Source organism: Ambystoma mexicanum, chromosome 9 (genome assembly GCF_040938575.1).
Source record: "Ambystoma mexicanum isolate Mex_15411 chromosome 9, UKY_AmexF1_1, whole genome shotgun sequence".
In the NCBI taxonomy this organism is placed as follows: domain Eukaryota; kingdom Metazoa; phylum Chordata; class Amphibia; order Caudata; family Ambystomatidae; genus Ambystoma; species Ambystoma mexicanum.
This window is the reverse complement of record NC_090931.1, coordinates 162,150,425-162,222,513: the sequence shown is the minus strand read 5'-3', so window position 1 is coordinate 162,222,513 and position 72,089 is coordinate 162,150,425.

The window sequence follows — 72,089 nt, the reverse complement described above, 5'->3', positions numbered from 1 at the left end:
GTTACCATAAAGATAATGAGAGGCTCCCCTTGGAGGCTTAAACACGGGACTGCATCTGGGATTTAGACATGTACGCGTTTGAGCACTCTATTGACAGTTTGTAGGTCACTATCATGTCCAGATAGCAATCTAGATTTGTTACATTGTTTAACTTGTGAATGTATTGACTTTGAACACGTATGTGAGTCTTTTTTGTTCCAAACACCCAATCTTGGTGCTTCAACTAGGATCCATACGATTAACATGACGGTCTGTATATGCCACTATTGGTAATGGTTGATACTGACCCTTTTCCAAGATGTCTGCCATATTCCTGTGATGAATATAGTCCTTCTTCTATTTTTCGTACACGCTTCACGCTTTCCTATGAACTTAGATTAACACCACCAGTTTCCTGACGTTCCCTAGTCTCCATGGACACGGTTCCCGTTGCAGGACGCTGCCGACTGCCCACCTCGCAGAATCCAGGTACGCTTTCCTCCCCATCCGATTGATTCACTCCACACGGAGCCTATTGACATACATTTTTACTTTAAAAACGTGTCCTTTGTCATTACAGAGCGCGATAACCATTGTTATTGTCACTAATTTTTTTAAAGCTGACTGACACATGATACGCGGCTACATGACGGCTTTTGATCCATGTGCGAGGCATCCTATACTTTGAGAGACCCCAGGGTCCAGCGCTGACCAACAGAAGGTCTGTTTCCCATCTCTACTATAGAGTACTTGTTTGTCTGTGTTTAGACACTGCCTGATATTATATTTCCACCACTTTAGGTGATCCCCTGTATATAAATTTTTTAAAGGTAGCCGGCTCTTCCTTTTTGCCTGCTAATCGGAAAGCGATCTCATCTAGACACACTTCATATAGGCAGTGTGCATGCACACCTATACTTGCCTATCTCCAGATTTTTAACATATTTTGAGTCCCGACTATCTCGTTACATTATATCTAACTATTTTCAGATTTCAATCTGTTTTACTACTATATCCTGCACACATTACCATGCACATTTAGTGTATTTATTTTCCTCCACACCTTCTCTTTTGAACATTTCTCACTATTACCAACACCATTAGACTTCTTTATTCCGTACACAATTGACTCCCTGTTTTCAGGTACTTGCACGTTTTTTTGAATCTGCATACCATCTTTGGCTATCTTATTAGCATCCATTACTATCCATTAGTAATCAATACCTTTTTGCTTTCTCTATAGTGTTCTTGGCTATATACCGCAAACGTTGTTATGATTAAGATTTCTGTTCTTGACAGATTTGAGCAGCTTTTACCGACCAGATATGTAAGGTCCCTTACCCCTTGGTCCATGTGTCTCCACCATCCAATAGTGGCCCTATACACTCCGTATTTCGCCTTGGAATTTGGGTTCACCGCCCTCCATATTTGAGATGATGATTCTTTTTACCTCCGTATTGTTATCTGACTGTACTGTAACATGCTTTTTGCCATCTTATACATTAGTCTGGAGATTCTTGGTGTTTATATTGGGTTTACCTAAACGTATTGCCCTTGTTACACTAGATGTACATTTCGTATACCCATGTGTATGCAAAAACAGATATGACTAGTTTTGATGTGACTAGATCTAATGAGACTTTTCTTTCATATTTTTTTTTGTTCTGCTTTTGACAACACTATACTGAACACCAGTTCCACAAAAGCTTTTGAAGAAGAGGATAGACCTAGAAACGCGTCAGCCTACCACAGTGGATTAGTTATTAAAATATTTTTTTTGATGATGTAAATAATGTACTGTTCTTCATATTGCCTTTGCTTCAAATATTTCTTATGAATAAATGGGAGTTTACCCTCCTTTTTCTTTTTACACTGGCACTAGCAATGTGTTTTTTGTCTAACTAGAACGAATATTGTTCCCATTGAATACTACATATACCCTATGTTATACTAAATTTAAAAAACTATACGCCTTTGTTGCGTATCCCCAGAGTGTGCAGGGGACGGGAGGACTCCAATCTTGGGTCCTCTTCTCTGTTCCCATTACCATGAAATCATCGAGGTAGTGTACTACTTTGGTTCCTGGTCTCTGTTTTTGGAAAGCCCATTGAAAAAAGGAGCTGAATTGACCGAATAGGGTGCAGGATACTGCACACCCCATGGGGAGGCATCTGTCTACGTATAATTTGTTGTTAAAAGTAAAACCTAACCATTGCTGGGAATCAGGGTGGACTGGCAATAGTCTGAAAGCGGATTCAATGTCTAGTTTGGCCATCAGGGCGTTCCTGCCACATTCCTGTATGAGTCTTACTGCCTCCTGGAAGTGTGTGTATGATACCGCGGATTCCGTGTGTGGAATGCCATCGTTTAGTAATTGGCCATTGGGATAGGATAAGTGGTGAATTAGCCTCATTTTCCCAGGTTCTTTTTTGGGGACCTGCCCTAGTGGTGATATTATGTAATCTTTGAGGGGCATGTGGTCCCAGGGTCCTGCATTCCTGCCTAACAGCAATTCCTTCTTGATTTTGCTCTCCACCATTTGGGGGTTGTCCCTGGCCGACTTCAGGTTCATTGGGATGTTCTGTGACCCTGTGCCCTTAAAAGGGATGGTAAAACCATTGGTGAAACCCTGCCAGATTGCCTCTCTGGTTTCTCTGTCCGGATAATTCATGAGTGCTTCTCTAAAATTGTTTGGGTTGATGGGGGTTCTGCCTGGTGCCAAACCTGGGGTTGAAAGGGAGTGGATGGTGCTAATCTTTTGGCAGTCTGGTGCAGTTGCTTGCTGCTTGGTCACCATTGCAGTTTGTACAAGTGTGTTTGTACCAGCAGTCCTTTCCCCAGGTGCACTGTTTTTTTTCCAAAATTCCTGCATGGAATGTTGGCTTTTGGAGAGTGGTTTTTGTTCTGCCTGTGGGTATTAGACTTAGCCGCCCATGGCTGGTTCTTCCGAAAAGGCTGTTCCCCCTTTTTATGTTTCTCGTTATCATTATTTCTGGAACCCTGTGCATTTTTGCTATTTTTGGAGATGTTCGGTGAGGCTTCTTCCTCCGATGGGGGCTCAGCGTTTAACGTATATAAGTCATTTTGGACCTCGTCTCATTCTATGGCTGGCCTCTCTGACATGCTTCTCCTAAATCTGATATCATATGCTAGCCAGGTCTTCCCTTTTTGAGTGATTTTTACTTCTCTTATTTTATCCATGTAAGTCCATAGTTTTCTGCCATCATTGGGGTATTTCTCTTTGTATATTGTTGTCAAGATGGCAAAGGCCTGTAGTCAGTTGTCCCAATTCTGTTATAACCGGGCATTTCTGGCTATGGCTTTCTCTTCTATCTTTTTGGGATCCCTAAAAGCATCTTCCCCTTTGTGTTGGGCTTCTGTAAGTGAAAAGATTTCTATGAACTCTTTGGCCCATATGGCCTCTTTGATTGTGGTGTTAATATTCCATGCTAGACATCTTTTATATCTATTCAGTATTTCAGTCTGGAAGGATTTCAATTTTAATTCTAATTGGACATTGCAGATCATTGCTATGTCTGTCGAGTTGCTGTTGCTTTGCCCTGTCTGTCCCAGTGGTTCTGTACTGGGGGGTTGCCCAAGCACCTATTGGGCCTGCTGTGGCTGCACTTGGTGCAATTGTGCTGGCAGCTGTTGGCATTGTTAGCACCTGTAGCAGTGGTGTGGCTGGGGCTGCTGTTGTTGGTATCGTTGCTGGTGGGGGGGTCACCGTTATGGTAGGTTCTAGGGGTAAGTTGGGGTTTGTGGGTCCCTGCTCCCCTGTTTGAGGTAATTGTTTCCCTCTCACTCCATGAAATAATTGTTGCATTTCCGACATGTTCTCACACAATTTAAACAGTTTTTTGTTACCTTTTTTAGGGCCATCTGTCACTTTCTGTCTCTTTGGTGGTATTGTGACATCATCTTGATTGGGTGGTATGGGTGTCCCTTCCATTGGTAGGCTGTACATATTCTCCCTGACCCATGCCCAACCATAGTGTTCCGCTGCCTCAATGGCTGCCATAAGGTGGGGTGATTTGGGTTGCTGTGCCGGTGTTGTGGGTTCCTGTGATTTTCGTTTGGGACCCATGTTTCCTTTCAGCCTGTTTGATTAAAAGAAAGATATTTGAAAAAAGGCTGTGTTTGGCCCTGCAGGGATCTGAACCCGTGTCAGAAGTCTCTGCACAGATGTCAAAATGAGCTCTCTACTCATTGTGCAATAGCACCGTCTATCATGCACATTATAATGCTTGTTGTATTATTTGTGGATTCTTGTGGGCTTGCAAAAAATGCTGTTTCCTGTGCTGCGTAACTGTAGAGTGTTGCCCCAAAAAATATTTTGGTTTATGTTCAGACAAACTGCAGCAGTGGTCTTTGGTGAGCTGAAATTATTTCTTGTGCCCAGGTTCGAGTTATGCATATAAACTATGCCTTTGTTGTTCACTGCAACTAATTGTGTGTGCCCTTTTGGCCTGGGCCTTAAAAAATGCACCAAATGCTGTATGAACCAAAGGTTGTCTGCCTAATGCCTCAATTACAATGTTCGTTGTACTTTTGCGATAAGGTTTCCCGGAACGGGGTTTCCCCGCAGCCTCGCTGTTTAAACTTGCAATATTTCTATTGAAATTGATGCGCAGCGTGCATTCCGGGTTCTGCTGGTGAACGGCTGCCCGCGGATGTTTATCTTTGTTGCACGCGGTTAGAAAAAACTGTGTTCATGCTCGCAGCCCAGCCTGGCGGCTTACCTGAAATTGACTCTTGACTGAAGCCACTGCATACGCCGGACTGCTCTGCAGGTTCCTCCTTCCTTCATTTACGCTGGTAAGTGGAGTCCTGATTCCCTTCGGTACGTCCCGGGAGACTTTGTTTGTTTGTTCAGTGTTCGCCACTCGCTGCCATGCAGAGGTTCATGAACAGTGCAATGTTCAAAGGGAAACAAAGACGCTGCAAATGCAACGAACTTCAGAGTTTGCTAAAGAAGCAAAGGTTTGGAAGGCACCGAGTAAACAGTGCACCTCCTGTGTGTTTGGGTCCCCGTTCAGGGTCCACAAACTGTTTGCGTTTTCTCAGAGCATGCCGCTGGGTCTTTGATATGTATAGTAGTGGGGGCTGTTGTGTTCCAGCCCCTGGTCGGATAGCCGACTGTCTGGCCCCTTAGGGGGGCAGGTCTTTGAACCTGATCCCTGCCTGACTGTTGGTTTCCTTAGGTTCTTAGCACCTTGCTGTATGGAGGAAGGGTGAGGTGATTGTTCAAACCTCACCCTTCCTCAACTTTGTGTTGCACAGACTGCGTCTCTCTCTGGCTTGGGGGAAGGAGAGGAGCAAAGAGGGGAGAGGTTGGGCTGCCCCTCTCCAGGCCTGCTGATGATAACAGCAGTTACCCTGCCTCGCTTTGGGCGGCCCTGCAGCATTGCCCAGAATGCATCTTGCATCTTATTGCTCTGTTGCCCTGCTGACTGGACACTGCAATTTCCCTCTGAGATAGCTCTTTCCTTGTGCTCCCCTGTTCCTCCTCCTGTCCTGCCTCTTGTCCTCCCCAACCTATACCTGGATCCCCACACTTCTGAAATTCTTTCTGTTTGTTTCGGGACAGTTTTCCCCTGTAGATTGCCTTCTCTGTTTATTTTCTTTACACCTACTTTCTTGCAACTTTCCACTACAGAGTCTCCTGTCCTTAACTGCAGGTGTTTTCAGCAACATCTTTTTCCTCCTTTATATTCATTTCCTCTGGGTTATCCACTTGTTTTTCCTTGAGTATTACACTACCTCCTTGAATCACAGTGAAGCCACAGAGGGACCTGCTTTACTTTGACAAGTCTGACACACAGAGGGGCAGGTAATCCTGGTGAGTGACAGAAAAGGACACCCAAAGGAAATCACTCATATGAACCAAATGCACAAATTGGTATCAGCAGTCCAGTCCTTGTCTACCCAAATTTAAGCTGCAAAAGCAGAGAACACCTTTCTATTACAAAATACCTTGCTACTGGGGAAGCTTCACATACAGAGGCACCCTCCCCTCCCGTGGGTACCTGTCCCTTTGATGGCAATCCAAAGAAGATTCAGCCATTCACTGATACAGTACAGTACGCATTCCGATTTCATGCATTTTCAATAGATGGTTGTAAGGTGGGATATATAATATCAAACGTCACCCGTAACACCCAGAGGGTCATTCCAACTTTGGAGGACCTGGTAAGTCACCATTCAGGGAACCCATACCCATTCAAATTTGATCCCCCATAGGTCTCAATGGGAATGGGGAGGGAGCTAACAACGGGCCTGTTAATAACGGGTCCGTTGTTAGCTCCCTAGTCCTTAGCGGCTCCCGTTAAGGGACGTTGTAATGCAGTGGTAAGGGGTTAACGGCACCAGCATCCTTACTGGCACCGTTAACCCCTTACCTCCAACCTCGTAATGAGGCTCCCTGACTTGGGCAACCCTCCTGGTAACCACCAGGAACCAGTTATTGGATAATTTTGATTGTTTCCTTGAATTATTTAAACAGACCTTTCAGAAGACAAGGCCTGGCCTACACCTCCCAAGAAACCTTCTTGGATTTCCATCACGGTGCCCAAGACAAGCTTTCCTATGTTGTACAGTTCAAAGAGCTATCTAGCGAAACAGCATGGCCCGAAGAAGCTCAGTTCACGTTGTTCCGGTGTGGTTTTTCAGAAGACCAGCTACATTGGCGGAGTTAATGACCTGGGTATAACAATTTGATTACCATTAGCAAGAGAGAAGAATAGAAAGAATGAAGACGTGAAGCCATCCTTCAGGGTTTCCTATGTCAAACACCTGGAATATGAGTGAATCATCCCCTGGTACTGTTGGAGTTGAACCCATGCAAGTGGGTGCCATGAGAGGGCTGTTCATGACTGAAGAGAGATAACAGTGTCACAAATCCAGTCTTGGTATGTATTGTGCATCAATTACCACTTTAGTAAAAGACTTTATCGTCGCACCTCTGTGACGGTCAGGAAAGGACAATTACCATTCATAGACAGGCTGTCAGACCGGGAGCAGGGAACAAGCCAAATATTCATGTTCACTCCACCTAAGGTGGAAGACACTCGCTTACTGGTTCTCCTGGTCAAGTTAACATGTTCTTCTGCTAATACCAGGACAGTGCCGGCTTTGGAGGGTTTAGGGACAGCCAGCATAATCATAGACTCCACTTGGGCACAAGATCATTTGATTCCACTGACAACTAAGGAGACATCCATCATTGTGGAAGGTGTGGATTGTAGACCATTGCCCTCTTCTGGTGATGTTGGTTGCTGCACAAAAAAAGTATATATCTTACCACGGCACGTTTTTCACTTATTGTAGGGACTCCATGGCTTAAAAGACACAACTCCTATATCAACTGAGCTGCCGGTACCCTCTTTCTTAGATATTGCAGTCAGAACAACTTGGAAACAGCTGCAAGACAGTACATGTCCAGCCTGTAAAGCAGCATAAGAGAATCTGAAACAATTTGTTTTCCTCTGCTCAATTTATAGATCTCTTCAAACTACCTACCTCATACCAATCTTAAAGTACATTACACAATGCCATGGCAATTATTGAGACCACATATGACAACAATTTGGTATAAATTGGGGCAAAGTATATACATCAGCCTGGCTAAGAAGACGTACAAGGATCAGTGCCACTACAAATATTTCTGCAGAGGAATCAGACAGCACACACGAATACCTTGTTTAACCTGCCAAATACACTGGTACGTGCTGCTGATGTTATCGTATGCTATGTTTGGCTGTGCATTGTTTATTGTTCCTTCATTAATTGCCTGAGTGGGACATATTAATGATTTGCCACTGTAGCATGTACTAGACCAGATTGTTTTATATTAATGCACATCCAACCAACGTTATTAATTATTTGATAAAGACAAACTTGATGATATTACATTTAAAATGTTAGCTTGGCAGTTCTCGACATTATGCAGGTTTTTATTGTAACAATATCCATGAATTGTATACTGTAATGCAATTGATTGTGTCTTAATGCCGTATTCCTTGTTTATGCGATCACTGTACAATTCATGATTGTTTTTATTTGTGTTTATTACTGTATATCGGATGGCACTATGTTGAATAAAGGTTACTAGACGAAACGACAGTCAAAACTGCACTGTGCCATCAGAAGAATTAAGTACTGCTATAAACACCCCAAAATCAAAAATCGTCCTGCAAGCAACACTGATCCCAAAAAAGTGTTAGGAATATGCTGACATATTTTTGGACAAAAAGATCTGGACTTTTCCACCGCATCACCCTGATGATTGTGCCATTGACAAGCTTTCTCGATCAGTCCTTTCCTTTTTGCCATAAGTTTAAGAAAAAGAAAAGAAAGTGCTCAAGGAATATCTGGAAATATTTTCAATTCCCAAAAACGATGTGGAGGAACTTCACAGTCAAAGACGCATAACCTCTACCTTTCATATCGGATATACTACAAGCAGTACACGGGGCAGTGATGTTCACTAAACTAGGTCTTCCTGGAGGCTACCACTGGATCCAGGTGAGCACAGCTGATGAATGGAAAACAGTTGTTCATACCCCAGTTGACCATTTTAAATATAGGGTGATGCCATGTGGACTTCCAAATCCCTTTTTTCTGTGGTTCATAGATCATATATTCTCTGATCCGATTGGTCACTCTGTTAGGTCTATTTATACAATGTTCTCATCTATTCTGAATAAAAACAACCGCATACTGCACAATTTCAAGAAGTGCTTTGCAGGATACAAAATAATGAACTTCTGATCAAACCAGAAATGTGTCACCTTGACGTTCCTCTGTATTTTATCTGGGGTTTTGTTTATCTTCAGAAGGCATTGCCATGGATCCCCCTTAAGGTTGATGCTATGTCACATTAGACCCAACTGTCTTCTATAAAAGATATACAGCGTTTTCTGGAGTTTTCTACTGTCAGTTTCCTCCTGTTTTTCTACTATGGCTTTACCATTGACCAACTTTATGAAGGGAGAAAAACTATTTCGCTCCACCCAGGATACTGGTCAGGCATTTCATGTTCTAAAAGAGGGATTTACCACTGTACCAATATTGAGACAATGCGATCTGTCACAACCCTAAATTGTGGAAGCTGATGCATACAACTTCACCATTGGAGAATTGTTAAAACAAAATCGAATGACAACATAGAATACCTCATTTCCTATCACTCCTGTAAACTCAACAACTCAGAAAGCAATTATTTGTTGATAGAAGCTGAACTTTTGGCCATTAGGAGTGGGTGTAAGGAATGGAGACATCACCTAGTTGGACCAAGACAAACTTTTGAAGATTGATCAGATCATATAAACCTTCAAGTCTTACAGCAACTAGAGTGTGCTAATAATAGGCAGGGTCAGTGGGCCTTCTTCTTCGCCCAATATGATTTTAAGATCACATACATACCAGGGTCAGACAATATTATTGCTGATGTGCTTTCACAATAATATGGACCAGGCAATGATGAACATAGATTCCCTGGTTGTATATTTAAAGAAAAACAATCTTTATGAGGTCTTTTCTTTTTTGTCGGATATCCAGTCTAATCAAGGGAGGCAGATGAGTCCACCTTGCCATCTGAATTACAACTTGACAAGGTTTTTATTTCAGGAATAACTGTCTTTTAGTTCCCTCGGAAGAACAGCAACACTTTATTCTCCAACACTGTCATGATATGCCCATTGGAAGACACTGTGGTATATGTACAACCGCTGATCTAGTACCTGCTGAAAAAGTATCATCCTTCCTTGACCAACTGGCTAGAGACCTTGCTACAGTTAAGTTTGAACAAGACATTTATTTCATTGAGAGCGAAGTCTCTGGAGAAAATGGGTGAAATAGTGAAATTGCTACCTTAGAAGGTTTGTTTGGTTTACGCTCCTCCCAAAGTAATTATGCTTATATTAAATCTTGCTTTTAGGGGGAGTTTCTGACTCCCTTAGTCTTACTGGTTTATATGGTTGCAGATCCCAGACTCGCAATGGAACCTTTGGTTCATTTGGGTCACTCTCCTGCCAAACGTAGCGTTTCTTATATCCAATCTTGCTTTCACTTGGGGCCTTTGACTCCCTTAGACATTCACCTTTATATAGTTGTGGGTACCAGACTAGCAATCGTGGTTGTAATAGCTTGGTTCACTCTCCTGCTGAGGTAGGTTTCTACAAATCATGCACTTACTATTGACTGGAGTCTCTGGCCCGTTTATTCTTGGTATCTCTTTCAGTGTGTTAGTCCACAAAACTTTCTCACCTTTATTTGGTCCCTTCTAAGTTTCACCCTATTTCCCTGGCTCCTTAGTTAATCTCTACCAGCCTGTGTACCTCTGCTCTCAGTTTTGTCTTCTGGGCAACAAGGTTCCTTGTTGAGGCTCCTGCAGTCCTGGGACTTGCTCTAAGTCCAGTTCTTCATCTGCGGCATCTCGTGTCCTTTTTGTGGTCTGCCTTTGACTTGGCATTGCTGTGGACACAGCAAGACGCTACTGCTTCTGTTTTGTAAGTTAGCTTTTAAAAAGCCAATACTTTGGCAACATTCATTCTCTCTTCTTCCTCTCCAAACAGTATCCTGTCTTTGTGTAGGGCTTGTGCCCCCTTGCACTGATCTCCCACTGGCAGCGTTACCTCCATAGGTGTTGCTAGGTGTGGACAAGATCCGGGGCTATGCTAATTTTGGGACTCTCGAGACTGGGGGCTAGCTCACCTTTTTGTATGTAACCCCTGAGCTTCTACCAGGGCTACAACCAAAAGACCTGGGGCTAAAAGCCCCTTCAGCCCCCCCCTCCAGCAATTCCTCTAGTTACCTCCTTGGTCGCAGACTCCTTTTGCTCTCATCTGTGCTATATTTAAACTCCATGTTGGTATGGGTAGTTATTCGGAACAAAACAGATTAGTTGAAGAACTTCACTGCTCACTAAGATTTCCGCAAGTGATCTTAATCCTTGCAGTCCTTTTCCTCATTTCAGTACATGCTTTCAGACGTAATAAATCAATGTTAGTATTAGTTAATTCTTTACTTTGCCCAAATTACCTAACTGGATTTGTCTCACAATAAAATATATCAGTCCCATCAGGGAAAGTGGGAGGAGAAGTTATTGACTCAAAAGAGGTTGAAGAATTTGCAACAGAGTCATACTGTGTCTCCTGAAGATGATCATAACTAGTTCCATAAGGGGTCTCCCTTTCCAGGTGATCCTTCCATTGTGCACCACCCCAAGGGGGAATAGTTTACTGTGGATGCACTGCTCTGGCCCCCATCACTAAAAACCTTTTTCTCATGGCTGGCCCCTGTTAGATATCTTCAAGGTACCAGACTATGATATAAAACAACTCAGTAGATTAAGTTTCAAGCCCCTCTACAAATATCCATCCTAGTCTCAGGATACCCACTTGATATTAGTAAAAGAGGAAGAATTATCATATCCTATTTCTTTTTTTTACAGACAAGTGAACTAATAGAAGTAGACCACTCCCCTGAGGTAGAAGAAAAGGCACTTTCTTTCCTTTTCCAGCTGGCTAGAGACATTGATACAGTTTAGTTTGAAGAAGACATTTATTTCATTGAGGGAGAAGGCTGCAGAGAAAATAGTGAAATGGCTACCCTAGAGGGCCTTTTAGCCCAGTTAACTGCCCATCAGATTCAGGCAGAGACTAGATCGCAAGAGGGGTTGGATAGAATTGTCACAGCCTCCCAGCGACCAATATTACCACACAGGATCTTACAACCCTGAAAGAAGGGAAGGACCAAGGGAATTAAGTTCTTATTTTTGAGCATTTGGCACGACAATTTCATTGGGAGGTTGAATTAAAAACCTGTTAGATAGCTAACTTATTGAGAGGAGCAATTCAGAATTCTAATCACTTATTAAACCTTGCAGGAAAATCCCTTTTGATGCCATCATAGAAGGGCTGTTGAAAAAGTGTGGCTAAAACGAAAATGTTCATTAACAGAAACTTTGAAGTATTACGTTGAATCCGGATGAAACACCAGTTGAGATATCAGCTGGAATACAGAACACCCTTGAACTGAGTGATCTCCAGCCCTTTAAGATGAGTAGCAATACCCTTGAGATGGATGGGGATGCAGAGCGTATTTATACATCAATAATCAAAACAACTCATGTAGTTGACAAAAAGGATAACTGTTTTAATATCCTAAAACAGGGAGTACAACGGACAACATCCGACGTCGCAACGCAAATCTCTCAATGCATTTTCAAAAAAAATCTAATATTATATGGCAAAAAATTGAATAGGTGAAATTTAACCAACATATTAATAACATCATCCTATGTGGCAAACTACAAAAACCTATTGAGGAAAGTGATTGGGTCTAAGGAACTATCTAAATATACACTCTATACTAGTATGGGACAATGAGTGAAAGTGATAGGTTTCGTAACACCAGGTGGGGCAACTAAGCCCTCCCTTCAAAATGGCCACTATGAACGTCACTAAATACACGACATTCCATTAGCTATGCAACGATAGGACCCCTAATTACGTGGTCCCCTAAAATTGACTGGCACTCTAACCTTCGTCAGTACTTGTCCGCCTACGTCTAGCAGCATACAGAGTGGACTTCCAGGTGCTGGTGAGCTTGTCTAAAACAGAGCTTCCCACCGATTAGCATATTCATCTATCATCACATCAGTGGTCTGCTGACAATTAAAACTTTGAACTTGTCCTTGAGAGTGTTATTAGCTCTGAAGAATTCAGGGGAGTGAAGGCACGCTCTGCCCTCATGCGTAGGTCCGTCCAACTTCATCTGTCCGCGTGACTGTAGACCATGATTTTGAGCTTCTTTTGTATAAAAATACTATTTTCTAATAAACCTCTGACATCTTCTTTGTTTTGTTCTTGCCTTTAGAACAGGAGCTTGTTCTTTCACACAATTTTGTGTCCAATGCCTGCTCATTCCAACCTGATAAGACCTTGAATTTCTTGGTTTGGCCTCATGGTTCATGCAACCTCGCTCTTTTGAGTTTCACTTTTAATTCATTTGTTTGCTAACTGCGAAACACTGAACAATGAGTACTTCTTTTATCAGTCCAATTCTGCTATAACACATAGTGGAAACATCCATCCTTTATTCATTATGCTTGTATGTATATGTTGGTGCATGCCACAATGTATTCACTACTTAGCTAGCCTTAAGAATACTTTGGGCCTCATTCCGAGTTGGGTGGTAAGGGATACCGGGCACCGGTAAGGAGACCGGTGCCGGTAATCCCGTACCACCCAATTCTGAGGTCCCTTAGCGGGAACTGCAAGGGTCGTGTGGTCGGACCACACGTTCTTTATGTGTCCCGTTAAGGGACCAGGGCGCTAATAACGGCCTGCTATTCACGAGACCGTTATTAGCGCCCTCTCCATTCCCATTGAGCCCTATAGGGGCTCAAATGGGAATGGGGAATGGTTGGTTCAATGGGGATTTACCGGTCCCTCCAGGGTCAGAATGCACCGGTAAGTCCCCATTGAACCAGACCGGTGCCGGATCTGGTATTGGAGGCAGCCATGGCGCAAATAGTGCCATGGCTACCTGCAATCTCGGAATGAGGCCCTTTGGCTTTTTTTCTCTGCTTCTGTACATGTGAAAAACAGCTTGATATCTTCATCATTTTTGTGGCATAAGCTTCTTCACCTTGATCCCAAGATGCCACTTATTTTTATTCTTTCTTGATGCCTTGTTAGAATATGTTCATCCTATTGTCTCTGCATCTTCTCCTTGCACGTCAGCTTGATTCTGCATGGAGTCGCCATTTATCTTGGCCATTCATTTGCTCTGATTCCTCTGGGATTTCATTCAAATGGCAATTATATCGTCTTTTGTGCAGGTATGGTTTTTCAATGGGAGCCTTGCTTCCAGGATTCTCTTTGATATTGGTATTCTTACTGGTACCACACGTGTCTCACACTCTGTCTCCCAACATATAGGCAATATGGGTTAAGTGGTTGAGGTGGGGGCACTTAGCTGCTCCTCTACACCCCCCCCCCTGGGCGATTCATCGACCACTCTCCCACCATCCTTCACATTTAGAAATCTGTGCCTGAAGAAATGCTTCTTTCGGACCCATATCCTTATGACTCCTTTCAGGCCTCCAGCTGATTTCACATGCTCATCTTTGTTCCAAGTCATGAGCATGAACTGTCCACTTGGACTGCAGTAGATCCATCTTCCCACATACTTCTTATGATTCTTAGGATACAGGAATTTCGTTCCCTCAGGTCCATGGATACTGGCCTTCACAAAGTCTCTGATTTCCTCATCTGTCAATTCTTTGGACTTCCATCCTGATTCGACATCAATCATGATTTTATTTCCTATGACTTTCTTTGCTGTCTTCTTGCATTGCATAATTATTATCTTGATTACACAGAATCTGAGCAACACCAAAACAAACCTATCTGCCATCCATTGTGGAACCCAAGAAAATAGTGATCCAAACCAACTGTCATCAGCAATGTCCTCTACTTCGTCTATCATCTGGACATGTAGCTTTGTTAGCATCCCTATGGCCTTTGTCAAGGTTTCATTCTCATTGTCATGAGAACGTATGAATGTGCAAAATGATTCTCCGATTTTTGCACAAACACCTCCATCCATAGCTGTGATCATGTCTAGGACATATCTGTTCTGGAGAGTCATCAGTCATATGGCTCTCAGCTCCTCTCTGGTAGGATTGCATATTTTTATGGTTGTATAGATTTTTTGCAGCAATTCCCATCTGGCAAACTGCAGCCATTTGGTATTTGCTCCAATGTGGATACTCGGCATAACGATCAATGTGAAGACTGAAGCTGTCTGACTAAACAGTATATGATCATAGGGAATATCATCAAAAGCTTCTATTGATTTTGTTGAGAATTAGTTATCTCTCTTTACTCAATTCAGAAATTCAGCAGATCTCTTTTTTCTTAAATGTGCATCTGCTTTTGGAAATTCACCAATATGCAATTCACTTTTCGGAATCAGCAATGCTAGAACATGAACATTCACGAGTGAACATCGTCCTCCTCAATCTGCAGGTAGCTTCATATATGCTCTGGATTCACAAGCCCAATAGTGATCCATGATCACTGCTGTTCATTCCTGGTACATCAAAGATTCGCCCACAGTTCTGGTTTTCTCCAACTTTTCTTGTGCCATTATTTCTAAAGCACAATTTTGCATTTTCCAAAGGCACTATCTGCAAGGGTCCTCCTCTGTCTTCGACCCAGGTCAGTACCATAGCAAATCTCGGTATAGTGGTTTCCATTCACTATGTCAATGGTTGGTTGATAACAACCAATGACCACACAATCTCTGCAGATAACCACTACTTCTTCCCAGCCATCTAGTGATAATACTGATACCCACATTTGCATCTGGCCTCTGTTTTTCCATCTGCAAACTTCTTCTGCAGATTTTCCTGAATTCTCAAGTTCCCATCTAATTCCAGCTCCTTTTACTCCAGGTTTTTCATATCTGATCATGCGATTCTTGGTGTGAGCTCTGTTTCTTGTCTTTGTGTCATGTACATAGAGATCTTTATATGGATCTGTCCATTCAGTTGCCCATAAACTGGCCTATTCTGCAGTGAAGTGCTATGTGAGATAGACAATGTGATGTCTTGATGTCTATTTCAATAGCAATGAAGATCTTAGACTTCCCCGTGCTATAAGGGAAGGAGTGCACATACAAGGCATTCCTCCTCCGATGTACTCCTTCCAACTTCCTTCATATGCTTATACCACATGTTGTTTTCCAAATGTGCTGTACTATCCAGGTAATCATTTAACTCATATCATCCTTCGTAGCACATCTCCTAGGTCTCTTTCTTTTCTTATGAGTTTCTATTATCATTTCATAAAGTATGTCAGCATAGTCCTTCTTACTGGACCAATAAAAGAAACATTTGACAGTGGAATTGGTGCTTTTACATGTACTACCTGTGTAGGAGAAAGTTCCAGAAGCTTCATCCTGTTAACATAGATTTTAGGCAACAAAATGTCTCACATAATCTCTATACGTGATCTCTTTCTAAAAGGTAACCGAGGCTTATTCATCACAGGACCAGGTGCTCTCATGTGTATCTCTAAGGTAGGAAGAATAAAATGAGGTCTCGACTGCCTTGTAGTTGCAACTTCTGTACCTTCCTTCTGTTCAGGAAGATTCACAGGAGTTCTCGCTCCATTTACTTCTCTATAATAATACGTACACACTGTGAGTGAAAGCAATATCACTATAAACAAAATGCAAGCATAAATCACACAAAGATACCTCATTTTGCAGCAATAGTTTCTTGATACATCGTGGATGTCTCTCAGGATCTGGCATGATGATATTGCTACCAATGCTGCCCATTTTTCTTTTTTAAGGATGGAAAAACACTTTTTAATGGGCAACACTATGCACTTCTGGAACTTGTCGAATCGGCTCTGTAAGTCTCCTCGATCAGCAGGCTGCTTGCTGGATAATGAACACAAATTCCCAATGAATGTCACAAATTGGCCTCTCACCAGAAGACATGATGATTCTTTTTCAGCATGAAACAAGAGTTCCTCTTCCCAATGGATCTCAGATATGTCACTCGAAAGAAAGTCTCATTCAGTTGTTAATGTTCTTTCACAGTACACATTCACTTGGTTTATATTATCTCTCAGAATTTCATTAAGTGCTGCATTGTTCCTTAGGTCTCTTAGGAACGTTCTGACATCGGTCTGTCTCCCCACAAGATGCAGGCACTCTTCAATCAAGTAATAGAAGACTAAACTGTCCAGTCTTTGTGCATTATCCGGTGATAGTGGCATCTGTATGTTCCACACTGAACTCAGGAAGCAGGAGAATCTGCTCAACAATGGCTAGGAGTAATCTCCTTACAATCAGACCATTTTTAGGATCTTGCAAGAAAACATGAACGCTAGTAGTTCTCCACACACATGCAGGGTATGCACGCAGTATGAACACAAAAACTGCGAGAATAATCCTTGAAACATGGTCTTTGGCACCACCATACATGCCTCTAAAAAGGAACTCAGTAAGAAATTAATCTGGATACTGCTTTCTTTTTTCGAATTGTTCAAAAATAAACTCCAGATCTGGCATATCCTTTTCTTTTCAATCAAGACTTAAACATGCCTCAGTCCAATGTCACCAAACTCCTGTGGCTCAAGAGCATAATAACTTCCTTTAACTCATTTTTTAATGACTGAAAAGAGTGTCACGAACAAAGCCACGGTCAATTAACTTTTGATCTTTATTCAGCAGCGTCTGTGCACTTCTTCCTCACCATAGATCTAGTCTGCAAGTGCTGTGGTTCTTACCCGATGCTTGCTTCCAATGGGTGTGGTTGCATAGATGGTTCTCCAGCATAGATCTTTTTATCACCTAGAAAAGTCCAAGCACCTCTGCCCTGCACCTTGGCTGCAGATGGCGTGATGTCTTCTACAATGAAAGGGCCCTTGAAGCGAGGTTTGTGCCACTTTTGCGTATTATTGCGGGTTAGGACTGCACCTCCGGGGAAAAATTTGGGAAGACAAAGTTCTTTAATTCTTCTTGTTGAAGCATCTCCTTCTGTGTTCTGCGCTGCCCCACACCATTTTCGCTTGAGCTGGTCTGAAATGACAGAGATACTTGAAGTCATACAAATAAGGTAATCCTGTTGTTCCTTTCCTAACAGCTCTACACTTGACTGGGCATCACTTCTTACCCTAGCCGGAGGTGTGAGAGGTGTCCTCATTCACCTCCCTGTAACTATTTTGTGTGGGGTAAGATGGTGGTCTGACCCTGGTTGATTTCTCAACATGTACAATGCCAATGGTGGGCAATGGAACCATCCTTTCTTCAATATAAGCTTCAATTTGGCTATTCTTTCTTTAAGCAAGCCATTGAGCCTCTCACAGACACTATTCGCTTGTGGGTGGATGCTGATGAAAACGTGTGTTTTATGCCAAGCACCACGCTTATTTGCTTAAAGACTGTATTAACAACATGTGGGCCATTATCTGACCTTAATAGTTCACATATTCCCCATCTGGGAAACACTTCTTGTACTAAATATTTAGTTGCACAGATGGAGTCTGGGTGAGTACACAGTCAGCCTCAATGCACCTCGAGAAAGGACATACAACTACAAATATATATCTGTATCTATTACATACTTGCAGCATGTCGGCATTGTCAATATGCAAATGCTGAAAGGGGCCACTAGGTCTAGGAATAACTCCCCTGATTGTGCAAAATGTGTGGCCAGCAGTAAACTTTTGACAAATGATGCAATTCACTACATAGAACGCAACGTGTTCTAGCAAATTTGGAACAAACCAATCCTCTGCAATAGGTGAAGTGAGGTTCTCTCTAGTTGTGTGTGCAGGGTAGTGTAGCTGGTCCAACACCACCCTTAATAAGATTACAGGCATCACTGGTATCACTGGTTTACCAGTACTGTCTTGTCGCCACATTGCTTTAGATGGGTTTAAAGAAAACCCTCTCCACATCCATAAGTCCTTCTTGTCTTGGGGTGCTTCCCCCTGGATCTCTATCAATTGAGTTCAAGACAGATTGTTATAACACTCAGACACACTCATCATTACCACCATGCTTTCATTCACATTTGGTGTGTCAAATGACATAATGTCATGTGAACGACATGCAACTCGTTTAGCTTCCTCATCTGCTTTTTGATTTTCTCATTAAATAAAATCTGCTCTTTTAGTGTGTTGCACACTTGATGACTGCAGTGGCTACCGGGAGTTGTAGTGCTTTAATAAGCCTGTCCAATAGGGCTGCATGTTGCACTGGAGTTCCGTCCTCTCTGAGGTAGCTCCTCCTTTGCCAGCGTGCTAGCCCTGCATGTACTGTCAATGTCACATAGGCGCAGTCACTGTACACCATTACTTCCTGGTCTGCATGATTCTCGACCACGACAATGAGCATCACTAACTCTGTAGCCTGTGCTGAAAAATGAGACGGTAGTCGTGCACTTATTAATACCTGAATCTCCCATTGACCGTGTGCTTTACCACAGCGGCACCTGTATATCTTTGTACATCATTTTGATTGATTCTTGAAGAACTGTCAATGAAAAGAATCTCCCCATTACCAATGAATTCTCTTTTATTCTTGGGAATGTCATCATAGAACCCTTCATAGTTCAAACAATCATGTGCATGCTTGTCTTCTGCAAGTGGTTCAGCTACAAACATGGCAGGATTCACTATTCTGCATCAAACTATTTTAATCGCTGGATTCAATATGACTACTTCATAAGCAGAAGCCCTTTGAGAAGTCAACGTCCCCATAGATTTTTCCAAAATGGCAAATAATGCATGTTCAACAAATAACGTCATGGAACATCCCATTACTATACTGGTAGCCTTGTCAATGGCGAACGCGGCAGCTTCCAAAGATTATTCCCACAGAAAATGACCCTTCATTACTGGGTCCAGAATCCCACTGTAATATGCAAGGGGCTTGTACCCCAATGTGGTTCTCTGCATAAGGACTGCTGTCATAACAATACCATCCGTGTGTGAAAATGAAAATAATTCCTCAGCATAATTACGAATCCCTAGACTGGAGCAGTACAATTTGATTGTTTCAATTCATCAAACCCGTCTTCCATCTCCTTAGTCCAAAACATGTTTTCCTGAGTTGCCTGTGCTTTCTTCAGAGCTTGCAACAAGGTCCTTATGTATGAACTGTAATCAAAGACCTATGCTCTCACATAGTTACATAGCCTGGGAAATTTCTGCATGTGCTTCATCGTCTGTGGATTTACTGTTTTCAAAATAGCCTTAGCTCTTCCTTCATGCAAGATTAACTAGACAATGTACAACACTTCTTGTTGACAGTAGTGTAACTTCTCTCTGTCAACTTTATATCCTTTTTCAGCAAGAATAATCATTAGTTGAACAGAATCATGTCTGCACTATTCCTCTGTGGTGCTACCGACCAATATGTCATCTACATACTGTAACACAGCACTTTTGGGGTCAATATTGCTTAGGTTCATCTACAGGACCCTATTGAAAATTGATGGAAACTCACAGTACCCTTGGGGTAGACAAGTGCTGTTTAGGTGAGTCTGTCTGAACGTAAATGACATCAGATCTAGCGAGTCTTTATACAATGGGATTGTGAAAAACACATTTTTCAAGTCAATCACAGTGAAATATTGTGCCTCAAAAGGTATATTACATAAAATTCTCACAGGATTAGGAACTAGAGCGAACTCTGCCTCTACAATCTGGTTAGTCAGTCTTAACTCTTAAATTAGATGGCACAGCCCCCCTTTCCCTTTTTTGATCAGATAGATTGCGGTATTACACAATGACTCTGACGTCACTAAGATGCCTTGTTCCATCATAGCTGATATTGTCTTAAAAATTCCTTCATCTGCCACTCGAAACATGGGATACTGCCTTGCTCGAGGTATATTTGCTCCTGGTTTGAATTTAATCTTCACTTCTCCAACCCCTTTTAATAGGCCAACATCGTAGGGGCCTGTTGACAATTATGAAGCTGGCCCTTTTGCTATGTCTTCCCCAAAATACTCACAACGTTTTTGTGCAAGCATCATTTTCTGGGGGACCTCACGTTTAATTGCTCTTACCCAATAAGTAATACTCATCTAAAATATCACTTTGTCATCTGATGGATGATCTCCAAACATATCCACATCAGTGACATCAGTCAATCTGTAACCCTCCCCAATGGCAATCACTGTGTACCATTGTCTGCCATCATCATCATTCCCATCAAGCAAAGACATTTCTCCTCTCACTATGGCTGCTTGTAATTCCAAAGGAAAGGCTCACCCTTCCTCTTCATCCATAGGTATCTTTGGCCTGAATAAGAATTCATCAGGTAGTCTCATAGTCCTGCCCAGTAAACCTGGCAAACATGTTAACAAAATGCGTACAACATAGTGAAACACTTCTGGTTCTAACGGTACTCCTCGCATGGCCACTTGTCCTGCTAATGCCATAATAAATTCACTCACATTTAAATAATGCATTGCTGGTGTTTAACACATTATGCCTTCATCAGTAAATGTAATTGTCATATTTAACTTGGTCATCAAATCTCGGCCTAATTTATTAACAGTTGTCTGCCTTGAATATAGCAAAGGCAACAACATATCACACTCTTCTATAGAGACTGGTAAATCTTTAGTAAAAGGAACTCTGCTTGTAGCTTCTGTGAAACCTTGAGTATTCATGGCATTTCCAGACATCGACAACTTCCCCTCTCATATACATGAGCGTGTTGCACCCGTGTCTACTAAAAACAGAAAAAAATGTGCCTCCTATATTGCAGTCATCCCTTGATTCCTCTTGAGGATTAGGCATCACAGATAGTACTGAACACATCAAGTCTCCCAGTGAGCTCTCCTATTGTGGATACAGCCTCATCCCTGTACCAGTGAATGGATTACCACCATGAACAATTACCAGCCCTACCCTAGGAGTCATTGGGCATCATTAGGACCCTGGCGCTAAGTGTTTGATGGTTAAACACTTAGCACCTTACTACGAGGTCCCTTTGCGGGACCCGACCTGGTCTAGACCAGCCGTTAAAGTAGGGACCCGCAAATGGACCTTGGTGCTAAGTACGGTACCGTACTTAGCGCCTTCCCCATTCCCATAGAGCCCTATGGGGCGAAAATGGGAATGGGGAAGGGCCATGGTTCAATGGGGGAATTACCGCCCCGCCAACCTTGGAATGGGGTGGTAATTCCCCATTGAACCATGTCGGACCCGTTACAACACCAGCACCAACCATGGTGCTAAAAGCGCCATGGTTTAGTGCCGGTGTTGTAATGAGGGCCATTAACTGTCCTGTGCTCATTCTTTGCTGTATCTGCATTGGCGAATGCTGTGACTGCCCTTGTGGCATGCTCATTTTCACCTGCTCTGTCTTTAAACCTTGCTGTACTCTCGCCATGTGTGTCTGCTGCACTGTTTGATTCTGGGCAAACCCATCTCCATTCTGTTGTGAATATGGAGGTGGGTTTGAAGTCCCCCTCTCGAAAATTGATTATTCTGCACAAATCCCTGACTTCTACATGTGCGAGAAATATGTCCTGTCATGCCACAAGTCCAACATACAGGCGGAGGTCTTTTCATTTGTCCTCCCTGCATGCCTTGATTATCATTCTGAGAATTCTGAGACCCACCTTGATTATTCTGGAAATTTCCTTGATTATTGTAAAATCCTCTTCCTCGAAAACCTCCCCTTCCTCACGGTATATACCCAGTATTTCCTTGATCAAACTGCCCCTGATTATTTATCTGCGGCATGCTTACTGCTTGCTGTGAGCTCAATACATCCCCACTGGTTAATATTGCCCCTTCAATGACATGTAGAGTTATTTCTGCAATAACTTTGCCTCTTCGCTTTTCCTAGTATCGTCTTTCTTGCAATTCTTTTCTTGCAAGCAAGTGTCTGCAATAATGCGCAATGGTCCGCTGTATCTACGATCATGGTTTTGCCTCCATACCCACCAATTTCTTGAGATGCTTCTGTACTGCTTCTGGCAGCCCCTGGCATAACATACAATAAAATATAGGTACAGATTTCGCCCAAGCCTCTCGTGTCTCCAAAGCCCAGTGTTCTTGGAAATACTGAATGTAAACAAGCAGATGCTCCCTTCCTGCTTCTTTTTCGTCGTTTTAGCTCCCATATCTAACGAGACTGGATATAGCACTCTAAGCGCTTTCCAAACTGCTGCTCTGCAATTATTAAACGGTGCTCTATCAGCAGTGTTTACCGTAGTAACACCAGAATATCCTGCTCGTGCCCAAACGTCACCAGCCCTTTCCCCAAGGATTGCAATCAGTAGACACTTAATGTCCCCTATAGCCAACATATACCCTCATGTCATTTTCTCTAGCTCATGTATCCATTTCCCAACACCTTTCTGAGTTTTCATATCACAATAAACCTTATCGATAGCATCTCCAACGCTTCTGGAATCAAACTGATACACTACATTTACTCTAGATGTTCCTGCTATTGGCTCTTGTTCTGGTAGGAACTCTTCTCAGTCTTCCCATGATACTCCTGAATCAGGATTCTTTACCTCATTCTCCATGCGATCAAAATCGCATGCTCTCTGCCTTCTCTTTCCAACTCATCATCAAACTGTGTTCGCTGTCTTGCTTCCTCTTGTACCAGGTTTTCCTCTTTCTTTTTCATGTCTCTTCTTTCGTGTGCCCTTTGTATTTCGTCATCTCTATGCCTTTGCATTCTTGTATCCCTTAATTTATGTTCCTCTTCTTCTTTTCTAATCTTTCCCGCGCTTCGATTGCTCTCTTTCTATTGTCATATTTTCTTTGCTCTTCTGTTCCCATTTTTCTCTATCCTTTCTTCTTGCCCTTTCATCTTTCAATCTTTCTTCCCTTTCTTCATCCTTTTTATCCTGCTCGTCTCGATCTTCCCTTTGCCTTACGTCCTCAATGCCTTTACCATCGAGTTTGAGCAAAATCTGACCACCCATCCATTTGTCCTGTATAAGTGTTAACTGATCAGCCTTATCTATTTCTCCTTTCATCTTTTTATTTCTTGTCCTATATCTAAAGATGTGCTTGACCATTCACCATTCTCTTTATCACATCTCTCCTTGTCCTTCGGGATATTACAGATTACATCTCTCTCAGTATTTTTCTCTGGGCCCTCGTCGCTACTTTGCGCAGGCGACTCATATGCCGGGTTACTATACCATGCTGTTGCCTTAAGCTCCTTAATAGATACAGCCCATCATCTTTCTTACTATCGCCATTTATTTCAGGTGCGGCGGGTGGAGTGGAAGGCTCCTCACCCCACTCTCTGCATACATTAAGCAGCCAGTATACAGGAGGTGCCTTTTCTCTCTACTACTAGTACATTTTCCAAAGCCCTAAGCATGCTAGTCGTTTATCTCTTTTTTCCTGTATATGCAGCATGCAAATATGTCGTCATATGCTGCAGGTCTTTCCTCGATAATGATCCCCCTTGTGGCCACGGCATGAACATTTTATCTGCAGTTCCCTTAACCGATTCTGCACTGTACTGTCTGAGCTTGGGTGTGTGTTTCGGCAGCTGGTTACACAAATGTATAAGCAGAGTAATATCCACCATTTTGATGCGTCACTCTTTGATTGTCAATACTCACCTTTACTCTTTGCAAATTTCAATAACATGTTTCAAGAAAAACAAAACAATATGAACGTGCACCAATGGTCACAGGCTTAAATCCCTCTATGTCACGTTTTTTAATTTAATCTGCTAAAAAATATCATCATTTCAAGTTCTTCAAAAAGACACACTTAATTTGTTAACTCTTGCATATCTCCTTTTTACATTTATCAATCTTGTTTATTATTTGGTCAACATTACACAACCACATAAAACAAAACAGACAAACAAACACACTCGGCCGGCCCCAAATAGCTTAATCTTTTTCCTCAAGACTTCATTCCTGGCTCTACGAAAAGCTCCTACGGAGTTCAAACTGCCCTCTTTAGAATCGTCTTTAACCGTGACCATTTTCTAAGTCTTCCTCTATGGAACTTTAGGTGCTGTTTCTTCTGACCATTCTTTAAAACGCAGGTATCTAGGCGTATCCTTCCTCGTGGAATTCTCCCCTCACAGTATCTCTTAATTGCTTACCATCTCTCCTCAAGCCAATTATTTAACATTCAACACCCATTATTCTTCAAGTTACTTTACCCCAACCTCATCCTTTACTTGTTTTTCCCCTTATCACTTTTCTCATTCATTGCCCATTCACACTTTTGCCACCTCGCTCAGTTCTACTCACCATTTGGATATTCATCTTCTGACTATCGGGATTGTCCGCCTTGTTATCGCCCCTTCAACTTTCCGTTCGTTCAGCTTCCCGTAGACGCGGGAGGGCATTCCGTAGAAACTAGGGGACCCTTCGCACTCGAGCTTGCAAGCATAATAATTTTTATCTAACACCACTATCAACAGGGAGCCTCACACCCTTTCAGGCGAATGGCAGAGGTTGTGCAATATTTCTGGGACCACAAAGCTTACTTTATCTCAATGGATATCTAACCATCCTCTGCTACCACTTGAAATGGGTGATCTCCAGCCCTTTAAGATGAGTTTATTCATTCATCAATAATCAAAATGACTCAGGTAGTTGGCAAAAACGATAACTGTTTTAATATCAATTATCTAAAACAGGGAGTACAATGGTCATTGTGAGAGAAGGGCCTCAACGACCGGTGGCGGGTGTCTGTACTTCCGCTCCCTATATGGTGGAGGAGAGGCACAGGAGACCCCAGCCAAGATTCTCTATTACGGTAGCAATGGTCGAGCAATCAAGGCCTAGCTTCTCAGGAGGTGATGCAGGCTGGTTATTAAGTACAGTGTAGTCCCCAAGCCCCCACAAAGGAATATCCACACTCTGTATTGGTTAGGACACAGTCTTTATATAATCAATATTTAAGGTTATGTACATTTATCATAATAACTCACTTTGTACTCCGGAAAAATCAACAATGGCAAATAGATACAATCCTAAAGTGGTACCACCCTTTGTATTAGATCTCATTAAAGTGCATGAACAATACTGTAACAATGTCACACAGACCAATAGAGTGAAACCAGCAATAGAGAGAGGAGAGAAAATAAGATGGTTGAGCAATAGGCAGAATACTGGCCCCTACCACTGGACACAGTTCTGTGTAGAGATCCCCCCACCTGGGCAACCTGTAAATAAAGATATAGCACAAGCCCAGTCCATATATTGCTCTGCAAGTCTTATTCCCTCCTATAATGTTTTTACCCCCCCCCAATATACCTGGTGGAGTCGAGTTCCTTGAAGAGGCGTCGACAAACGTCGAGGAACTCGCTGTTCGGCGACGAGGAATCGACGGCCCTTCTTGAATGCCTTCCCTTTCAAGCGGGAGGCACGGGGCGTCGAACGTCCGTCGACAAATGAGGTAGAACGATGTCGGTGAGACAGCAGCTTGGTCCGAGCGGTGCTCGTCGGCGTCGGAGCATCGGCGTCCTGCAAGGCAGAGGCGTGCGGGGCACCTCGGTGACAATAGTTCTGGACCGCAAAGATTGTAGAGACGGAGGCCCCGCAAGGGCGTCGAGTCGTCCGAGTCTTTGAGGTCGTCTGGTGGCGGGAAAACCACCGTCAGGTTTCTCCTCGGCGCGTTGGTCGTCCTCGACTTTCTCTGGCAGGATAAGCGGTCGACGATGCGGTCGAGAGAGTCCTTCGATTGAATGTTCTTAGGCAAAGGAGCGGACGGCTCCAGTCGTCGGCGGCATGGCGTCAAGTGGTTCCCACGGCTGGGCAACACAACTTCGACGGGCCTCCAGCGGTTACACAAACCTGCGAACCTTGGTCGACGGCAATGGACTTCGACGGCGTCGATGTCCGGGTGCTTCACTTCGATCTCCTCAGCGGTCCCGTCTCGGGTCGACAGCCTTTCGAGGGTCTGTCTTCCAGGGCGCTTCGGCGAAGATGGAGCGGTGCTCGATGGTCCCTCGGAGCACGGGAAGAGGGCGCCTTACCAGGTCCTCTCTCGGGTCAGCCCTCGACGATCTCGTCAGCCTTCAGATCGGTCGAAGCAAATGCCACAGCAAGTCTTCTTCTTCCAGCTGGACGTCGAGGATCAGCAGTTCCAGTTACTCGTAGAGTGGAGACTCAGCTCCCTGGCTGCTTAGGAGCACAATGGTCGCTTCTCAACCAAAGGTCCCTTCTGAACACTTTTCCAGTGGTGAGAGGTCCCCAGATATACTATCCTGTCTCTCATCCACGCTGCTGGCACACACTCAGCAGCCAATCATACAGAGGGGCATTCATGCAGTCAGTCAGCCAATCAGGCACACAGTGCATTCAGGCCACACTCCTCCCTTCCAGACACTCACAACAGGGAATGTGGATTGGGACAAGTACCTAGCCATTCAACACTACACACTGCATTCAGGCCAGTTTCGGGCAGGGCTGTCTCAGTCTTTGTCTCTCATGCCAGAAACCAGACAACCACAACAAGGAGTGTATATTGGTCACACACTCCATTCACCCAGGTCCCACCCACAGGAGGTACCCACAACATACAGGCACTGGGAAGGCTCCAGTCAGTCCAGCTGGGCCTTCACAACAACACCATACATGGAACTTCCACCCAACAGCCAGTCAGGGGGAAGGGACAGAGACAGGGCTTCCCAGGACTTTGGGAAAACAAGATAACAGGCCATAGAAAGCAAGAGGCCACAGGGGCCATCTTGTTTCCTATCAGGAATCAATAGATCCCAATGGCAGGGCCTGGGTATCCCAAAATGGAGGACACCCGGAGCACCTGTCAATTTCAGCACAGAGCTGCCACCAGCCCATACCCTGCTCTGCGGCCACCCACAGGTGCCCAAAAACATACACTAGGGGCACAGGGTTGTACCCCTACCCATGGGTGCCATAAGGGTATCCCATGGGTCTGTTCACCAAACCAAAAGAGAGAGCTGCACTGCCAGGAGTCCCACATGGACTCCGGGGCAGAAAACATAACAGAACACACGGTAAAAACAGTAAAAGGACAAGGATTCAGAGGCCCTGTCCCTCAGATGCATTTCCAGCATCACAGTCATCATCCGGCACCGCAATGCAAATCTCTCAATGCATTTTAAAAAAAAAGCAATTTTATAGAGCAAAAAATCGTAATAGGTGACGTTTAACCTGTGAAAACAAAGGAAAATATCGAGGCTGAGTAGCCCAAAAGGAAATACACCAAACGCGGGTTGCAAAGAAAGATACAGAGATCTTTATTCTATAACTGAACAGTTTCAAAGGACAAAGCAACAGATAGCTATTAGGCCCTCAATAAAACACAGCGAACTCCAGCCCTGTTCGGTGTGCTCAGTGAGTGGGACTGTACATTTCAATAGTCGCACCTTTTATACAGTCCAAAACATGATGTCCAGCCCACCTACAAGTTAATACATCATGGATCTAGGGTTCGTGCCGAGTTTGCATCTTAATTTATGCATCTATACATTTAGAGGTTATCCTTAATACATTCGTCAACAAGTTACAATAGCAACAGTGTGTCTTTGGATTTCTTGTTTAGCCTTCGCACATCTCTTTATACAATGCAGTTAAACAAGTGTTCACATTTCAGTATTTGACTATATTATGTTTAACATGTGCTCACGGATTAGCTTCGTGGCACAGGTAATCCTCTATACAGAGGTCAATGAAGGACAAGGTCTCAGTACATGACCTAACATTTGGCCTGCAGGCAGGTTACATATTAGATTGTACACAGAGGTCAAGACGGCCATGTTACATTCGGAATGACACTGTCCATCATGATAGGACACAGGGTGACTTTAGAGAGAGAATCTAAAATGGCAGATGAACCTAAAATGGCGGCCTACACAGATTTAAGGTCAGGACCTTGCAATGCGGATTTCCTCGCAGAGCTTGTTTTTGATGATGCCGTTGTGTCTTTCTACTAGTCCGGCACTCTGAACGTGTCTGGCCGAGTGGTAGCCCGAACCTAGGGAAATAATCTTTTAACATAGTATTTGCAGTAGTCATGGCTGTAGTGTCTTTAACAGGTAAAGCCTCAACCCATTTTCAGAAAGCACAAATGACAACTAACACGTATTTCAAGTTATTACATAGTTCCATTTCAATAAAATCAAAGTGTATAACCTCGAAGGGGACAGAAGGTGAACCAAAACTTCCCCTGGGAGTTCATGTTCCCTTTCCCACATTATACTGTAAACAGATCATGCAGTTTTGGACAAAACATTCAGTTACCTTAGAGATTCTGTCATTCACCCATACATTGTCCAACATTTTTGTAATCTTTCGTGCACATATATGTGTGGGACATGAGCCATAACAACCATCATCATAATATATGCGTCAGGAAGTAGCCATTTCCCTTCAACTCTGTCCACCCAACACCCATCATCGACAAGTTTCCCCAAGCCTTCAGCCCACTTTTTAGACTCTTCCAATGTGGCAACGGCTTGGATATCCCTCACAGAATCGAAACTCTCATCCATAGTACAGGCATTTGTGGCTTCCCTTGGAGAGAACCGTGGCAGTCTGTTTAGCTTTCTGGTCAGCAAAAGCATTCCCTTTCCCTATATCATTTACAATCTTTTGATGCGCTGCACATTTTACAATAGCTAACTGAGTAGGGAGTGCAAGTGCTGAGAGTAGCCATACTATCAGGGAGCCATGCTGGATCTTTGTACCATGTGAAGTTAAGAACGCTTTTTCTGACCAAAGTCTTCCAAAATTGTGAACCACCCCAAAGGCATACTGACTGTCAGTATATATATTCATGGTAAGCCCTTCGGAAAGTTTGCAAGCTCGGGTCAATGCTATAATCTCTGCGGCCTGCACTGAGTTATGCGTGATTCTCTTGGTTTCCACGACCGTGATTAACGTAGTGATTGCATAAGCAGCTGTGGATGTACCATCCGGAAGTTTGAAGCAGGAGCCATCGCAAAACAGCTCCCATTGCATATTATTCAAAGGAGTATCTTTCAGATCAATTCTACCCTTGTCTCTTGTTCGGTAGTGTAAAGACAAGCGTGTGACTCTTCGTCACTGCAAGCAGTACCTTGCGGGAAAGGTAAGAGTCCAGCCGGATTAAGAACACAACACCTCTTAATTTGGATGTGTGGTGCGAACAAGATCAATTCATATCTTGTCAACCGTGCGGAAGTGAGGTGTTGCGCTTGAGTCCTGTTCAGTAGAACATCTACAGAGTGAGGTACCATCAGGGTTAAAGCATGACCTAGGACCATTCCCTCACTCTGTTTTACAGGTGCAGCAGCAGCAGCAGCGACAGCTCGCAAACATCTTGGCAAAGCGCATGCTACAGGATCAAGGGCGGAAGAAAAGTAACCGCACGGCCTATTCTTCCCTCCATGTTCCTGCGTTAACACAGCCGAAGCACATCCATCACATTCATGCACAAACAACACAAAGGCATTTTCATAATTGTTGTGCCCAAAACCGGTGGCGAGCACAATGCAGTCTTGAGCAAATCAAATGAACGCTGGTGCTCCATGTTCCATGGCAATGGCGAAGAAATGCCCTTCTTCGTCAGAGCCAACATAGGCTTAATCGTTAACGAGAAATTGGGGATCCACTGCCTACAGTTAGAAGCCATTCCTATCAAGGCTCTAACTTCTTTCTGCGTATTTGGGACAGACATGCCAGAAATTAGTTTTATCCATTCAGGCGTCAATCTTCTTCCCTCCTTTGACAGGAAATAGCCTAAATAGGCGACCTCCTGACAACAATGTTGAAATTTCTTAAGCAAAGCTTTATGTCCATGTTTAGCCAGGTGAATAAGCAACAACACAGTGCCCTCCTTACAAGCACTCTCTGAGTCAGCAGCTAAAAGCAAGTCATCGACAAATTGAAGCAGTTTACAAGTAGAGGGCAACTCAAGGGTATCAAGTTGTTCTTTCAGGGCCCTACTGTAGATACTAGGTCTTTCCGTGTAACCTTGTGGTGCACGAGTAAATGTGAAGGAGCGTCCCCCTAAGGTGAACGCGAACCGGTATTTACTGTCCTTGTGTATAGGAATAGTAAAGAAAGCATTCTTTAGATCCACAACACTAAAATGAGTAGCTGAAGCCGGAATCATAGTCAGTATTGTCGTCACATCAGGCACAATCTGAAATTGTGGAGCGACAATCTTATTGATGGCACGTAAATCAATTATGAAGCAAAAAGGAATCGCATTATCGCCTTTTTTGTACACAGGCAAAATCGGACTATTGCACAAACTACCTGCAATTTCCTCAATCACCCCTCGATGTACAAAATCGGAGATGATGCATTTCAAAGCTTTCTCACCATCGACTGAAATCTTATACTGCGGAATGCGCGGCAGCTTCACTCCATGTTTCAAAACAATCTTAACAGGCTCAAATTGCAAAACGCCGACATCATTGTCGTCAACTGCCCATAAACACTCCGGAACATCACTAAATTCCGGCGGCAAAGGTCTAGTCAAGAATTGAGAGACAGAAAGTAGCTGTGGTGAAATTCTCAAACGCACTCCATCAGAGGAACAATAAATTACCGCATTTAATTCTTTCAACAGATTCAACCCCAGCAAATTCTCTCCACAATTCGAAGTCAAAAGTAATGGACAATGGTCCGTAAATGGACCCAAAGAAATAGGTACCGGCGAAGAAACCGGACAGACAACTGGTGTGCCAGAAAACCCTACAGAAACGTTAGTTTGCCCTGACAGTGGAATGTTTGGAACCCGAGAATGATCAATGGAACACTTTTGCACCCCTGTATCTATCAAGAATAGATGTTTCCTATTTCCCACTAACATTTCAACGTAGGGACCTTTCTGATCAGCAGGAATAGGTGTCGATTCCAAACCCTGCTTCGGGCAATCCTAGCGAAACAGAATATCGTCGAAAGGAACTTCTTCGGAGAGGTAAGCGGCAGAAGGATGATCAAAAATGTTTCTAATATCCACACTTGCTGCCTAATTATCCTGTGAAAAAGGTTGCTGTGAATCTTGTGAAAACTGACCTCTACTAGGGCACCCTACAACCGGGCGACCTCTGGGTCATCTACCCATATTCCCAAATGTGTTATTTGATCTCTGTCGAAGGACCAGGCATTGTGCTCGCCAATGACCCTCTTGCCTACAATAGGCACACTGGTTAATGTTTACAGGACCCAAGGGCACATTTCCTTGTGGAACATACTGACCTATAGTTTGTGCATTACCCCCTCTAGGGCCTCTAACAATTTGCTGTAATAATACTTTTGTATTTAAATCACCTTTTCTCTTTTCGACTCTTTCCTTTTCATTATTGACACGATTCTCATAGCACTGAGTGAGCCATGTGCAGTACTTCTGATTGAGACTTTGCTTGCCAAGCGCTCGCAGAAGACATCCTTTGCGACTGGATGTCTGGCAACAATCCATGCACAGATTTGTCTGCAAATAATCTTTTCCCAGACTCTGTGCCTAAATCTTGTCCACTGAAATCCGAGAATACCTGTTCAAACCGATTAAAGAACTCGGTAGCACCCTCAGACTTCCCTTGGACACAGGCGGTATGCTTGTCCCAAATAATTCTCTTTTCGCAACTATTCTGTCAGGCAGGGTTAGTATCACCTGAGGCGGTCTTTCGCCAGCTGGCCTTTCTCCATCGAGTCTAATTATGTTAGCCCATGTATCTCCTAGCCCTGGTACGTCATCTATAGTCCTAACCTGTTTCCACAAATCTACGGGCATGAGTACTGGGAATAACAAATCAATATCACTTAAAGTGAATATTGAGGATTGTAAAACAGACTCTATTTCTTTATAGAATCCTGTCGGATTTTTCCTAATGTCGGGAATAGATTGTCTAATGGTGTTCACTTCCTGTCTTGAGACCGGGACGTGAACGAACTGAGAATCATAATGTGCAGGTATTTCCTCAGCAGCTGTACCTGCTACAGCATCAGTGGGGATCTCAAATTTTGGGACAAGTGTCAGAGGAACCTCTCTCATAGGCAACTGAGAAGTAGGCAACTCCGAACGCTTACTAAGCAACAGAGCCAAATCGAGCGCCAAAGCAGCCGAAGAAGTGTCAAATGAAAAAGCTCTCTTGTAAATACTTAATAACTCTGCGGGACCACAAATCTTTCTTTTTACACACTCATCCTGTAGGTACTCTACCATTACCTGTATGACTTTCCTCTGCATTTTTAGTGTATACTGACTATACGTGTCATATATTTCGACTGGAGTTATCGATGTGTCTGAGATCCATCTAATCACGTCCTTTATGCAAATTCAGATTTCCTCAGATATCAATTTGCGACAAGGAAAGAACCGTTCCTGCACATTCATACTATCTCCATCTTCATCCTCATTCTGTAACCTTTCCAACTCATTTCAATACTCAAATACCCTCTCTATATGCTCTTGTATTTTCTCCACAATGTCTCTAAAGAACGCTAAGGTGTTCAGATCGCTCAACCCTTGTGGGAGATCTGAATTGTTTAATCTGTCCCACATTACACATACATGAATACCTAATCCCTCAATAAAAACATTTTTCTCAGGAAAATTGTCCATATTAGAAAGTGTGGCAAAAACATTAGCTCGATCACCCCCCTCCATACAATGCTTAGCCCACGCAATCAATTCACGTTTCTTCTCTGGAGGTACAGTATTGCAAGTAACAACCCTTGATCCCGCTCCCTGATCGACTACAAGTGGTGCAGGACCACTTGGAAGATGGAGAGTAGGCATGTTTAACGGAGGTGTTATCACTGGTACAACAGGAAAGAGTGGAGGAGCAGGTTAGAGGAGCTGGCGGAGGAGCAGCAACAAAAGGAGGACCAATCACTGGAGGAAGAGGAACATCAAGAAGAATGATAGGAGCAAGAGGAGGAATAACAGCAGGAAGAGGCAAAGCAGCAGGAAGAGGAACATACGGAGGTGGCGCAGTGGCACCATGTCTTTGTTCATGTAACAATTTATTGATAAGTTCGTCGGAAACATGAAAGTCTTTAGAAGGATAGATTTTCTGGATACCAAGTGAAAAAGCCCTATCCATATTACTAGCTGACTCAGACTGTTTATCCTGGTCATATAACAACACTTTTTCTTCATCTTATGATGGCGCGCATGTTTTTCTCTACTCGTAAGCTGTTGTAAAGCTTCTTTTTTCCAATTCTGTAATACATCGAATGCTGCAGGTCTAGCCTTTTTCTTTAATAATATAGATTCTAAGTATTCTATGCGAGCAATCTCAAAACTACCGTTGATTGGCCACTGAAGTTCGGAAGCATGTCTTGTTTGTCTGTGCCAAATATCATTAAACACTTTACTAGCAATGCCATGCCTACAGTACATAGTACAAGCCGGCGACCCCTCCTGTGGCGCCGAACGGCTAAATTCCAAAGATTGTCTGTCACTGTGGAATAACGCCCTGAAGCAGGCAGACAATTTCCCAGGCTTATCAAAATACTGGTGTTACCTGGTCAATAATTGTACTTGCAAGTGTAATGCTCCAAAACAAATTATCAGGATACTTAGGAATCGGGTCACGACTCACCTGATCAAGCCTAAGGAGGTCCGATCGGATTTCAAAGTGTTTCTAACAAATTTAACCTCATGTTTGATGTTTTCGGCAAATCTGCCCGCCTCGATATGTGGACCCTCGTCAAGATGCCGACTCAGACCGCGTGCTCACCGTCCAGGGATTGGGCCGTGCAGCACTGCTGAGGTTTTCGCTTCTCATTCAGAAAGGGGCCCCTTTTTTTTACACCGTCCGATCCCGGTCTGATAGCCTGCGTCAATCTTCAACGAGCTGGCATCAATCTTGAGGGTCCCTATTCAGGCGCCATCTGTGAAAACAAAAGGAAAATATCGAGGCTGAGTACCCCAAAAGGAAATACACCAAACGCGGGTTGCAAAGAAAGATACAGAGATCTTTATTCTATAACTGAACAGTTTCAAAGGACAAAGCAACAGATAGCTATCAGTCCCGGAGTACAACACAGCGAACTCCAGCCCTGTTCGGTGTGCTCAGTGAGTGGGACTGTACATTAGAATAGTTGCACCTTTTATACAGTCCAAAACATGATGTCCAGCCCACCTACAAGTTAATACATCATGGATCTAGGGTTCCTGCCGAGTTTGCATCTTAATTTATGCATCTATACATTTAGGGGTTATCCTTAATACATTCATCAACGAGTTACAATAGCAACAGTGTGTCTTTGGATTTCTTGTTTAGCCTTCGCACATCTCTTTATACAATGCAGTTAAACAAGTGTTCACATTTCAGTATTTGACTATATTTGGTATTTGGTCTAGCTCCTCCTTATCTCTCCTCCCTTCTCACCTTTTACTCCCCCTCACGCTCTCTTTGTTCTGCTGACCGTTTCCTCCTCACTGTACCTCCTTCCCCTTGTGCTTCTTCCAGGTTCCGCTCCTTCCAACTCCTTGCTCCTCTTCACTGGAACGCACTCCCTCTCTCAATCCGCTCTTCCACTACCCTTCCCTCATTTCGCACGTCCCTTATGTCCCTTCTCCTCCACTCTCCTCCTTGAAGATCTCCCTAGTCTCTCTTCACCCCCCCTCTCTCCCTCTTCTAACTCCTTAATCCCCACTCCCTTCTCATTCTCCCACCTTCCTATTCTTCACTTGTTCTATCCTTCTCTGTTCCCCCACACCAATCCTACTTCCTCTTCACTTCCCCTTCTCCCCAGTTAATTGCTTTTTGCACTGTTTTGCTGTCGAATGATTCATCATGTAATTTTGCTCACATTGTTTATTGTTTATTGTTTATTGTTGTTCACTGTATGAGTTGTTCCATTGTACAGCGCCTTGGTATAAAGCGCTCTATAAATAAACAAATCAATAAATCAATCAATCAATCAATCAATCAATATTATGTTTAACACATGCTCACGGATTAGCTTCGTGGCACAGGTAATCCTCTATACACAGGTCAACGAAGGACAAGGTCTCAGTACATGACCCTAACATTTGGCCTGCTGGCAGGTTACATATTAGTTTGTACACAGAGGTCAAGACAGCCATGTTACATTTGGAATGACACTGTCCACCATTTTAGGGCACAGGGTGACTTTAGAGAGAGAATCTAAAATGGCGGATGAACCTAAAATGGCGGCCTAAACAGATTTAAGGTCAGGACCTTGCAACGCGGATTTCCTCGCAGAGTGACTTGGCCTAGGCCAAAATATATATATATATATATATATATATATGTATATATATATATATATATATATATATATATATATATATATATATATATATATATATATACACACATGATCTAGAGGGTATAATACGTTTTCCCCTTCGACAAACCAACGAATTACTAACGTCATCCTAAGTGGCAAACTACGAAAACCTATTGAGGAAAGTGATTGGGTCTAAGGAACTATCTAAATATACACTCTATACTAGTAAGGTACAATGAGTGAAAGTGATAGGTTTCTTAACATCTGGTAGGGTAACTAAGCCCTCCCTTCAAAATGGCCACTATGAACGTCACAAAATACACAACGTCCCATTGGTGATGCAACTATAGAACCCCTAATTACGTGGTCCACTACAATTGGCCGGCACTCTAACCTTTGTCAGTACTTTTCCACCTACGTCAAGCAGCATGCAGATTGGACGTCCAGGTGCTGTTGAGCTTGTCTAAAACAGAGCTTCCCACCAATTAGCATATTCATCTAACATCACCTCAGTGGTCCACTGACAATTAAGTCTTTGAACTACTTGTTCTTGAGAGTGTTCGTAGCTCTGGAGAATTCAGGGGAGTGAAGGCACACTCTGCCCTCTTGCGTAGGTGTGACCATCTCGTCCGTCCATCTTCATCTGTCCATGTTACTGTAGACCATGATTTTGAGCTTCCTGTGTATTAAAATACTATTTTCCAATAGACCTCTGATGTCTTCCTTGTTTTGATCATGCCTTTAGAAAAGGAGCTTGTTCTTTCACAGGATTTTGCATCCGATGCCTGCTCATTCCAGCCTGAGAAGACCTTGACTTTCTTGGCTTGGCTTCATGGTTCATCCAACCTCGCCTTTCTGAGATTCACTTTTAATTCATTTGTTTGCTAACTGCGAAACACCGAAAATGAGGCCTTCCTTTTTCAATCCTATTCTGCTATAACACGTAGTGGAAACATCCATACTTTTTTTTTCTTTATGCATGTATGTATATTTTGGCACATGCCACAATGTATTCACTACTTAGCTAGCTTTAAGAATACTTCATCTACTTGTGTTTCTCCACATCTGTACATGTGTTAAACAACTTGATATCTTCATCATTTTTGTGGCATGATATGATATAATATTATATTCATAACACGCTAAATACCCAGAGGTTTCTAAGCACGGACCCGGGAATCAAATCTGTGTTGCTCCGTGTCGTCTTGTTTCCAAGGCAAGCACGTTGCCATTGAGCTATCCTCCCGAGCCTGGCTCCTTCACCTTGATCCCAAGATGCCACTTATCATTAATTATTTCTTAATGCCTTGTTAGAATATCTTCATTCTCTTTTCTTTGCATCTTCTCCATGCACGTCAGCTTGATTCTGCATCACGTCACCATTCATCTTGGGCATTCTTCTGGGATTTCATTCAAATGACCATCATATCGTCTTGTAGGCAGGTATGGTTTTCTCAATGGGAACCTGCTTTCCAGGATTCTCTTGGATATTGGTATTCTTACTGGTGTCTCACACTCTGGCTCCCAACATATAAGCAATTTTGGTTAAGTGGTTTTGATGGGGGTGCTTAGCTGCTCCTCTACACTCTGTCTCTATGGTTGGGAAAAAAAGTCTTACCAGAGGTCCTGGAAATCTTCACCAAAGAACAATATTTAACTCTGTAACACCCTATGTACAAAACAATATTCTGCATTTGAACACATCTAGTCAGACTTTAGTTATTAAAACAGCTCAGAATTTTGCAGCAGCCACTAGTCATGTACACAATCTAAGTCATAAAGTTGAAGAACTTAAAAGATATCCAAAAGGATTTTCACACTTCCCCTTCAATAAATAAAGATAACATTACAGCCCCGAAGAATCAGACGTTTTGCAACAATTGCTCCCCATCAATTGAAACCCAAGCAGGGTTTCCCCATCGTTGGAGGACTGGACAGATGAGATGCATAAACTCTCAAGAGTTGAGAAATTGATCTTCAAAATGAAACAGAAATTGTCTCTTTTTGAAAGGATTTGGACTAGGTTCAATGATCTCTTCTAAATGCTGCCCCCTTTATATATATTTTTTTTTCTTTTTTTTTCTTTTTTCTTTTTATATGCATATCTTTAGAATGTGTTGTTGTATGTATCAAATGCTATGTTTTAATATGTACGTTTGTAAATTTTTACATGAGAAATGTGAGAAGTTGAATGTTGATTGTTAACTCACTTTAAAGGATAGTTCCGGGACTTTTTTTTTATTGTCCCTACGGGTCGGCCATGTGTTTGTAAGCATAAATCGGTAGATCGTAGGAAACTTTCCTATGGACCTTACCCGACTTTTCGCCCATTATCGCACTCGAAATCAGCCTCCATTTTGTGATAATCCTATCATTCCGCCGCATCGACCTGGCTCACCTGCCTTTGCGGCACTAAATCAAATCCCCCGCCCCTGAAACAGACTTTATCAAAACATTCATATTCCCCGCCTCTATCCGTGACGTGACTGTGCTGCGTAGGCAAACGCGCCCAGGCGTCTTCTACGCGACTCCACACAGAACCCGGAAACCAACACAGATCAGCTCACAACACAGCGCGCCACAATTCGGAATATGAAACTGTACTTTGAAATCAAACCGCAAGATTGTAAATGTGGTAAAGTACATTTATTGGACATCAAATGTTTTGAGAATATTCAGCGATTTGCATTTTTATTTGCTCATGTTCCAAAAAGTTCGTATTGAGGAACGCGATGGTCCTTTCCTGTACACAGGGTCTTAGAGCATCTCACAATACAGCACCACAATTCGGAATGTGAAACCGTGGTTTAAAAGCAAACGGCAAGATTGTACATTTGGCAAAGTACGTTTATTGGACATCAAATGTTTAGAGAATATTCAGCGATTTGCATTTTTATTTGCTCTCGATCCAAATTAGTTCGTCTTGAGGGAAGCGATGTTCGTGTGCAGTACACAGGGTGTTGGTTTACGATAAAAATAAGCTCTTCGGTCGCACTGATAATCGCATGGCTGTTCCAACAACGAGGCACTAGGCCACCACAACGGTAGGTATGTTGCATCTAACCGTTAGTACCGCGTAAGGGCATACTTGTACTTGGCGATCGTCCAATTAAAATGGTCAGGGTGGTAACGTTGTTCACGCGGAGAAGCAACTGGCGGCTGTAGAAGCCGTCCGCCGGTGTCTGGTACTCGTGACACAGACAGTAGTGAATGATGTACCTAAAAACATAAAAAATGAAATTAGTCTCACCATCAGATCCTTATTAAAATCATAGCGAGGACAGCGCTACTGGGTGTACACAAGTGTTTAAAGGCGTGGCGAGGCAGGGAGGGGGGGGAGTGGAGTACAAGGTAAGTAGCATAAAATAATAAATAAATAGGGCCAGCTGGTGGCAAGTGCAAGGTAAGTGCAGAACAAGTGCTGGGAAGGGGGGGCTGTAGGATACTGAGACAGTCCCCCAGTGCAGGGGTTGACAGGGAGGCAGTGCAGGTGGAGAGTGGAAGGGCCCAGGACCGAGGTCGCAGACAGTGGACCAGTTGTAGCAGGGGAGAGGGAGAGAGAAAGCAGAAGCAAAGAGGAAGGTTTTGAGGTGCTTCAGTAAAAGCAGATGTTTCTCCTCAAGATAGTGCGCGGTAGAAAACAATATGCCACATAGAACGAACAAGTACAACTGAACCCGTCTTTAAAGCCACTGTATAGTAATGAAATTGCGGTATAAACTCATCAAAAGTTACTTACATTATATTTGCATTTTCCATTGTGTCTCTGTGTAGGGCAGACCCGAAACACCACTCCTTCTTTGCCGACGTTACTTCTTCTAATGAACGTGGCTCATCGTTTCGTTTCTGAAATTTTATTCATTATCTTTTCTTAGTCTTTCAGGATGGTCCCGGCCTGTCAAGGTCAAATCACAATAGAACCTTATATTGGGTCGTGGGCCGTTCCGCCACCCGAGCAAAACATCAAAGCAGCTGACCTTCACTTTGAGCGAGCACACATTTCTAGTTAGCTGCGGTTAGTTTTGGGGACATCTTGTCTGCGTGCCTTTTTTTTTATTGTCCCTATGGGTCGGCCATGTGTTTGTAATACGGAAACATTCTATAATTTTTGTAAAAATGATTTATATTACTGTTTGGTTTAATTGCAATGGGCCTGCAACATGAGGAGACTCGAGAGAACAGAATCAAATTACAATCATTTAAACCGTGATGTGTATTTCTCAATGAGCTCTGCTTTAGGTGGACATGGAACAGAGGCAATGTTGGGTGGCAATGCAGTTGTCCCCTGCATAGGTTCGTTCACCACTCCATGTATGTGCCTATCTAGGACGTCAACGATAAGTTTCTCAATAAACTCATATTGCATATCCTCAAACACTGGTTTGATCACCCATTGTTTACTTCTTTTAGTGAAGGCCTTATTGTAGCGAAGCGTCCCTAAAGTTCCGGTCGTCCTACTTTGTTGACGGCCAACATTATGGTTATGTGCCAAGACCGCTAAAAGAGTCCGATTTATCATGCCCTCCATGCCAAAATGCAATCGTTTTGGCCTGTACTTGAGGCACATATTGTGGAACACCTCCAAATCTCCTGTGTGGCAGAATTCCGTGAGTCCCCTCAAAGCTTTTGTTATAGTTTTATCAAATACAATCTTTTCAATGGCTTTGTGAGTGGGTGATGAAGGAATCAACCACTTCTTCTTCCGTGCCTCCTCTGTGGACAAATGGCCATGTTCACATTTGTGGAAATGTTCATTTGTCGACCATCGATGTACGTTGCTACAGTGCAAAATTACTGACCGCCATTTTTCCAGTAGAATTTCCAACGACCCTTCACATGTTTTTGAGCTCCACCAAAGATGGTTGCTGATTGACTTGGACCACTGTGAAATACCTTGCAATTCCTTTTTTTTACCTGCAGCCGACAATTTTTTATTGATTGATTTTGCAAGATGCCAAACGTCAAATTGGTGATTTATATTTTTGTACTGTTCTCTCATTGTCTTGGCAATTGAAACGTGTCTGTCCGTGGCTATCAGGTCGATCACCATTCCCCGCGATTGTAGTTCTTGCAATGATGCTACAAAGCCAATTTTCTCCATGGCCACTGAGGATGTACTTTGTGACACCTGCACGACCACCGAACTCACAATTTTCTTACTTTCCATGTCCTGAAAGTGGTAGGTGCAGTACTTGGCTGAAAATCCTGGGCTGTCGCACTGTCCATCACCGGCTAGCCTGAAGCGTTTGCCCGCGAATGTACTTTCCATTGACATTTTTTCCATTCTCCAAGCTTCGCTGATGGCTGGAAATAGATAATCGGTTTGGTATTTGTAGAACTGACTTTTCGCAATGAAATGGATTCCCACAAACTGAAAGAAATACTGTAACTTTTTAAAACTTGAACCACTAAAAAGTGCGGCCGCTGCACAAAGTAGATTGCCTGCTGGCAGTTGCCCCAGCATGGGTTGTGCAGACCATGCGAACGGATGATATTGTGTACAGGTGGCATGTATTTTAAGGTTAGTGCCTCGAATTGCACGAGTCACATTAATCAATGGCTCCCCACATACTTCCCCACCAACCCAATGCCCACATTTCATCATCATAATAATATCCATCAAACAGCTATCGAATACAATGAATTTGGCCTCTTTCCTTATACTGTCACTCTGCATCCCAGCTGGTTCGGCCTGTAACGTTGAGGACATGTCACTCGCATGGAAGGTACAATCTCTGATATCGTCTTCCGCTATGCTGAGTGATATTGATGGTGTTTCATTGTCGTCCACTTCATTCTCTTCCATTGCAACATCTGTTCCTTGTCCGGAGATGGGAGAAAAAAACAATGTCTTCAACTTTCGCGCGCTCTTATTTTTTGCGGGTGTGGATTCTGTGAATTGATCTCCGACTGCATCCAAACTACCAGGAGGACATTCACTATCAATGGCTGGTGGTGGTATAGCTCCGTTGTCAATCACTTCATATTCTTCCCATTGGCACGATGCATCTCCAGTCTCAAGTCCCTGCCAAAAGGTTTGACAAGCAACATCTCTCGTTTGCTTCACTGTCTGTGTAGATCTAGTTCTTACACCCACTCGCAACTAGAGGACAGATTAGAAAAGGGATGTTCAGTTTAAACACAACTTACAGTATTGAACTATTGACAGTGAAAGACAACATAAAATAGTGAACAGGACACTAACCTTCTTTTGCTTTCTTTTCTTTGAAACTTTCTTGCCTCGAACTTCAACATCTGGACGCTGTTGCTCCGACTCGTGTGTGCATGTCTCCACTTCCTCTCGCGCTGCAACGACTATATTTTCATGATAAGCACATCCATCACTCACTGAGGCTCCATCGACTCCCTGAAACATAGAACTTTCATTAGTATGTATAATAATATTGAAAACACAAAATGTACTTGGGGACCAATACCCATACGGACATCTCAATAGCAAAACACGAATGAACGCATTGTGTAGAACATTCAAACGACAATAGTTCACGCATTGTTGATCTAGTTAGATTGAACTGTCAAGATCCATACCTCGGGCTCCGCATAGACTTCCATTGATGATATTATTGAAGATGACGCTTCAGCAACTCCCTGAAACACAGTAATTGCATTAGTATGGTTTTCTATTTTGTTTAAAAGAACATAAACTTTCTGCAGGCGTCAACGGCTCATCTAAATAGACCTGCACAAATGATCAGTTGTCTAAAATAAATAATGGATATCTAAATATGATTCGATTTGCTCCATCGTTGGAAGTGTCACCACCCAGAGATCTGCATCAACTACTAGGGGTGATGTTCTTGTTGAAGAAGCTCCGTCAGCTCCCTGAAACATAGTACTTGCGTTAATAAAGAAGGAAGTATAGCGGGTGTAATCACGTCATTTGATCTCGCATGATTGATCTGTCAGTATCCATACCTCGAAATGCATAAGAACATCAAGGGACGCTGTAACTGCGGTGCACACTTCTGCAAGCTGTTGCGCCGACCCGTAACTGCATGCTCCCCCTTCTTCTTGGACTAATGCTCCATCGACTCCCTGAAACATAGGACTTTCATTAGTAATGAACACAATATTGAAAAAAGAAGACACATAGGAGGGCGACGACAGAAGGACATACCAATGGCTAAAAACGAAAGAAACATTGTGTGTAACAATCACGCTACAAGAATGCAAGATCTGATGATCTCCATCGATGGAACTGTCCGGAAACGTACCTCGAGCATCTGAGTGACATCTACGGTTGTCGTCAATGCGTTGGACTCCTCAGCATCTCCCTGAAAGACAGTACTTGCATTATTTTGGATAACAATAATTATAACTGAAAACAAAGACTAGAGGACGAGTACTGTGGTGTACCATTAGGTAAAATAATTACACGATCAATTAAAACTATTGATTTACATGCCTAAAACAAGTCAGTGTCAGAGTAGCTAAGTAAGATTACCCGATAGGCGCTTGAAGTGGCTGATGACTGCAATAACGACACGGATGGAGAATCTTCCGCCTTCATATTGAGTGGATACATAAATGGGGAAATTATTGTTAGCTAATGCTACACACTACCGCAAGGCCGAGAGACAAATACGTAAACTTGACTCACCAGTGGAGGGATGTGGACGAATAGAGTGGGAATAGCGGTTGAGAGCAATTTTCGCCTCGCTCGCGGTGTTTTCTTCTTTATTAGCAATGATGTGGAGTACATGTCTGGGCTAAAGTGCCTGCTGCAGATGCGGTATCGATCACCCCTCTTGTCCGCAAAGACTTCTAGGACTCTACTTTCTAGCTCAGAGGCTGGATATCCGCAATATCGGACCCATTCTCTTATCTGATCTATTGTCTTAGGGAAAACATGCATTATAGTATCTTCAGATTTGTTATGGGTCTTCGAAGGGCAACCGCCAATGGAACAGGCAGGCATTATGGAAAGTTCTGAAAAGTAAAGATCAACAATTCTCTATGAATACCAATGTGTTAAAACATTAAATGACACATAAAAGGTTCAATGCAAGGTCCGTTTTGGTTCTTGGAACTATACACGTTATTCACATGCGGATAAGTATTTCAATAACTTTCAAAAAATAGAAAAAGTAATTTGACTAAACTCAGAACATGTGACTAGTTCCTTGCATGTACTGTCGTGAACGAAAAGAAAACATGGATGCAATTTGATGACTACTAGCAAATAGATATAAATTAAAAAATTGGACGCAAAATGATTATGGTACATGGACTTACCTTGACGAACAAACAGTTAGATGCAGGGATCAGAGTAGTTTCTTGTCGTAGAACAGGGAGCAGTTCACAGGTTGCAAACTGACGAGTTTGCTCAAAGTGGTCACGGAAGTTCACAGAGACGAAGAGCAGATAACCAGCACCTTCGCGGGTTGACTAGCAAAGCGCAAAGAAGTTCTCATTAGAAATATGAAGTGGGTTATAAAGAATTCGAAACAGGGGTGTGTTTGTGAATGAATGACGTGTATATGTCGTGGCATTATGCGGATTGCAGGGGGGCGTCCAGCGTGAGGGGGGATGCTTGGCAGGAGACACGGGGTCTGGAGGTAGACATGGGAACAACAACCCATGCTCTATAGACCACTTTGAAGTGTACATGGTCTTTGGCACCTCTTGGCCTTTATCGCTCCCTGACAGCTCCACTTGCCAGCAGCGCAAGTACCCCGGTGCGAACTGCCTTTGATAGGGCGGGGGGTGGATCGGGGCGGTGGTCGTGCAGACAAGACACAGGAAGACTTGTGAATGGAGACACACTTATGTGGATTGCAGGGGGGCGTCCATCGTGAGGGGGATGCTTGGCAGGAGACACGGGGTCTGGAGGTAGACATGGGAACAACAACCCATGCTCTATAGACCACTTTGAAGTGTACATGGTCTTTGGCACCTCTTGGCCTTTATCGCTCCCTGACAGCTCCACTTGCCAGCAGCGCAAGTACCCCGGTGCGAACTGCCTTTGATAGGGCGGGGGGTGGATCGGGGCGGTGGTCGTGCAGACAAGACACAGGAAGACTTGTGAATGGAGACACACTTATGTGGATTGCAGGGGGGCGTCCATCGTGAGGGGGATGCTTGGCAGGAGACACGGGGTCTGGAGGTAGACATGGGAACAACAACCCATGCTCTATAGACCACTTTGAAGTGTACATGGTCTTTGGCACCTCTTGGCCTTTATCGCTCCCTGACAGCTCCACTTGCCAGCAGCGCAAGTACCCCGGTGCGAACTGCCTTTGATAGGGCGGGGGGTGGATCGGGGCGGTGGTCGTGCAGACAAGACCCGTTTGCCGCAGGGCCTCACCAAGGAGAGGCCATCTAACTGAATGTAAGAGGATGGCTGCAGGATCTACTACATGGAAGGCAGGGGGGTGAGTTTATAAATACCTCACCCTCCCAGGAGAATATATGGGGGTCATCTCTGTACCCGGTGCCCAAAAAGAGGATTTATTATGATCAACCATATTTATTATTTACCCATAACCATGTTTTGTATCAATAAAATCCAACAGCTTTTTATTGCCAACGCTTGATGCCAACCCACAAAAGAATATATGTATGACTGCTGCATATATGGGTTCAACGGTTATGTGGATTGAAGGTGTGCGGCCAGCGTGAGGGAGGATGCTGGCCGGAGACATGTGGTGTGACAAGACAAGGCACTGGAAGGCTATTCAACGGAGACACACTAGATTCATTTAAAAAATCAAAACAACCATTGTTAAAATATATGTTGTGCTTTATTTTAGATTTTAATTAAACATAAATAATAAACATTACACATTGTAAAGTTGAGGTTGCAGCACATCGAGGGAAAATCCGCGGTATTGTCCACTGTCACTGGGGAAATGTTGTCTAATGGCAAGTACCGCACAGGCAGGTATTACTCTCCGAACGCGGTGTCCGAGCCTCCCGTGAAGCCACCAAGTGAAGCAACGATAGGCCACCAGCCTGTACCACCTGTGAAAAAAAAGATGCAAACTGTATTAAACTGACCAAACTTTCTTATCAATGTCGATTCAGGTAACACATGTCATTTTTCTTAGAAAAAAATTATATCTAGAAAATGCACTATATGGAACCAATTTACATGCGTTCGAATGATATGTAAATGTAATTTTATATGTGGGAGACGACCATGAAATAGTGGTGGCATCACTGACATCACAAACAGAGTATACTTACTCGTTACTCGGATTACGCGGACGAACAGTGCCACGAAGTTCGTGCATAAGCACCATCATCATCCTCAACACTGTCCGTGAGAGGCAGGCTTCCCTGAACTCTGGCAGCTCGGTGATGCATTGCGGACTTTGCTCGCCTTCCTGCAGACTTTGCTCGCTTTCCGAAATGTAGGCCAAGCACCCGGAATTTTCACGGCAGCAGCAGTTCTCCTCCTCAGTTGGCATTAGCTCGCACCGATTGCACGTGCACCAGGTGGAGACGCCGTCCATGCGACATGGTCCAGGCTCTTCATCCGTTGACTGGTCCTCCCAACTGCCGTCCGAATCCCCATCGTTTTCGCGTGCTTGCCTTTCCAGTAGTTCCTCCTCGGTGTACTCGGGCTCGTACATATACGGCATTATTGTGGCCATTGTGCGGTAAAGATAGTAAAATAATTTACAGAGATGGTACAGGTGTTCACACGGGCTACAAGCGGCGAAGGTAGCTGACCAGAGCACTGAAACGAGTCACAGAATACTCAAAGTAACACAGAGAGAGGAATGGAATCGAAAATATGCTGCTGTGTGTTGTGAAACGGTGTGTTTATACTTATTGGGGAAAGAGGCGTCCTGCCATTTCCATGGCAACACGTCAATAGCTGAGGCGCAGCGATTGTTGACACGAGACGTGCTTGAAATGGGCAGTACGCGTCTGCTGATGTCAGGCTCAGGGGCGGGGGATTTGATTTAGTGCCGCAAAGGCAGGTGAGCCAGGTCGATGCGGCGGAATGATAGGATTATCACAAAATGGAGGCTGATTTCGAGTGCGATAATGGGCGAAAAGTCGGGTAAGGTCCATAGGAAAGTTTCCTACGATCTACCGATTTATGCTTACAAACACATGGCCGACCCGTAGGGACAATAAAAAAAAAGTCCCGGAACTATCCTTTAAAATAATTAAAAAAAAAATTAAAAAAAAAGATAACATTACAGACAGTTCACACAAACCCATAGTGAAATCATTATTTAAGGGGGAAAGAAGTCCTGGAATATTGAAAGAAAGGTGTGTGCCAAGAACTGAAGAGGGACCAATACAAAACTCTACCTCATTGTTATGTTTTTCAGATGGACAACCTGGACATCAAGCCTAACATTGTCCCTCTAATAAAAAGGAAGAACCAATGGAGATTGGCTATATGACAGGGCTGGATTGGGAGGAGCGAGAGTTAGATGAGGAAGACATAGAAGTTACTAGTAATTTATTTCTTGCTAGTAATACCTTTGAGTCTTATGATTATGCAGTAGTTAACAGGGTCCCAGGTTAAGCCTTAATTGATTATGAGAGTAAACAAACATCCATAAGATCTGATTTAATATCCCCCAGAGATTGAATAAGAGGAACCCTGATTATAGCTACCTGTGTACACGGGGATGAAGAAATTTGCCATAGAATCCCAGTTACAATTAGGGTTCAAGGGGAGGCTTCTAAGATAAATGACACAGACATTCCAGGATGACCAGAAAAAAAAACGTTATTGGTACAGATTTTCCCAATTTTGAAGGCTTAAAAGGAATGCTAGTAAAACATCCCTTCCATATTATCCAAGTCATTAATGGGAAAGTGAAAGATTCCCATCAACAGACCCTGTTTGGGATTGGGAAACCCAAACTAAAGAACCTCTTCCTTACATGGGGGATGCTATTGGATCTCATCAAACAAATAACCCTAGAGCAGGATGCTGGATATTTAGGGGAATGGTATGTGATGAATCCTGTGGAGTCATCACTGATTCGCAGCCAGAAATCTCCTCCCATGTGGCCAATGGACAGCAGTCAATACCTATTATGAGGAAGGATCACATGGGAGGAGATGACTGTCTGGGCGATGTGGTGATCCCTCCCAGTGTTGGACCCAAATAACCCTTTCTGCAAAACACTCCAAGCAGAATAGCATTCACATGTCAGGTAGACAAAACTCACATTGGACATTCTTTGTCTCTGATGATTTGTACTAAGTAAAAATCCCAAACAAAATCACAACAAGAGTCCTATGAACACTATGGACAGGGTTGGATTGGCCCCTCTGCCTTTCGGCCAGTGGCCGGGCCGAAATCATCCCTGGGGTGTGGGGGCCGGTTTCTGGCCACGCTTGGGCCTGTTTTGAAAAAAAAAAGTTTGAAAACAATATTTTTTCTTTTCAATTTTTTTTATTTAAAAAAAGCATTTCATCCTTCTTAGGTCGATAAATGATTACCAGCACAGGTTGGGTGATATTGTATGCATATTTGTTTCATAAAAAAGAGCTTAAGCGTAAGTGCTATACAATAACATATTATTATTTGTCCTTGGACTTCTCCTTGGATTCACAGTCATTTAGTGTACTTAGGAACAATGCTATTTGATGACACTTCCTGTTTTGTCAAGGGGTGAAAGGTCATGTTTCATCTCTTCCCAGGATATCACTTTGGGGTGGGGTCAAATGAAATCACTTCCGGTGATGTCGTCAGAGGTCAAGGGTCATGAGGCAAGGGGTGGGCCACTTTTTTTGGGGTGACCGGGCCTATTTCTTTTCCCAGTCTGACCCTGACTATGGACTCAAACTCTCATAACGCCTCAAGTACTGAGATGAAGAAGAGGAAGGAGTTAATATGGATGAAAATAAACTCCGAGCCAAACAGGCAGACTAGTTGTTTCAATGAAGATCAGCTGTGGGGGACATTTAAAAATGGCTTGCATTTTCAAAACAGAATCAGAGAAAAGAGAAGAAGAGTGGGAGAAGCGGGTAGCAGGACTGAAGGAGAAAGCAGGCCCACAGGAATGGACCGGACAGCAGAAGGCCTTTACTTTCAAGCTGCTGCTTGTCAGCAGTTCTTACAGGAGTGGAGGGCGACCCAGAGAAGCATAGCATGCACCACGGGAGAGCCACTAAAGAACCTGCAGCAGCAACAACAATGCTGTCAAGGATAGAGTTGTGTCAAACAGCGACAGTTTCAATGGGGAATGAACACGTAGCCGGCAGAAAAGCGGGAAGTGGGCCTGCAAAGTGGGAGATACTCTTCCTGTGTGAGGACTTTGCTGCAACAATGTGCCAAAAGTTTGAAATGCTTTCAAACACTGGTGAGTCAGCCCCATACTAGTCCCATTGTGCCAATAGAGCCCAATTTCCGCAATGCTGCCTTCCAGCTGTGAGTTGTAGTTTTTGCTGCTGTTGGGGGATCCTGATTCGCCTGGGATTTTATGGAGGTTAAGTGTGGGAGATCGGACAGGGGGACCGGGCACCAGGCCTCTTCTAGTTGCTTCCAAAGCGGCTGGCCTGTTGATTGTGCCGATGTGTATGCATGAGATAGTGGCGCTGATCTTCTTTGCTATTCTGGGATTTATCCCCACCCCCAAACAAATGTATGTATATTACTTTGGAGGGTGAGTAGTTTGCTCTCCGGGATGTTCACCGGCAGTGCCGCGCATTTGTAAATTTATCTGGGAACTAAGTTCATTTTTACTGCAATAATTTGCCCGAACCAGGAGATTTCTTGTTTCTCCCAGTGCTTTAGGTCTCGCCAGAACTCGTCTAATAGGTGTAGGAAGTTGCTAAGATATAAATGGGAGGTGTCTTTAGGGATTTGCACACTGAGGTGCTCGATTGCGGTCTCCGCCCAGGGGATAGGCAGTATGGGGCCAAGGTCCATTTGTTGTTTTTTGGTAAGGTTAATTGCCATTGCTGATGATTTGCCCAGGTTCACCCTAAACCCAGATATCACCCCAAACTCCTTGATTTCCTCCCAGAGGGGCCCCATGGTTGTGTCTAATTTGGTCGCAGTTACCAATACATCATCCGCTTATAGCGCAAGCTTGTATTCGTGTCCCCCTACCGTGAGTCCCTTTTATCCTCGGGTTCTGCCGAACTCTGATGGCAAAAGTCTCCATAGATAAAGCAAAAACCAGAGGGGAAAGGGGGCAGCTCTGCCTTGTTCCCCTGGTCATGTGTAATGTTTCAGATCTAGTGCCATTGACCCGGAGCTGCGTGGTGGGTTTCTGGTAATTGGCCATTGTCCATTTGGTGATGTTTGGGCCAAATCCAAAATACCGTAGCACTTTGCTGATGTAACCCCAGTCAACCAAATCAAATGCTTTATGCGCATCCAACGACAGTGCTGCCATCCCCTCCCCCATCCTGTGCGCACTTTCTTTAAAGTTTATGGTACACCTAATGTTGTCATGCGTCCTTCTACCCGGGATGAATTCTCTTTGATCTCAAGCTATTCGGGAGCCCCTTTTAATCGTCACCAACCTGTGTACCTCTGCTCTTCGTTCACATCGTCTGAGGGGTGAGATTCCGTGTTGAGGCTCCGGTAGCCAAGGGACTTGCTCTCTGTTTGTTTCTTTTTCTGCTGCATCTTGCATCCTTCTTGTGGTCTGCTTTTGTTCGGGCATTGCTGTGGACACAGCAAGACACTCACAAGTCTGTTAGGTGAGTTAGCTTCTGTGTAGCTAGCTCTTTCGCTACATTAGTTTACTCTCCTTCCTCACCAAACAGCATCCAGTCATTGTGTCAGGCTTGCGTCTCCTTAGACAACTCTTCCTCTGGCAACGTTGCTTCCTTGGTCACTGGCACCCGGTGAGGATCTCTGTTTCCTCTCAGCTGTGCCATATTTAAACTCCCAGGTTGGGAAGGGTAGTCATTTGGAACAAAACAGATTAGTTGAAGATGAAGTAAATGTCAGTATTAGTTCATGCTTTACTTTGCCCAAATGAACTAGCTGGATTTGTCTCAGAATAGAACATATGAGTCATATCAGGGAAGTTGGGAGAGGAATTTAATGTCTTGATAAAGACCCCTGTTGGGTTGAAACACGTGTCTGCACCTCAAATGTTAATAAAACAAACAATACAAACCCTTTTCAACCAAGATAGATCATTTCGCTCATTCCATATAAATGAACCAACCAGGTTTAATTAGGAATCAAAACACCAAGTGCCTAGGTTTGTCGGATGGGTCTGAACTAGATATAAGCATTTGTCGAAACTACAGAACAATCAGATACCTTGAGATATGTATTAAATAAGAACATTCAAGGTACTTGTAGTTGACATTTAGCACTCTTGTTTGTGTGCTTTGATGCACTGTTATAGCACTTTATGATATTTTGCATTTTTTTTGTCATTATTCATGTCCATTGAGGCAATATGAAATTTACAATTTGAGAGAAATACAGTCATCAGCCCCAATTAAAAGAGGGTCTATATGGATTTGGGCTAGCTATTATAAATGCTATTCAATACTGAGTTTTCCATATATAGATTAGACATTTTCATCTTATGCAGTATCAAATTGCAATGCTTTTTATAATTTTTTGACTTTTGTATAGGTTTTATGACTAATAATGTGTCTATTTGTATATAATTGTGTGTACTTTAATAATAAAATGAATATATAATTCTTTACTGACCAAGCTTATTCCCTCTGTTCACATACCTGAGTTGAAACTATTTGCACATTTTCTTAATAATTGTTTGGCCATGTGACTATTTTCATTGGTTGTAGGTATGTTTTAAAAAAAAGAATTATTGTAACATTTAGGTTATACAAACTTTAATTACAAAAAATACAAAAACAAAGACAAAGACTCCTTATGTCTTTTGAGATAATTTCATGATGCTTCCTCAAATCCCCCACCCAACGCTTCTTGTAACTATTGTTCCATGCATCAACGTCCATTTCACTAAAGGCATGTCTCCCACTTGATCCAATTCAGCTGTCAAGGTATTGCTTCATGTTCCAGGATCTTCTCTAGGAAGTCAACCAGGTATGTTTGGTTCCCACAAAACATTTCTTCTAGTTTGTATCAACCATTTCTGATCCTACTCCTGACACCATATTTTAGGTGCCAGTAGTAAGGCTCGGACACAGGAGAGTCATATGTTTGGGTATAGACTTTTACTAAAAGTAAAAGAGTTTTGGGTTGGGAAAACTCCTACCTTTCCTATTGTCCAAGAGTGTTTTCTCTGCCTCAAAAGAACTAGGGAACAAAGTTAAGATGTCCAAAAGAATAAAGTCTGTGCACATCACATCCTCAAAACCCATCTCTGTCCCGCACAAAATAATCTGACAAACAGTACACAGATAATCTTGTTCTAATGAAAATAGTATTCATAAAGGAAACATAATTATTCTCAGCCAGGTAGGCTTCCAAAGGATCTAAGAAAAATGTAATGTTCCAAAAATGGGGGTTTTCTCCTTCCCCTAGACTTAAAAAAGACACATTTCTTTCCAGCCTCTTCCTGTTCAATACAAAGAAAAGGATTCTCCAAATGTTCAACATGTTCCTTAGGCACAGGGTTCTAAAGCCTGTGCGCTTCAACCTTTCCTTTGGGTATGAATCACAGACTCGCAAAACTTGAGGGATCTTGGTGTGGTCCTCCTGCCAAGAACCAGCACCTTCATAAAGTGTCTCTGTTACATATAAAAGGCCCCAGCCCCAGTTACATTTGTTTTGGGTCTTTGAACCTTTTATCCTTGAACTCTCCTTTAGGCACAGGTCCCAGACTTGCGATCAAACCTCTAGTTCATTTGGTTTCCTCTCCTCCAAACATACTCCTCCTTCTTTTCAATCTTGCTTTTACATGGAGTTTCCGACTCCCTTATACTTGCTGCTTTATGTGGGTGCGGGTCCCAGACTCTCAATGGGACCTATGGTTCATTTGGTTTACTCTGTTGCCCAACCTAGTGTGCCTTGCTTTTAATCTTGCTTTCACATGGATTTCATGACTTGCTTATACTTGCTGCTTTATATGGATGGGCATCCCAGACTCACAATGGAACCTCTGGTTTGTTTGGTTTACTCTCCTGCCAAGCATAGGGTTCCATATATTTAATCTTGCTTTCAGGTGGACTTTCTGACACCCTTATGCTTGCTGCTTTACATGGGTGCGGGTCCCACACTGGCAATGGAACCTTTGGATCATTTGGTTTATTCTACTGCCAAACGTAATGATCCTTATATTCAATCTTGCTTTCTCTTGGGGTCTCTGGCTCCCTTAGACTTCCTGTATTATATGGGTGCAGGCTCTGGAATTGCAATTGTGGTTTTTAATAGCTTGGTTCACTCTACTGTCAAGCTAAGTTTCTACTTGTCATGCACGTATTAATGACTGGGGTGTGTGCCCCTTGCTTCTCCCTGTTAGTACATAATACTTTATGGCCATTATGTGATCCCTTCTGAGCTTCACCTGGCTTCCCTGGACCTCCTGCTAATTCCCACTGGCCCACGTACATCTGTTCTCGTTTTGCATCTTTTGGGCAGCGAGATTCCATGTTGAGGTTCCCGTAGCCCTGGGACTTGCTCTCTTTTTGGTTCTTCGTCTGTGGCGTCTCACAGCCTTCAGGCGGTCCGCTTTCATCTTGGCATTGCTGTGGAAAGGGCAAGATGCTCCTGTTTCTTTTTGGTAAGTTAGATTCCAAGTAGCCGCTTCTTTGGCTACATTCATTCTTTCTCCTTTCTCAGCAAACAGCGTGCTGGCTCTATGTCAGGCTTGCATATCCTTGCACTGCTCTACGGCTGCCAGCATTGCTTCCTCAATCTCCATGACCGGCGAGGATCTCCTTTTGCTCTCAACTGTTCCATATTTAAACATCTGCACTGGGACGGGGAGTCATTCAGAACCACACAATATCGTAGAAGAACTTGACTGCTCACTTCAGTTTACGTGAGTTATCTTAATACTTGCAGTCCTCTTCCTCGTCTTAGTGCATGTTTTCAGATTTAATGAGTCAATGCCAGTATTCATTCATTTTGTACTTTGCCCAAATGAACCAGCTGGAATGATCTCACAATAGAACATATCAGTCCTATCAGGGAAGGTGGGTAGGGAATGTAATGCCTGAAAAGGAGTTGAAGATTTTCAACTTAGTCATATTTTGTGTCCTGAAGATGATCATCCCGAGTGATCCTCCCGACATGCACCACCCCCTGGGGGATTTTTGTACTATAGATGTACCATCCTCGGACCATGGGAAAGGTCTCTCCCTAGAGAAGGGACCATATTATCAGATTCATTGTAATGACAAAATACACTTCCTGTTTATCCTCAGTAATGTTCCTAGAGATTGAGCTGTAGATCCAAAATTGCTTACAAAATCCTGATAACAATTCACAAGACCTTCAGAAACAATCTCATTACGTTGTTAATATCTGGATCATAAGAATAACCCAATTGCATTGGAAAAATGGTGACTCACGCACTGCAGTAAGTATGTTGGCGAGAGGATTGAAACTTAATATAACCACATAATTGTTGTTCTGGTCTTATAAACAATCACTATAGGACCAACTGGCCATTTTAGGCACTGTACTGCTTTCCTGTTCCTGTTAAGAATTACCTATTACAATAGAGGGACTGGGGCAAGTGTGGTGACACATTCATACAATTATCTAATTGGTATAATTATAATTAGTTTTTCGCATGCATTTTGTGTTTTCATATTTTTGTCAGTTTTCTGCAATATCCTGAATCAACAGACTGGTGTGTGGTATGAAACCCTTTTTTTCTCATTTGCAAAAAACTTTGTTCTACTGTGTTATTGGCATAATACCCTTTCCCACATACATCTTCAATATCCTCACATGGATTGTATACGTTTTGGGTATATTTTATCAAATGAATTCATGATAATGTTTTCCACAATATCCTGAATCAACAGACTGGTGTGTGGTATGAAACCCTTTTTTTCTCATTTGCAAAAAACTTTGTTCTACTGTGTTATTGGGATAATACCCTTTCCCACGTACATCTTCAATATCCTCACATGGATTGTATACGTTTTGGGTATATTTTATCAAATCAATTCATGATAATGTTTTGTAATTTGTTTAATTGGTTCCTCAATCATATGGTGGCAATATGTTTTGCACGCTAAGTTGGCTTTTTCTTATTTCCACATGTTATCAATACTCTGTACTACATTTGTACTAGACAACCTTGAGGATGACCAGTGTGGTTGAAACACATGTCGGCTGATCACAAACGGAAAAAACTTTTTTTTTGTTGTGAAAACTGACCTGTAAATTAGTATCTGAATTTTGAATAATTTTTTAATCCTCTCGCCAACATTCTTTTTAGCAGTAAACGGGTCACCATTTTTCCAATGCAATTGGATTACATTACTAAATCAAGGCCCTGTTTGGGGGGGCTTTGTGGAAGGGTGAACACTGCATGCCATCACTCCAACTACTTTAAAGGTGGCTAAATGGCTAAATCAGCACACAGGTATACTTGTCAAACCCTCCACCCAAATAACGCCTGGATCATAAGAATGCTTAATTCCATCAAACTGTTATATTTGTAGTGAAATTACCTAATGCGACACAGTGTTTCCTAAATACTTTGCATTACTTACAGTCATTGTCCATATTTGCTTTTTTGATATTCATGAATACTTTCCTTAATTTTGCCCATTACTCTGTGCTGTCTTTTTTATGTTTACTTTATTTGTATTTTAAATTAAATTCACATCTTAGATGATGCATTCTTCTTGCAATTTCCTTTACAAATTAAATCTTACTGATCCAAAAAGGAGACTTAATGACATTCTTTAAAAATAGTGTGCATCCTCAAGTGTAATAATTGGCATGTAATGGTGTGGCACAGGTCATTGGGCCTCATTCTGAGGTGGGAGGTAAGGGATACCAGGCAGAGATAAGGAGACCGATGCCGTTAATCCCTTTCCGCCCAATTCCAAGGTCCCTTAGCGGGAATCGTAAAGGACGTGTGGTCTGACCTATGGGGGCTCAAATGGGAATGTGGAATAGCTTTTTGAATGGGGACTTACCGGGTCCGCCTAGGGCAGAATTTCCCGATAAATCCCCTCTCCACCAGACAGGACCCGGACACGATTTTGGAGGCAGCCATGGCGCTAATAGCGCCATGGCTTCCTCCAAAGTCGTAATGAGGCCCATTGTTGTGTTTGATAGTATGTGTTTAAGAGGTCAAGTGTTGTAAACTTCTTTACCTGTGCTCATTATTGCTAGTATTTCATTAAAATATGTTCATCTGCCTATATTGATTTATGCAATTACCTTAGATTGACACACATTCTTAACTTGCTATCTTTCTACCAGTATTAAAGGTGATAGCCATACACAATCCATGAATGTCTAAAACATGTCTAGAAAATGCATCAGAGCTCAGCTTGTAACCCTTTATGTCTTGTTCTTCAGAAACAATTTATGATAGTGACCCTTAACCTCACCTAACATTTCATGAACACCTCGGGGCATTATCTGATACATATGTTTCCTGTGTGGTTGGATACATGTACAACACCACCTCAAATGTGTTTGGATCAATGCAACATTATATTTTTGTATAGTGCATCCTACACAAGAACTACCAGCCTTAAGGCATTACAGATACACACTGCCTGCCATCCTATGAAAATCATCTCAGTCCATTAATGATTGCAATCTGCATCTTTCCACTTCCTTAAGTGCCTGGTTCAAAATATGTCTCCATCAGATGTCAGCCGAGTATACCCTTTTTATGTGTTCCTTACTGTTATAGTACATGGGGACCTTATACCAACTATAACGTTGAGAGTGTTAGCACTGACTTTCCATATGCATCCCAGGTCTTGCGCACACTTCCTTTCTATCGGCATATCACATGTTAGTGCAGCTCTTTACCCTCTTGAGTATTCCAAACATACACTCAGGATGTACTCATGTTTTCTTTGGAAAACTGACCTGTACTTCCACAGCGTCTTTCTGCCTATTTCAAAGCAGGACATCATTTGAAATTGATGCCATGCGTATTACCCGCACAAATACATTTGCTTTTTTATTTTTTTTTTATCTCCATGTGTCACAGGTTTCTCTGTGTATTCCTTTTTACTGTCACATTGCCTGTCCAAGCGCGGCCTCAGTTTCTACTTCTTCTACTCACATAAAGACTTCCTCTTCCAGTCTATGATCTTTTCCATGCAATTCATCCCTGCAATCAGAGGATATCTAAAGCTGTGTGGCTTTTGCTATTGGCCCCTCTTGTTGAGGGTCTCCCCTGAACCATCAGTCGCTCCTGCATATTCTTGCTGCTGTTCCGTATCATCAAGTATCCCATCGGTAAATACTGCACCCTGACACATGCCTATCCATTCCCTGAATTCCAGAGTGCATTTATCAACGGTGTGCTTTGTCCCTTTGTCTCTTAGATAGATATGGCACCTCTGAAGAAATCAGACCATGTAGAGAACCCGACTTGCAGAAGCAGTCAGGCTCTTCATGTAAGGTTCCCCATCACCAAGATAACACGCCTGTTCCACCCCAAAGTCTTGCAGAAAACTCCAGGTGTAGCCAGTCTGTCCCATGCATGTTTGAACTTGAGCACAAGGTTCCCAGTAAATGGTTGTCTCAAACAATTTTAGGAATAAAGGTGTGTTGAAACCACCTTCCCTGATACTGACATGCACTGTAGAGCATTGTCAAGCCCGGGACTCAGTAGCCTTATTAGTGTCCTTGACAAACCTTCCTGAGAAATTGTATCATCTAACGTAGACCCCGTTTGACAATGGCTGGATGATGGCAGATATGTTCCTGGGTAGGGTGTGCATGATAGAGATCCACAATGCATGCATTACTTGCAGCCAAAATGCATGGGGAGTCATGCAGCTGTAATATGTTATTAATATATGTGGTCCAAGCGGTATTGATAAAAAAATAAAATAAAAAAAAATGAAAATGCCAAATGTGGGTTTTTTGCGCATTTGGCATAGTAAAAAATGACAAATCCCAAAATGCCAAACAAGGGGAACAGGGGAGGTGGGGGTGTCCCCCGCAACCCCTGTTCAGCATTATGGGCTTCGGGGGTCGCAGGTGTGTCCCCCCGCTTACATGACATTGCAAGCGGGGGACAATAAAGTCAAAAAGAAAAAAAAAGAAGAAAGGACCTTGCGGCACCAGTTCCGACCCACGTTTGTCGGAGGGAACTAATGCTGCAGAGATAGAGGGGAGTTGGAGAAGTGTGCCGCAGAAAAGGTAAGTAGGGGGAGGGGAAGTGGGATGCGAGAGGAAGTGATCCATGTGAACACTGCACAGCACAATTTTCCATTTCGACATTTTTGGATTCTCAATTTCGTTCCGCACAGTAATCATGTAGATCCGGTGCACACACACACGCAGACATGAGAACAACACACACACACACACACGCGCGAAACGTTCCTTTAGTTTAAGGCTTGTTATCACAAAAGGAAAGGTGCAAACCTGCTGATGTCCTCTTGGCAGGCCATGGTCAAGAGCCTAAAGGCTAAGGGATCTGAAGAACCCGCATGACTCTCAGAAGTTCCCATCCTCCCATTCACTGCAGCACATCCATGATGGCCTTTGGTAATTTGTATTGCTTTTGAGTATTTTTACCTGAAAACTAAACATCATCTACCAACACAGATAAGACGGGCCTCTTCAATCCTACACTTCAGGGGGGACCTGAAGGCAGACCCTACTCTTCAGAGCATCTCACTAATCACGGATCCCTGCAATCAACCCTTGATAACCCCCACAGCCCCTCCATTCCGCTATTTGTCCCAGTTCCTGTGCTATCCTTGCACCTTACTTGGGCTGGGAGGATAGCTCAGGGGCAATGCTGGGGTCTTGGAAGCAAGACAATGCCAGGTTTGAAACCTGCCCTTCACTTAGAGGCTGGACTCTGACGTGAAGCACAATATGAGAGCACAGTTGTTGTTTTTTTTTTTACTTCTAACCCATGCTTGCAACTCGGACATACAACGATCTTTTGCATCCCAGCTGGTTTTGTGCTTTATAAATCCCATACATTGAGACATCATCCGTCATAGTCAACTCTTTTAGACAATCTGAATAGGTTGGCATAATGGATGTAGGACAGAAATGCCATTGGTGGGCACATGGCCATTCCATTTGGGCATATTGTCACTTGAAAGTGGCAATTCAGATATAAGGGCATGGAATTGATAGTGTACAGCATTTTGGAGGGTTGGAAATTCTAAAGAATGATACACCCGGCCTGGCTCCCCTGCACCCTGTGATGTCATCACTCCCTCACATCAGGTGACAAATGACATGGGGACACAGGAAGAGGAGGGGTGGGCAAGGAAAGGGAACATCAGTTCTGGTTTAGTGTTAAGATAATAAAGACGTGTTGAACCCTCTCTACTGCCTCCGCCTCATATGTGTGCAAGTGAGCGTGTAGTAGGCTGAACCAGAAATAGCAGGGTCCAAGAAGATTCTACATTGGCAACGAGGTGTATACGAACCGATACGCTTGTGCACCCCGCGCTTTTGGCCTGTGGAGAAGATGCCACTTTGAGCTGCGGTGCATGTCAGACAACTTTCTGGCAGAAGGACCACCTGTACCGGTGAGTGGCAAGGCGGGTAGGAGCTTGCAAGCTCCCCGCCAGTGGGCCGCGCGCCGCACGCCACCACCCAGAGCATCCGGGTGACCGGAGGAACATCTTCCGCCAGTGGCAATGTGATCTCAGAGTGGGTCGGAGCGCGAAGGCTCCCGCTGGATACAGGCATCCGGGCAGTCGGAGGAAGATCTCTCGCCAACGGCAATGAAATCTAGGAGTGGGTCAGAGCGTGAGGGCTCCCCACGGCTCCTGACACACCGGGCGGTCGAGCAAGGCTCCTGCCGACGAAGAACCAATGCGCAACATTTTCCCGCCATCCGCTGACTGAGGCCAACGGCCTGACACGCCCCCTGCCTAAGGTGGAGCAAGAGGAGCGAGGAGCAGCCCGGCCTGCATGTGACCAGGAAACCATGCGTGCACCAGGCCTCACAGCACAGGATAGACCTCATAGAACACCAGACATCCCATTGGATTAAGGCGCAGCCTGGACTGCGCAAGATTCAAGTAGGCACACCAACTCTGCACATGGCAGAGAAGCTGCGTGATGGCCAAGCATCAAAAATCCCATCAACAGAGCCTGCTCAGACCACCGGAGCGTTTGGGCTCAATTGAATTCATAGCCCGTGAGTCAACGTGTGGACCGAGCATACAGCAATTGACGTCTCTAAGTCACTGATCATCTCATTCGCACACAAGGTCAGTCTGGGGGAAAGGGACAAGTGCATATATCACCAAATTCATTCTAGCAAAACACCAAGTGCAAAATGTCGAAAAATGAATCATTGACCGTGTCATTAACACCGGCTCGAACACTCCCCCCCCAGTATGTCTGACAGCCTCTTAACCCAATTACCCATTAATTTTGACCTCAGTGACACCAGCACCCCAGGCCCACACTGGAAAGGTGGCTAAGAGATTTCGAGGTGTGCCTCAAAGCAGTTGGCCCAGTTGATGACGATAAAAAGCACAGTCTGCTATAATTCTCGATAGGCTCAAATATAAGGGACATTGTAGATGAACTCCCTGCAAGTGTCACCGACACCTAAATTAATTTGAAGGCGAGACTCACAGACTATTTCACGCCACAAACAAACCTGGACTACGAGGCACACATCTTCCATACCACCAAGCAAGCCAAAGGTGAGACCATGGATGCTTTTGTAATGTGTTTGAGACTCAAATTGAAGCATTGCGACTTCAACAAATACTCCAATGAACAGGCATTATGGTCGCAAATTATGGTAGGGTGTGAGAGTGCACACTTTAGGAAACGTCTACTGCAAAAACCAAGAACTCTGGAATAAATGTTTTGCCTGGCTCGCTCAGATGCCGCATTAGCAACACAGGTGGAGGGACTGGAAGATATCAAAATCACCCATGGAAAGCATGAGTGTGTCATCAAGCTGGATGGAGCATCTAAGGGAAACGCTGATCCGTTCTGTTATAGATGCAGCAACGAATACCCACATGAAGGACAGTGCCCATCCATTGGTAAGCAAGGCTCCACGTCTGGGAGGCAGAACCACTTCAGAGCAGTATGCCTCATATACCGCAGCAAGATACGAGGTGAAGGAGGGAGCAGGGGAGACCCACACTAGACAGGGACCAAAGGCCATAGAGTCCACCCCGCATGACCAACCAGTCATACAAAGCCACTCATCGCAGACACAAAGAAGACAAGCCAGATAAAAGAAGGGAGCGAACCTCGGGTGACTGGAGAGACACCAAACCTCCCCCATCAATGCCAAGGAGAAGACCCCGAAGATACCTCAGATATCTGGTGGAACACTCACAGTCGGACAGTGCCTCCAGTCATCCTCAGAGGAAAATGCACAAAGAATTGAAAAACCGAGGGAAGAACCAAGAAAGAAGGGATACTTGTATGCTCTAGGCAACACGACAGCAAAAGAGCACAGTCCAACTCTAATCATGCAAATAAATGGGACGGCAGCAGAATTTCTGGTGGACACAGGAGTGTCTGTGAATGTAATAAGTAAAGAGGTATACAACAACATACCAGACACACCACGCTTACAACCCGCCAATGCACTGATCTTCCCCTACGGCTCAAAGACACCCCTTCTCTGCAAAGGCTTTTTCACAGCATCATGCAGCTACAAAACACAAGCCAAAGACATCCCCATGAATGTCCTGGAAGCTGCCACTGAAAGTGGATGTATTCTAAGCTACAAGACCTCCATCAAAATGGGCCTCATTCACGTCCGCAATAGACTCAGGGTGCACAAATACCTCGACCCCACCGCAAAAATCGATCAAGTATTTCCAGTACTGTTCAGAGGTGTGGGAAAATTGATGGGCCATCAAATTTAACTGCACATCGACAGTAGCGCAACCCTAAAGGGGAATCCCCATAAACATACAGAGGCAAGTGGTGGAAGAATTGACAGAAGCCGACATCCTCACACCAGCGGAAGGTCCCACACCGTGGGTGTCCCCCATAGTGCCGGTACCCAAGAAAGACTTGACGGACATTTGCATATGCGTGGACATGTGGCGGCCAAATGAGGCCATCCTGAGAGAACAGCACCAGGCTCCGCCCATCACCAACATGGTTTAACTCCTCAATGGGGCCACAATCTTCTCCAAGCTAGACCTCAACAAGGGGTACCATCAACTAGAACTCAACAAGGCCTCTCGATATCTCACCATGTTCCCCATCCACCTGGGCTTATATAGGTAGTCGGGGTCTCTTCGGCATTGAAAAATCTTTCAGTCAGAGATCCATAATGTCATCCAAAACATACCCAACTGTATAAACTATAGTGATGACATTCTGGTGTTCGGACAAACCCATGAGCAGCATGACAACACAATCATGAGTGTGTGCATGGCCGTTGAGGAGGCCCAGCTCACCCTAAACACCCTTTCTTCGGCCACATCTTTTCCGCTAATGGAATGACGCCTGATCCAGAAAAAGTCAGTGCCTTCACGGACGCGGAACCGCCAAGCTCCATTACAGATCTAAGATCATTCTTGGGACTGGCTAGCTATTGTAATCGTTACATAAAAGACTTTGTTTCTCATTACGAACCAGGCGCTAATGCACAAATGGGTTAACGGCGCCGTAAAAGGCTGCGGCACCGTTAACCTATTAGCGCCTAATTACGAGGTCCCTTTGCGGGACCCGACCTTAACGGCTGGTTTTACCAGCCGTCAAAGTAGGGACCCGCAAAGGGACCTTGGTGCTAAGTACAGTGCCGCAATTTGCGGCACCATACTTAGCGCCTTCCCCATTCCCATTGAGCCCTATGGGGCAAAAACGGGAATGGGGAAGGACCATGGAGGAAGGGGGAATTACAGCCCCGCCAACCTTGTAATGGGATGGTAATTCCCCCTTTCTCCATGGCGGAGTCGGTAACTTACCGGCATGGACCATGGTGCTAATAGCACCATGGTCTTCCGCCAGGGTCGTAATGAGGCCCTTTGTGTCTGTCAGTGAACCCCTCAGGACACTCACCAAGTAAAACACAGAGTTCAAGTGGTCAGAAAAATGCCACCAAGCATTTCAACTGATAAAACATTGCATTTCCGTTGCCAAGAATATGACTTATTTTGACCCGAGGAGAGCCACTGTACTAGTAGTAGACGCAAGCCCAGTGGGACTCAGATCCATTTTGACCCAACTCGATGAGAAAGATAGCCAGTCCAAGCACATAGTATCCTATGCCAGCCGGAGCCTATACAAAACCGAACAGGTATACTCGCAGGCTGAGAAAGAAGGGCTAGCTGTGGTATGGGCCTGTGAACATTTTCATCTATTTCTGTATGGGAAAACATTTACAATCATCACAGATCACCAGGCTTTGTTGTTTGTCTATGGTAATCCCTAATCCAAGGTTACAAGATTATCACTTCAACATAATTAACAGACCGGGGAAAGATCACAACACAGCAGACTTTCTATCAAGGCATCCATGCAAGGAAGGGTCCTAAGATCCATCCATCACGGACCAATACATCATATACGTGATACAAGGAAACACACCATAAGGTCTCGACTTGCATCAAATAGCTCAAGAAATGAACGTCGATCAAGGGTTGCAGATCATTTTGAGATGTCTGGAGACTGGGCACTGGAAACAAGCTCGGTAGTTGAAGGAAAACACAGGGGAGAGTACCAAGCAAGACATTACCTGCCTCCTGGCTGTAAAGGATATACTTGCAAAATCTGAAGAAGGCCTGCTGCTTAAAGGCACCAAACTATTAATCCCCCGAAGCCTAAGGCATAAGGTCCTAGAACTTGCACACAAGGGCCACCGAGGCATAGTGTGCACAAAAAGGATGCTTAGACAAAAATTATGGTTTCCTCATCTCGACGCTCAAGTAGAGGAACTACTCAGAAACTGCCCCATGTGCGCAGTCATAAACCTGCACACTAGACCAGAACTGCTATGCATGACAACACTAGTGTAGGGAGCCTGGGAGGAAATCGCAGTAGACTTCTTTGGGTCACTGGAACGGGGTGATCACATACTAATAGTGTTCGATGAATATTCTCCATTCCTAGACATACAAATCGTGCTGTCCATATCAGCCTCCCACACCATCCCCGCGCTCCATAGAATGTTCGCCACCTACGGCATCCACAAAGTAGTAAAGTCGGATAATGGACCCCCGTTCACAGGACAAGACTTCAAGACATTCTCAGAATACATGGGTTTCCATCACAGGAAGATAACGCCCCTGTGGCCCCAGGAAAACGGGACAGTAGATTGTTTCATGAGCATCATCAAGCGAACAATGCAAATTTGCTCGGCTGGCATGCAAGCCTGTTGTGAAGATGTTATGTCAATTAATGCAAGATTACAGGAGCACTCGGCACAGAACCACCGGGAAAACACCCTCCGAAGTCATATTTGGGAGAAACATAAGGACTAGGATTCCATATTTCACACAAGAAAGCGAAAAGTACAGCAGAGACCTGGAAATGCGTGAACATGACTCTCAACAGAAAGCAGAGATGAAAAGGGGAGCCGATGAGAGGAGGAGAGCAAAAGACAATAACCTTGAGCCGGGAGACGTAGTCATAGCCAAAAAAACACAAAGTCATAACAACATGGCCGCTTTCGGAGAAGAGCCCCTAAAAGTCGTCCTAGTGAAAGGATCCCTTGTCACAGCTGAAGGCGACAGGAAGACAACAAGAAACTCTTCACACTTCAGGGGCATGCCAGGGATCATGCCAGTTGCCAACCAGTTGTCACTCAATCTGCGTGCCGAGTGGGACTCACCTTAAGAAAGGGGACGGAGAAGACTCCAGCGCCGAAACACCACCTCGGCCCTGCCAGGAGCATGAAGAACTAAGGGACCCGCGACCACAAAGAGCGCAAAAGAAACCTCACAGACTTATTGAAGAAATTAACTAAGTGTGACCTCATATTTAGTGCCGGGCGGGTGGGAGTGATGTCGTCACCCTCTCACATCACATCACAAGGGACATGGGGACACAGGAAGGGGAGGGGCGGCCAAGGGAAGGGAACGTCAGTTGTGGTTTACTGTTAAGAGAATAAAGAAGTGTTGAACCCTCTCTCCTGCCTCCGCCTCCTATGTGTACAAGTGAGCGTGTAGTAGGCCACACCAGAGATGGCAGGGTCCACGAAGATTCTAAGCACCCCCTTTTTTCATGACAAGCATAAAGGAGTAGAGCAATGCTTGCAGGACATGTTGGCATCTATCCCTGTACTCTTAAAAAGGCCTCACACTTTCTCTTCCATTATGAATTCCTTTGAAACATTTTTCTTTTCCGACATTAGTGTTATGTGTCCTGATTTTAATGTGTGACGTGCGTTATCCTGTGATGGCTTGGATCGTGCTGCATTTAGAGTTATATCACTTCAGTACCATTAACCTCTTGCCTCAACATTAGCCGCCCATGAGGCAGTGAAATGCCTCCCTGCAAAACCAGCCATATATTGTGGTCTATACACATTATGTTCCAATTATCTGCTCCCAAAAATACTTATTATGACACAGACTGTACATTCTAAAGATAAACTGCTAGAGGACCAGTGCCAGTTCCTTCTTAGATGCGTGCTCTGCGGGAGTGTGATCCCGCCTCAGAGAACCTTCCTTCTCTGCCTCCCTCCTCCGTCCTCCCAGACAGGTTCAGGGCTGTGGGCAAAGCTGTCAGGATGCCGGCTATCCGAGCAGACACCGATCGATCTCCTCAGGCCCTACTGCTCTCTTATCATCTTCAGCACCTGCTGTCTCCCTGTGATGCCTGCAGCCGGGGTCCATCAGCCATCACATCACCGGTCAAGGTCTTATCACACACTCACAGCACGTGGCTGAGGCCTTCTCTCTCTCTCTCGCTCTCGCTCTCTCTCTCTCTCTCTCTCTCTCTCTCTCTCTCTCTCAACACAAAGATGCATGCATGCTTAGCTCTGCGGTCTCATGAGGTCAACACCTTTCCTAGTGATCGCCAAAGTGTGGCACCCATTCAAGCGCTACGATCCCTTTACCAGTGTTTTTGTGGCATTGAAATTAGTCTGCTTTACTATGTGCTACAGTTACTGTCTCGGGTGGAGGGGTCGTGGGGTGATGGGGAATCCAATTATCAAGTCTGATGACGGCAGTTACTTAGGGAGATCTTCCTCGTGGTGGTCACCCTGCAAATTCTGGCCAATGGAGCGTTAAACCCTGCATAAAGGGGCAGGTTTTGGCATTACTGGCCTTCTAGGCCCAAGGTAAATGAAGACCTCCGCTAGGGCTTAGGCTGGTTCACGAATGGGGTTCTAATACTGTGCTAAGCCCCCAACAAAGCCACGAGTGTCTGCATGAGGCGTGGAAGCCACCAACGAAAAGCATGAAAGGCTACGGTCAGGGATGTCGATTCACCACAATCCCTATGGTAGTGGAAGTGACATCACACACACCAGATGACATCACAGGAAGTGATGTCTCATGACCTTTGACCTGGATAGCATCCGTTCCTCTTTATCCCTGGCGATATCAAGGGGGCTGGCTTGCGGGCATAATCACATAATAACACTTCTCATGCTAATGTTATCATAGATGCCCAGAAAAATGTACAATGCCACAGTAAGGAAAGGCTAGACTGGTTGCGCCAAAATGCCAGTCTAGCTATGAAATTACACTTATCATGGTTGCTTATCAGAGATGCCCAGTACAAAATGTCAAGCCACAGCAATACATGGCTAGACTAGCTGCACCAAAATGTTAATCAAGCCAATAATTGCAGATTTGATTCTTACTCTATTATATACTCCCACAATAATATGCCATGACCCAGTAAGAAACGTCTAGACTGGCTGCACCCAAATTCTAATCTAGCCACTAATAACACATGTCATTGAGCTTAATGTCCTTTAGGAACGTGCATGCAATGGATTAGTTCACAGAATAACTCTGAGTCCAAATAACAGAACCAACTCAAGAAGATGGCAAAGTACCGTTTTATTAACAATTATCTAAAACAGGGAGTTACCTTGGATGTACGCTTGATTTCTCCTAAAAAACTTTTCATAAAAACAAGGTTATATACTCAAAATACACCAGAGGCGATGTCACACTGCGTGACAAATAATGAAAAACCTATTGGGGATCAGAATAGGCTTAAGGGGAACATCTAAGCATACATTATATAGGAACTAGGATTGTGATTGGCTGCCCCTTGTCAGGTGGGCAATACATGCCTACCTCTAAAACATGCAAAACAAGGGGGGGGTCTGGGAATCTCTCTACCAGCACAAAAACAGCCCAATGACCTGTTTTTGGGTTAATAACCCCTGGGAGAGACTCTACCAAGTCTTTAACTCACTGTCCCTTTCACAGAGAAGAAATTTCCCTGCATATAAGTCTTTGTCTTGCCCTGGGGCAGACCAGCACCGAAATACTAGGCAATTCTCCTCTGAACAAGAGTACCAAAAGCAACCCAATACACATGTTTTAGCCTTGTTGGGCATCATCAGTGAGGTGAAGCTGTTCCTGTCTAAGAACAGTGAGCAAGGGGTCCACGTCTGGATTGCTCTGGTAACTTAGGGTGAGACCCAAAGATAATTTATGCAAATCAAGGGGGGGTCTGGGAAGCTCTCTACCAGCACAAACACAGCCCAATGACCTGTTCCTGATTGAAATACCCCTGGGAGAGACTCTACCAAGTCTTTAACTCACTGTCCCTTTCACAGAGAAGACATTTCCCTGCATAACAGTCTTTGTCCTGCTCTGGGGCAGTGCAGCACCAAAATGCTAGGCAATTCTCCTCTGAACAAGAGTACCAATACCAACCCCATACACGTGTTTCAGCCGTGTTGGGCATCATCAGTGAGGTGAAACTGTGCCTCTATAACAATAGTGAGCAAGGGGTCCACGTCTCGATCGCCCTGGTAACTTAGGGTGAGACCCAAAGGTAATTTATGCAAAACAAGGGGGGTCTGGGAATCTCTCTACCAGAACAAACACATCCAAATGGCCTGTTCTTGGGTGAATGACCCCTGGGAGAGACTCTACCAAGTCTTTAACTCACTGTCCCTTTCACAGAGAAGAAATGTCCCTGCATATCAATCTTTGTCCTGCCCTGGGGCAGTCCAGCACCTGTGAAAGGTACAGTGAGCAAAAAGCAGATGGCTGCAAACTCTCAAAGTGGTTAAAAACCACTGAGCAGGTTATGATGCCGTGTTCTTTCGAGAGAGGGGCGCATGCTACCTTTTTTGTATTTTTGGAAGAAACTTGGGGTTGGTCACCCTATGTTACCTAGGAGCAACCAGACGTGGACTTCCTGCTCACTGTGCTCAGAGAGGCACAGCTTCACCTCACAGATGAGGACCAACAAGGCTGAAGCACGTGTATAGGGTTGCTGTTGGTACTCTTGTTCAGAAGGGAATTGTCATACATTGCATTTCAGTGCTGGACTGCTCATTTGGACGGTACCAAGACTGATATGCAAATGTATATTTCCCATCTGTGAATGGTACAGTGAGCAAAAGCAGATGGCTGCAATCTCTCAAAGTGGTTAAAAACCACTGAATAGGTTATCATGCTGTGTTCTTTCAAGAGAGGGGCACCTGCTAACTTTTTTGTATTTTTACCTCTAAAACATGTCATCTTCAAAACCATTAAGTACATGCTTTCTAATTGGTCTTCAAACTATAAGGGTCTTCGTCATACAGGCCACTGCAATTGGTGGGCACGCTTGAGTCATGTCTGGAACATTCGGTTCACTTAGCAGCATGTAAGTCCAGACCCAGGTGCAAGGAGGTGGGCCTGACTCTACCTCCCCACCCAAGTCGCCCAATATCTCTCATCGCCCAGGCCTTCTGCCATGAAGATTGTCTTTGAACTTGACCTTGGAAAGTATCCTTGTCTCTGGGAATACATGGGACTGCGGGCAGTTGTTGTTATAGGACTCTAAGTTCAACTCTATTTTCATCCTTGGCTCATGTGACAAGAGACCACAATTTAGTCAATTTGCAGGTTTTAAATGTCTTAAAAGAATAAAACTTTGCACTCTTGGTTTTCTTTCTATGCACCTTAACAAGAGATGATTCATTCTCTGCATGCTCAATAGATAGCTGACCTTGGCTGTTTCAATCTTGACCTCAGGTTAGACAGACTCTCCATGCAGCTCCACAAATTCAGCTTATTTTTGCTGCAGCACAATTTGCCCTTTCTTCATGGGTCCTGGCTTGCTGAATTCATGATACCAATGTCCATCTTCTATACAGTGGTGGCTTCGCCTGCATTCTATTCACTACATATAGCCAGCTTCTATGATGACTTAGTCTCGATTCTTTACTTTGTCATTAGTTTCTGTAAAATCCATGCATCCTCTTCAGCCAATATTCTGAGACGTCATTCATACTCTCTTATGACATCATAGACTTCTTTCCATGCTCTAGTTATATTCCTACAGGGAGTTCCTCCCTCACATTGTTATCTCTTTGGGAATACGTTTGATAGGGTTGTCTCAATGGGTATCTTCTTTCAAATATACGCTGCAATATTGGCACAGCTGCTGGCGTCAAACACGGCACAATCGCAGGCTTTCAACATATAGGGGATAGGGGTGCAGGATTTCCTGCAGAGGCATGCAGCTGCTCCTCTACATCATGCCTGCTTTATCATTGATGAGCATTATGTAATAGCACACCCCTCTCCTGCCCCACCCTTCCCACACATCCTCTCTCCCTTCCACTCACCTCCTCCAACCTCCAAAATCAGCTCCCCAGACTAGCATCACCTCCACATCCCTCTTCCTTGTCCCAGTACGTATGAGGCAAGGTGCTTCATAGGGAAGTACTGGGAAGAGGAAAAGTAGGACTAGGAGTAATGAAGATTACTATTATGTAATCCAGGCAATGAAGACAAGCACACACATTTACATACCATGCACTTGCTCATTTGCATCTGCACCCTTCACCATTCACTCACACACGCACACACAGCCACTCATAGATCATGCAATTGCACATTCCCACGCATTACATGATTACATGGCCTGCGGTAGCGGCCGTGTAGTTATGGTTAAGTTGCTCAACTCAAAGGAAGAGCACTTTTTGGGTGGTTTATAACTTTGCTTCCCCTGGACGAACCCTTACCAAACTTTGCAAAGAAAGTATATGGCCCGCTCTGAATTTTGTAGTTTGGTGAGGGTTAGTCAAGGGAGAGCAAAGTTATAGGGGGTCCCAAACATTTAATTTTTTCCATAGATGCCTACAGCCCAAACCGCCACATGGATTTTCACCAGATCTGCGGCAGGAGCAATGGCTTGGTCCCAAAAACATGCTTTTGTAAATTTGGTGTACATTTGGTGTAAATCGTCCAGTAGTTTTTTTCTTTTTAAATGACCGAAAAGTTGGTCAGAAATGTGTGATATCTGGGTCCGGTCCACGGACCCACTTCCCTGTTTAGTCCACGGACAGGCATTTGATTGGCCTGGAGGGTAACGTGATGTCCGTAAACATCGGACCCACCCCCGGATTGGATGGTGAAAAGCGTGAAGTACGTCAGATTTTTGGAAATGCCCACCATGTTGGATTCACGGACATAAGCAGGTGTCTGCGGACACCGCCATTGAAACATATAAAAAAACACAACATTGCACTTTTCAAACTTATCAAACAATCTCTGGGGAGGTGAGGGGTGATGAGGATGGGAAGGGATATGGCTGTAAGAAGCCAAAAAACAGGTGCTTTTCACCCCTCAAGTCCACAAACAGTCTGGGTGTTCGGGGTCAGTCCTCTGATGTTTGTAAACACTTCAGATGTTCAGGGGCACCTGTGCCTATTTCTGCATTACAGGGTTGGTGAAATGCAGTTCTTGGATGGCTTATAACTTTGGCACCACTGAATGAAACTGCATGTAACTTTGTAATTTTATGTTAGTCTTGATTCTGAATGGTTTTGGAAAGTGTGGCGCTGTTTTGTCAAGAGGGAACACATTTAGAGGGGGGGTCCCAAACTATTGTAAAGGCTTGTAAATGTAGTACCATTTGATGAATCTGCATAAAAGTTTGCAGGCCAAATTTTGCAAAGTTTGATGGGATTTTCTGAAGAGGGGATAATTTAGATTTGGGGTCTCAACATTTTTAGATGGCTTATCCATTTGTTGCTGTTTGACAAATGTGGACAAAGGTTTTCATAAAGATTAAGACTTGGCTCTTCTACTTATCACTGAGATTATTTTGGTCAAAAGCCATCTTTAAATCGCTCTGACTCCGCCCTCTTTTTGTTTTTTGTGCCTGTTTGTTTTTGTCAGCGCGCTCACACCTTAGGGCTCACGGCAGCGCAATATAAATTTGATTAAAATAAAGTAAAAAGTAAAAAAAGTAAAGCTTTAGACCCAACCTTCAATGTTTGTTTAAAGACTGAATAGATTTTGTCAAGTGGGTGCTGAGTTATATGACCATTGCATGTACATAGATTATGACACTTTGGAAAAAATAAAACATGGGCAGAATTCAAGCACACTCATGTAAGGAGTATTGGCAAGGACCTTAAAGCATGGTTTTGCAAATGTGCTTGTGTTTTATTTTTTGATAAGTGGCATAATGTAAGTACAAAAATAGTGATGAAGCTTTGGTGACTGAGGCCTGTGGCCAAGGGCAGTGGCCAGATTGTCCGGGTCATGGTATAAGGTCATGAGCCATAAAATCTGGCTACTGGCCATGACCGCGAGGGACGAAAATGTGCTTGTGGTAATATGGTCATATGGTTCTGTCTTTGCCTTCTGCAGGCTGCCATGTAAAGGGACAAGGGGCTCTGTACGGAGCCCCGCCTTCCCTTCCCACGGTGGCCATCTTTGAAAAGGATTTTCTGCCTCCAGCTGTGGGAAGTAAAATCTATTTCTTAGCACCACAGGATCCCCCTTTGGGAACCAGGGGTGCAAATGGCCCTTATCCCCAATTGCAGGGGCTGCAATGGAGGACAATGGTCTGGAGCCCTAGTTATGTATTTATTTATAACACCCAAAACCTGCAGGCATCAGGACACAGGCAGACACACTTTGCTTGGGCCAATAACTTGGGCTGCTGGGACATTATTCCCCATTTCGGTCCCTGGAATGGGGGTGAACGCCACATTATTCCCATTAGTATACCAAAAAATGCTAATGAAAATGTTGGAAACATGTGTTGAGTCTATGTACTTTACTGAGAAATGTAAAATAGATGGAGTCTATAAGATTTCTTTTTGTTCTATTTTTTAACTGTGAAAGTTGGTTCCCAAGGGAATTGTTAAAGGGACCACATGGTTAAGTTGCACTAATAAAAACCTATGACATTCAATGAAAAAAATGTTGTTAAGGGGACGTTATGGTTAAGTTGCACTAATAA